Source organism: Motacilla alba, chromosome 4, assembly GCF_015832195.1.
Source record: "Motacilla alba alba isolate MOTALB_02 chromosome 4, Motacilla_alba_V1.0_pri, whole genome shotgun sequence".
Lineage (NCBI taxonomy): Eukaryota > Metazoa > Chordata > Aves > Passeriformes > Motacillidae > Motacilla > Motacilla alba.
Genome location: NC_052019.1, coordinates 26660331 through 26732079, shown reverse-complemented (window position 1 = coordinate 26732079; position 71749 = coordinate 26660331). Strand labels below are relative to the sequence as shown.

The 71749-nt window shown below is 41.4% G+C and overlaps 2 protein-coding genes across 4 annotated transcripts; one reads left to right on the top strand and one right to left on the bottom strand.

Annotated features, from left to right (window-relative positions):
- Nucleotides 1–17139: 17139 nt before the first annotated feature.
- Nucleotides 17140–19070, bottom strand: GSX2 (GS homeobox 2). Its single transcript, XM_038135740.1, has 2 exons — nt 18476–19070; nt 17140–18286 (listed from the first exon to the last, which is right to left on the bottom strand). Exons 1-2 carry the CDS (start codon nt 18930–18932, stop codon nt 17946–17948), a joined length of 798 nt encoding a protein of 265 aa, XP_037991668.1. The 5' UTR covers nt 18933–19070; the 3' UTR covers nt 17140–17945.
- Nucleotides 19071–36027: 16957 nt separating this feature from the next.
- On the top strand, nt 36028–66112 carry CHIC2 (cysteine rich hydrophobic domain 2). Of its 3 annotated transcripts, none has more exons than XM_038135743.1 (7): nt 36028–36370; nt 42050–42104; nt 42244–42399; nt 55689–55745; nt 55912–55971; nt 57228–57279; nt 58924–66112. In XM_038135743.1, exons 1-6 carry the CDS (start codon nt 36252–36254, stop codon nt 57276–57278), a joined length of 498 nt encoding a protein of 165 aa, XP_037991671.1. In that variant the 5' UTR covers nt 36028–36251; the 3' UTR covers nt 57279; nt 58924–66112. The 3 variants fall into 3 exon arrangements, with proteins under 3 accessions (XP_037991671.1, XP_037991672.1, XP_037991670.1); XM_038135744.1 differs by lacking the exon at nt 58924–66112 and adding an exon at nt 57755–57774; XM_038135742.1 differs by lacking the exon at nt 57228–57279 and having other exon boundaries at nt 36030–36370.
- The last annotated feature ends 5637 nt before the right edge of the window (nt 66113–71749 follow it).

Below are 71749 nucleotides of genomic sequence, written 5' to 3'. Positions count from 1 at the left end.
CATTTGAAGCCTTCACACAGTTCATTATAACTATATTTTAAATCAAACTGTAAGGGAGTTAACCCCATAAATCTGAAAATGGTCTTCTGGAAATGACAATATTTTCTTGATAGGCCAGTTTTTGCACCACTGAAATGAAGAAACATTTTTACTTTCCTGAGAAAAGATAACAAACATTCATGTTGTCAAAGCTCTGCCAACTATTTTGAATGACAGCAACGCCAACTGAACATATTGAATGCTTTATTGCAGGCGTTTTCTCTCATCAGTCAAAATATTTTCCTGAGCAGTTCAACAAAATGTTCATCAGCTCAGCATTAAAAGATCCCACTCTTGCCTATGTGGTCCAAACCAGGAGGAATCCCATCAAACTGATACCACTGCTGCACCCCTGATATATGAAAGGAAAAGCAGGTAAGAGAATAAAGCAGGTGTACATTACCTGTCATTTTATATAAACTTTTTATATTCCAGGAAATCACCTGAGAGACTTCCCAAATAAGCACTGTTAAAATTATTATTTATCTGTATTATGTGTAGTTAAAAAATAAATCTTTATACACATGTGTTTGTATTTTAAAATATAGATTCTTTTCCATTAAAAAGGTGTCATTCTTTCTTGCCCATCACAAGAAAGTTTCTTTCAATATGCCAGATCCAATTACTGGCGTACAACATGGGTGTCCCAAATTTGTGGTACTGCAGAAGTGCTTCATGAATTAGCAACATTTAAGAAAAGGAAGCAGAGAATACAAAGAAATCCTCCCAGTTTGGACAATATACATGCAGCATAAATCCAGGGCCCAATACAAAAACTTACAAAGATGACCTGAAGCTGAGGTCAACATCAAAATGAAGAAGCAATGTCATTAATAAAGGTGTATGTAATATTTTATCCTGCATATGCTCTCTCCATCTGTAGCTTATCTATATCCTGTGCAAAGGTGCTTCTAAATAAAACTTCACAGAAGTTAATGTTTTAGATAAATATAGTACTACCCTCTCCTTTTTGTCTTATAAAGTTGTCAAAACAGCACAGTAGATGCCAATCAGGCCTCTCAGGTTTTTGCCCAATCTTTGCCTCTTTGCCAAGACTGTATGAGCAGCTTTGGCTCAATAGCTCTTGACTGCTTGATGTGAGACCAGAAAATCCCAATACATGCTCTTTTCTGACATATATGCCATACAGCAACCAAGTGTGAGCTGCTCTGATGAGTTCACTCTGAAGCACACCCCACACTCTGACAGTCATTGTACAGCTTGTAAGGGGATGGAGGAATTGGGAGGAGCAAAGGGCTTGACCTCACTTATTCCATGTTTTCTGGCCAGTGCGTTTAATTTCTTGCCTACCAAACAACTAATGCCTAATCACTACACCAGACTGACTATGCATCTGCCCATAACTGCTGTTCCTAAGTCAAATTATTCCAGATTTCCACTGTTAGATTGCCTGATCCAGAACAAAACCCCTTTGAGATGCTACTATTCACTCTAAACCCTCCCCAGGAAGATCTATAAAAAGTTCACAGAGGTGAAGACAAATATATGGAATGCAAACAGGGCAGGACTGGAAAATAGGCCTCCTACCCACATAAAAAAACCCCACACCTGAAAAATCCAGCTCTTTCAACATCACTACTCTGTGCCCAAAAAAATGGGAAATGTAGGAAAATCTCATCATAATTTCTGAGCTGGCAAGGAATCAATTCTCAATTACTTTTCTCCCAAGCACTAAGATTAACATTAAGTAGTAAGAAAGGAAGTGGGAGGGTCAGACAAGCTTGTGAGCAGAGGACACCCACTGCTGCAGCCTTCAGAGCTACAGCATAATGAGCAGCAGAATTTGCCCAAGGGAGGGTAAAGCCAATTTGAATAAGGTTTTCATGACACCAGATAGACCTGGAGAGGAAGACACTGCCTGATGGAACTTCTTGTATGTGATCTGGAAGTGAAAAACTGTCTAGCTTCCTTTTACAGTCATATCCACCAGGAAGGAACTTAAGAGTAGCCGGCTCTAGCCTTCTATATGCAGGTACACAAGCTGAGCTGGTTGCCTCTGCACTCATGGAAAGAGAGAGGTGTCTCCAGAGAGCGATTCAGGAAAGCACTTAATCACATACTTAACCTCTGAAGTGTGCTCACACAATATTGAATTCTCTAATTAAAAGGGAATGTTTCCAGGGTATAGCCACAGTGATAAGAAATGCAATGGACATTAGATGCTAAGAGCATCAATCCCCTACTCCCTCTAGTTAGAAAAAGCTCTCAAGATTTCTCTTTAGAGCCCATGCCTTTAGCTGATCTACTGCAGAAATAGAAGCAGGACCAGGTCAGTGAAGAAATCATCAAATAAGAAAGTATTCTGATTCAAAGGCGTGTTGGACTTGGTTCCCAAGGGGAAATCCCTGTACACTTACACTGATGATTGGGATTAACAATGGCACTGTCAACTCATCTTGTAAATCCACTGCAGTACCTCTAAAATGGTTCACTTGAAACACTATAAACAAGACAGCTTTTGTGTTCACAGTGACAGAAATGTTTGCTTACAGTGAAGTGTGTGTCTCTCTCTGACACTCTTTCAGTATTTCAAGCCGAAATCCTCTATGCACTATAATGACTGTTTTCCAAAGAATTTGAATGCACTGCTGAAGCAGTGCATTTAACTGCATTTAAGGCATGTTAAAAGTAAAAATATCCCCTTGACAATGTTGTATACTCTATTTAACAAAAAAAAAAAAAAAAAAAAAAAAAGGCAGTATGTGTGTAAATGCTGAGCCATACTTACCACATTTTATAATCATTACTGAAAGCAGAGGGTGGGTGGTTCTTATTTTTGACAGTTCTCACATTTTTACAGTCTGGGGAAATGTGGAATAACAGGCAGCTTTGACACCCTGTAAAATATATAGCATCACCAATTCTTGCATTTGTTTTTTTCTTCCTGCCAGTGAAGGTTCATTTTGTCTCACTTCAAGCATCCAGTCTAAGAGTTTATTCAAGCAGGATGGAATACAGTCCATGAAGGAAAATAAGTATGCTGAAATGGGCCAAACCTATGCTTTTACATGTTATTTTATTTTTTCTTGGGTTGTTGTGCTTAAAAGAAAATTGGTTTCAGGTGTATGCTTAAATTGGTATCACTCAGTATTAACAGAAAATAACCTGTGTACACATTTCCACTTGAAAGAAAAAAACAAAATCAGAAAAAAATTGTATTTCCACTGAAGGTGTCTTACTGTACATAAAGTTTTTTTGTATTTGTATTTTCTGGGTTTTTTTGGATGAATGGGCACTTGTTATAGTGCCTCACCATCTTCAGAGCAAAGGCTGCAAGTTTTCACACTGAATGCCAGAAATATACATAACTCCCAAAAATTTACGGTAAAGCTGAGTAGGATACCTGGATCTCAAAGTCAACAGTCTGATGCCCACAAAATGATAGTAAAATCTAGTGTGCACAATAATTCAAGGCAAAAATTCTCTCCCTGAGCATTTAGTAAAGCACATCCTTTTTCATTGTTGTTGTTGTTGTTGCTTGAAAATGTAGGAGCTGGAGGAGTAGTGTACGACAGTGCATTGAAGAATATCATAGGAATAGCTGTCCTGTGTGACATTACAATCTGGGGTTTGTGTGCTCAAAGGTCTCAAAGTTCTTACACAGTCAGTATTCTTAGAAACTGATCCTGCAGTCAATGAAATCAAAGAGTACTTTGTCACTGATTTCAGAGGAACATGCTCTAAGAGAGCAGGCATTTCTCGCTTATTCCAAAACTTAGGGTAACCTGTAGGTAGACATAGAATACTGGAATGACAATCTGTTGAATGCAAAAGGACAGGTGGCTCAAGGGTATAAACAAATGCATCAGCATTCACCAGCACTCCTTCGTACTGGGCTGATCTTGAGTAGTGAGCAACACAGACAACAGCATTTGTGAAACGTGGTCTCTGGTCTTGTCTCTCATCATCTGTACTTGGCGATGTTTTATTCTCATCCTCCTCACTCAACATAAGAACAAGAAATGTCAGCAAGTGTTCTTTAAGACACAGAGTGGGGGAAGCTCCAACAAACAATACTTTCTGCAAGAAACTGAGAAACTTAAATAAATGAATAAATAAAATCAACTATGGCAGTGTAAAAGCAGTGACAGATTTCCATACAATTTTAGCAGAGATATGTTTTGAATCAAGGAGAAGTTTGCTCTGCATACCAAATGCAGCAAGGTAGTTTGGTTCCTTGAGGCTTAATATTCAACCAATGAAACCTTAGAAGAATAGAAGAAGAAAGCTGATAGAAATTATCCTGCACTGCTGGGATTTTTTTGGGTTGCCCACAGCATTGCTGGCAATGCCATTGCTGTTTTCCTGTGGATACCTGCAATACAAACATCAGTCTCTTCAGGTTTTCATTTGAATATAAACCTTCAGAGAGAATACATTTCACATAGACAACACATTGGCCACCCTTGCTATTACATATTCTGCATATCTGGAAAATTATTTTGCCCTCGTGTTGCTGAGATGCACAAATGCTTTGTGATCCATTCAAATAAATACTTGCACTTATTTCAATGCATAGCACTTCCAGTCTTCTCTTGTACTTCAAAACCTTGAATCAGAATACTGATAATCAATTTAATCAGAATACTGAATCAGAATATTGATAATCAATTTGACATGAGAGCAGTGGCTATACATACAAAGTGGCAAACTTCCAAATACCACAAAAGCAGAAGGGCAATAGGGTCCTAAAAAAGAGCATTTTTAGATTATTAAGTACCAGAAAGTATTGGTAAATGCAAATTAGGAAAAATAGTTAATTCCCCTGGCATGGATAATTAAAACAGAAGTATACAAATACTTTTTGTGTTAGATGGGAGACCTAACTGAGGCCTAAAAGTGAAGTCATCACCCATCCCATCTCCTTATCTGTAGTACATATCTTTCTTTAAAAAATATAATTTGCATTATAAACTTAACCAAGGTATATTTCCCCCATAAGTAGCCCTTAAAATCATCATTTATTTGCTAAAAGATGTATAATGCTGGGATGTCTGAGTGTTCTGATAATATGCTAAGTGTATATAGAGAGATACAGAGAAAGATACAAGAATACCTGTAGTAGCCACAAAATATTTTAATCAGTTTTTAACAAATTCTATTAACAAAGTCAAATGTTCTACAAAAAAAATATACCGTGAGAGTTAGAGAACCACCTAACTGGAGAGACTTGGCTTTCACCTTGGCCCACACTCAACTCTGTCCTGCTGCAGCCCTGCTCCAAATCTGGCTCTAAGATTTAGCATCTCTGTAACAGCCAACAGCTCTCTAACAGTCCCCAGAAGGCTTTCCAGAAGGATCTGTTTGACCCTCACTGTGATTCACTCCTGAATCCCTGCCCCAGTTTTCTTCTGGCTGTATACAAACCCACCAAGCTGTGCCTACGAACCAGCAAAGCCTTCTCAGCACTTTCCCACGAGGGTGGGAAATGGCCAACACCATGAAGTGACCCAGGCAAATACCACCATCCTGCTTCACTTTCTAAAGTAATTAAAGCAAAACTTTCCTGCTGCTTTCTGCTCCAGCTAGTTAGTGAATGTGAGCAAACTCCCATTTACGTGTACATCCTGCTTTGCTTGTGCAAACTCATGTTTGCATGGACACTTCAAGGTTTGTTTGTAACTCCTGTTGTGTTTGCACATATCTGAGCCAGGCTCAGGGTTTAAAATGTTTGTCTCTTGACCTTTTTTGCTGAGAATACAGTTCATCTTAGCAAAAACATCACATTTTTGGAGTGCTCTAAGTGGATGGAGTAGGCTGATACTGAAAGTCACTGTAACATCACTTTTGTGATGCCGTAGAACAGTTAAAACATATTTCTTGATTAGCATTAATGTAATTACAATGGAAACTTCTGTTTTCCAAAGATGAAAATATATTTGCTAATTCACTGCCCCAGGGCTACAAGCATGCAGTCATTCTAGCAAAGAAACCAGCGAATTACACAAAATAGAGAGCCAAAGGGTGTCAGGACCACACAAGTGTACCTTGTTAGGGCTGGAAAGGGTTACCTTTGTGCCATTCCCTTTCTCATTTACAATCATTGCCCCTAGAATGGATTCATGTTGTGCCATTTTCTCTTCTAGCTACAATAACAATGAAGTTTTCAAATCCCCATCCCCTCTTTGATTTGATGGTCATTCCTGTTCCTTCTTTTATACAGTCTGGCAGCCTGAACAGTAAAATCACCAGTGAATCAAAATACTCCTTTTCTTAGGGAAAACTTTTGTTCTCCATTTTTTTTCAACTTTCACCTTTTGCTTTCACCATACCTTCCAAAGAGAGCCCAGGGGGGAATTACCCAGCTCCCCTGAACCGACCCTAAACTTGTCTTTTCCTCTGCCGCAGTGATTCCCACTCTCCATTAGGTGGCATTAGCTCAAATTCTATCTTGGAGCAAATTGGTCCCATGGCAGCTTCCCATTAAAGTCCATCTCCGAGTTGCTGGACCATGTCTTCTTTCACTCCTTGTTTCAGACCTGGATGTTGCCCATCTGTAGAGCTGTTAATTCTGTATTTTTGCTGGCGTTCCCTGCCAAAAATGTCTTTGCAAATGTATACCATTTGGATTAATAAATAATTTTTTTCAAATAAAAAAATTCCTGTTAGTTTCTATCATTTTTTTCAGTGTGTAGAAAGAACTGTGCATGCATATGAGTAATAGAACATATGTATATAAAACCAACAAAAGAACAACAAACCATTGCCCAACATGATTCCCCTTTTTTCCAAAGAGTAAAGATCTTAAAAGGTGAAAGATAAACATTTCCTGATCTCATTCCCAAATAAACTCAAAAAAAAAAAAAAAAGAAGAAGAAGGGAATAAAAACAAATTCAGCAAAACCAGTTGTTTCTGTGTTGTTAATTCTGTGAAAGACAGCATTATATAATAGACAGGCAGGGGTATAACACACCCTGCTTTCCTATGAATTTTTTTTTAATTATTACTGCAAAATATTACCTAGAAGATTCACAAGTTCCCTCAAGTTGAAACCTGAATAAGATCAAATGGGAAAACCAAGATGAAGATACAGAGAGAGAGACATGCTAGCTGAGGACTGCAGCTTGCTGCAGAGGCTGGGGCAGTTGAAGCTGGCCCTCCTAAATTAGGGTAAGACAGAAATAGGTTTCAAACATCTCCATCTCCTATAAATCTTTTACACAAAAAAAAAAAAAAAAAATAGTCTTTAACTTCAAATGTCAAATTTCTTCAAATGCCCTGGAGTTTGCCTTGGTGGGAAGGGCATCGGCGAGAACACTAACTTGAAGAAAAAAATAGTGAATCTCTTCCATTTCTCTTTAGAGTATGGGAAGAATTAAACACAAGACTAACAAGAGGAAAAAAACAGTTATGAAAACAACAACAGATCAGGGATGTCCTTTGCTCTAAATATGCACTATGTTTACTCTCTCCTCTTCCTGTAATTTTATGCAAGTCTTTTCTTTTTAAGTCAAAACCCCCTAGTTCTTACAGGCAAAGGACCACCAAAGTATGTCATCTTTATGGCTTCAAGCAGACCATGGTTCCTGCTGATATTCCTGTATCTCAAACACAGCAGAGGTCTTCCTCTGGAAAAAAACTCTTTCAAAGCCTGCATTTACACTGAAGGTTTTATTTAAACCATCTCAACTTTGACCTAGCAGCTATGGGAGTGCAGGTTCTGGCAGCTGATAATACTGTAAATCTCATATTCTAAATAGTCTAAATTTGTGACAGTTATCTGTCTGAACCTTCATCTGTCTGTCTCTCAAGACTGTCCCACCCACTCAGCCCCCCTGTAATTTTGGGATCCATGAGTCCATGTCAATTAAAAAAGTGTAGAAGTCATACAGATGTACTGATGCTCTCTCCTCCCATGTAGGTGCAGGGCTGTAAACAGGATGACCTGATCACGTCCTCTGATTTTGTATATTTCTCAAGAAATGGAATGAAGGCAAGGGCAGAAGTTTCCATAGAAAAGAAAAAAGAGCAAAACATGGGACAGCCCAGAGAACTGTGAATGACCAGAGGCAAAGGCCATATTTTTCGGCAACAACACTGTCCTCTGTCATGAGATTCCAGCATAAACAAGGCTGACATACATCATTCTGGCAGCCTGCACTTCTCAGGATTCACTTTCATTTACTTGTACAGAATTTCTCTTAATGCAAAAAGTAGCATCACCCCCTTTGCTTGTCTGATGGGCACGATGCCTGTACCCTCAGGGCTGTGAGCTCCAGCACTGCTGCTCCCATCTCAGCAGCACCAAGTGGCTCAGGTCAGCACTGTGGCAGGGGACACATGTCCTCCCACCCCATGGACACACCTCCAGTAACTGCTGGCCCTATTACCTATGCTGACAGTGCAGACAATAACGAAATCCTCCAAGTATGAAGGTGATGATCTCAGTCTTGTTCCTGAATATTTCCACAAATCAAGGTGTTTGAAGGACTCAGTGCCTGTTTTGGAAAAGATCCTTTAGCTGGGTGTTTCTTTCTTCTCAAGGTCATCTATAATGGCAGCTCACCTGCAAGGTCTGAATTCCATCCTTAAATCAAATTTTTAGTTTAAACTCATTCTAACAATTAGTTCTGAAAAAAAAAAAAGGTCTGCTCATTTTATCACAAACTGGGAAACTGTCTCAAGAAGCAATCCATTGCGAAGGCAGACTGGTGTGGAGTAATATGCATTTGGAATTCAATACATTTCACCTTTGTGTAAGAAAGAAAAAATAAAAAGCTTGAGAGCTACTTTCTGTGCATGCAATCACTTACTCATAATGAATAGCAATTGGAAAAGAGAAAAAAATTTTACAACTTTACTGCAATTCAACAACTTTTGCTAAAAATCCTTTGCATGGAACTGCCACAATCTATTAAATTGTACATTGCCTAAACACACTCTGTCCTGCGTTAATTACGAAAGACAAATCAGATCTTGAAAAATGTTTTAGCAAGAGAAAATAGACAATACCAAAACACCCAAAAACTCTTGTGATCTTTTCTTAATGGCAGCAGCATTTCAATAATGATTTTAAACTGATAATATGAAATTGGCAGGTCATGCTGAAAAACAGCAACACAAACAAACAGAAAACCACCCCTCCTCATGTCTTTTCATTTGACTTTCAAAAAATATAATTTCAAAACAAAACTATTGGAGTGGGTAAAAATGATGGCAGCAAAATTAAAACTTAATGGCATCAAGTAGTGATTTTTTCTGTTACTCTTCTAGCTCCCCTCAGGGTTATTACAGATTTTAAACAAGCAAGATTGACTGACCTACACTGTTCTCCTGTATTTGGTGGAGGCAATCACACGTCTAATTGTGACAAATGTCTAAGACACATTGTGGTGTCTTTATGATTACTAGTTCAAACCAAGTCAGCATAGAATCCCTGTGTATCCACTCCAGAAGATGTATCAAAAGCCAGGACTGGTCTCTCAAGGGAATGGAAACAACAAAAAAAAGTCTCTCTCCTTCACAGTACCTAAACTGGAGATGTCTACTTGCTTTTCTGTAGCAACACTGAGGATATGAGGCCATGGCTACTCTGAAAACTGTTCTAGAAGAATACAATAAGGGTTGTAGGCTAGTTAAAATCTAAACATACTGGAGAAAAAAAGGAATACCAAGTTTTGTTCAAATGCATTTTACATGTCTTATGCTCCTTGGCTTAATGCTATTTACATCTTCTGCATGTGTGGTTGACCACATTCTGGCTTAAGCTTCATGGTATTTTGAGAAGACTGGGAGCATGGAGAGATGGAATTTTCTCTGTCATGAAGAAAATGACACCAGAAGAAAAGGGAGTGATCTGTGCTCACATGTATGCATCGGTGGTCAGGCTGAAGATTCTGTGGTCCCAAACACAGTTCTGTGTGCAGGGGCACATAGGTCTGAGCCGAAATTCCTCTGCTATTATAGGAGCCAGATTTTTACGGTAAGATGACTACAACATGTAAGCTGTTTCTCAGACACTTTGGGAAATTGTGTTTTACATACCAACTACAGCTATGCATCTATTATGCCCTGCTGGCTCAGGAAGGTAGAACTGGAAAGAAAACGAATAAATTAATTGTCTGAGTCAATCTTAGTGTTAGATCTCCAGTATTTTGTCTGGATGGCCTTCAGTCCACCCTGGGGTTTCATGCCCCTCAGCCTGTGAAAGCCCCTTGGCAACTCACAGCTGACCCCCGTTGAGTGACAATTAAGAAATAGAGAGAGAATTCTAACAGAAAACCGACAGCTTTGCTAGTGTATTAATCGACAGTTTCGCAGCGCTGTCCTGCAGCCTGGCAGGCAGCTTTCCTTGCTCCTCTTTGCAAGAGGATGCTCCCGCCGCTGTGAGCGAGACCCGGCCCGCTGGGGGCTCCGTGGGCCGGGACTTGTGCGCCCCGGGCAGCCCCCACCCCGCCCCTCCTCCTCCTACCACCCCTGCCACCAAATTACATATATAGATAACGGGAATGACACACAAAACACCAAACAAACATACCCAACACCCAACCCAGACCCGCGGTTGTTGGTACTTCTCACCGCCCCTTCGCATAATGAATATATTCGCGTTTCCTCCCACTCTCCCAATGGGCTACCAGCTGCAGAAGTCCTGAATAGCGAGTTTAATTGGGCTTTGTCATGCAGAATACCCCCATTTTCTATAGCAGGTTACAAAGGGGCCCTTGGCAGACGTGGCGGGCTCCTCTGGCGACGGCGGGTCCTGCCTGGCTGCGCCAAACACCTCCGCACACCGCGCAGGTAGCGCCTCCGCCACCACCCCCCGGCGCAGGGTCACCTGCAGCCCTTCGCCCCCAGCACAGGCCATCTTCAACCCACCGCCCCCAGCACAGGGTCACCTGCAGCCCCCGTCCTCCCAGCACAGGTCACCTGCAGCCCCCGTCCTCCCAGCACAGGGTCACCTCCAGCCCACCGCCCCCAGCACAGGGTCACCTCCAGCTCACCGCTGTCCGAAGCTGCTCGGTGCAGGATCACAGCTGCTTTTCCGCTGCTCCCCGGGCTGCTCCCAAACGCCCCCGGGACACTCCCGCCGGATCCCTTTTCCTTGGCGAACACAGCAAGAATGTCAGACAGAGTTTATTTCCGACACGACCTTTTATTAAAACTCGGACCTTACGACCAAGTGTTCCGGTTTCATAGCAAATTGGTGCCGTGAGGATTAATGGGCAAACGCCGGACTCAAAAGAGATTTGCCATTGTGGGCTAATCATATATTCTCTATTTGATATAAATGGTGTAGAGTACGGAGTGTCAATATTCACCGTGAATTACAGCTAATTGCCATTTGGAATCCAAGCTACTACTTCTGCCCACTGATTGGCATTGTTTTCTTCAGACTTATCTTTCCCCACCTCTTGTTTCTTGTTTTGACAGTTTAAATCCAGGTCTATATGACATAGAAAGCTAATAAAATTCTCATTTCATTGTTAATCTGATTTCATCGCAGTATAGGTTTTACCCTCACACCTGCGTAGCAGGGTGTAATTCCATTAATAATAATGATAAAAAAACCCTAAATCAACATATTCACTGCATGTCTTTTCCCTGATGATATATTGTGAGCAGTGAGAGTTGAAAAAGAGCCATTTATTCTCACCGTGAATGAGTCTGCCTGGAACTGAAGACTTCACCTGCCTCCTCAGTCAATTAGGAATGTATCGAAAATTCTACCAGAAAACGAGTTAAATTAACCGTTAGCTAATTTCCTTGTGTCCCTCCTACATAATCCCCCCTTTTCAGCTTGCCCCAGAAATTACCACATGTTGCAAGGTTCAAATAGTGCCTAATGAAACAGTGACTAAATGGTTCTCTCAAACCCACAGTGAAGCCCTTTCGCTGTGCCTTCAAAGCCTGGGGGGCTGCAGCGGTCGGGGGTCCTCATCTTAAAAAACATTTTCCATCTATATACGTATAAAATAATTATCGAGTTTGGCAGCAAAGTCTCCCCCGCCAGGGCTGCGACGTCTCCGGCGCCCCGGCTGGCCCCGGGCAGAGAGAAGGTATCGCCCCTCCAGAACACGGCGGGAAGGGCCGGGGACCTGAGGGAACACGGCGGGAAGGGCCGGGGACCTGAGGGGACACGGCGGGAAGGGCCGGGGACCTGAGGGGACACGGCCACGGAGAGACTGGGCGCAGTCGCGGGACTGTGCCCCGGCGTGCGTGGGAACACGCACGGGCTGCCGGGGGGAGTCCATACTTTATTTCCAACACTCTGTGGCGGTGCTTCCTCCGAGGCTGTGGAAAGCGGTTTGGATAGACCGCCCCTGTATTGCTGGGCTCTGCCGAGGGGCAGCGTTTGTCGCCGTCGTGTCGAGGTCTCCCTTTGGCTTTCTTTACGTTCACACGGAGGCGGAGCGTTTTTCCCTATTTCATACAGCGGTTCCACGTAAATCGTAAACCTCGGTTTTACCGAGGTTCCTTAATTTAGGGACGGGAAGAAAAAAACCCTGGTTGGCAATCTGCTATGTAAAACCCTCCCGAAGAGAAGACTTGCCCCGCAGTTACGAGCTCTCATTTCTGTCTAAAGAGGCTTCACTGAAGTGTCATCTACTAAAACTCGGTGAATTCCGCAAAGAGAGTAGAGTCACTTATTTGAAACGGTAAGGCTAATACAAAGTCATCAAAGCACTATGGTTCTTGTCTTTAAGTGACAACCCTCTTTATTGAACTGTTTGAAATACGCCTCCTGCTTTTCAATGTCTCTCTATCCATCTTTGTCTGCTCTTCAGAAAAGCAGACAATATAAAGCAAAGCCTGGCGAGCTCCCCACGCTCTGGCTTGGGCAGTGCCAACGTTAGCCTTGAAATTGTCACTCCTTCATTAATCTGAAACTAGTTATTTTTCCAGAGCACACAGCACACGCTTCCGATCTCTTTGGGTTCGCTTCCAACAGCTCAAATCCCCCCGGACACGCCGGCTGGGGTCGGGGCAGGGGGAGGCGTGGAGGGGCCGAGGCCGGTTCATCGCCTTCAGCGGGGCCGGCTGGGAAGCGCGCAGGGGGGCGGAGAGGGGCGCGGAGCAGATCCTGCGTGAAATCGGCCCTTTCACGGCGAGGCTGAGCGCGCTGCAGCGCGGACACACGCCCCGAGGTTTTCCGAGTGGCACAGTGGGTTCAGGCTGTTTGTTATTCCGCTGTCATGCGGGACTCCCCGGCAGCTGCCCGGCGCACGGCGTTCCGCCACCGGCGAGGACCCGGCGGAACGACGGCTCCTAAACAGGGCAAGGCTCCCACCCCCGGGCCCGGGCTGCCAACCTTGCCCCGGGTTTCTCGCCCAGACCAAGACCCGGCTCAGCCGACGGAGGTGCGCAGGGGCTGCGAGGTGCGCTTTCTGCTATCGTAGTTAACAGGCTTTTCGAGCATCTGCGAAAACTTACAAAAAAAAAAAAAAATTTTTTTTTGGCTGAGTTTCTTTCCCGAAAGACTGCATGAGATCATCTTTAGGCTTCGGATCCAGAATTGGAGTGCTCCCCGCCCTGCCCACGTCCTCCGAACTGGTGTCAGGACGCTCGCCGGGGTCCCGGAGCGACGATAAAAGGACTCGCCCCTTCCTGGCCGTCTTATCCCCGTGGGCACCACAGAAACTCCAGTGTGATCCTTTCTGGCCGTGGCCTCGTCCTGCGGCTGTGCCGTCGGCTGACCCGTGCAAGAGGGAAAGAGCCCCGGGCAGCAGCTGAGCCGCCCGGCAGCGCTGCCGCCGATCCTGTGCCCCTGCCCGCAAGGACAGCACGGGGGAGGCACCGGGGAGCCGCGCTGAGGCCGCGTCCATGGGGCTAGGTCAGCGGGAGGGGCAGGAGTAGGAAATTAGGATAAACTAGAGGTGAATGCGGCAGGATTAGAAAGACTGTCCCCTCTCTGCCCCAGCTCCAACCGGAGGTACTGAGGAAGGAGAGTTTCACCGCATTTCCCTAGCCTGGGTCCCTGCACTGTGAGCCCTCCTCTCTGTGAGTGCTTGGGGCTTGGCTGATGAGGTCCAGTCTGCCCCATATCCCCCAGGGAGGATGTGCAGCCGGCCAGAACACTGAGCCCTTCAGCCTGGGAATCCCTGGAGTGTACCTGTCACTGTGTCCCAGCTACACCACGTGTGGAAGCAAGGAGCTGACCCAAGGGCCTCCACTTCCCCCAAGTGTGGCATAGAAGTGTGGGATGCTGGCCATGGACATTGTGGCAAGAGCTCAGACAGCAGGGAAAGGCTTCAGCAGTGCCTATGGGGACTTCAGGGCAGGGCTGGAAAGAGCAGCCAAGGGAGCATGGTGTCTTCAGCACTGTGAAGTTCCAACAGTCCATGGCCAATGCTGTCTGTGAGCCAACACATCTGATCAGGACATGGGAGCAGGTTCAACGGTTCAACCAGGGAATCCACAACCAGAGAAATCAGTGTTGTGAGTCTGTCCTCAGCCATGCAGACCGAGGTCAGAGAAACTCCTCAAGATGGATGTTTTCTCCTTCTTCTGATTTTTTTTTAATTGAAAAGAGTTAAGTAGAATTACAGTTAGTAAATAAATATCTCAATTGGAAAACTTTTCTAGAGGGATGCTAACGCAACAGGTTACAGAAGGTCACTCACACAAACACAACTCACATCTTGTGTGCAAATGCTCATGCTTTAGTTGTGTGACCTTCCCCTTGCTGGGGAGGCTAGGTGACCCGGAGGGTCATTAGGAGCTGTTCCATACCTAAAATCCACCCAGGACACAGGCAACTCCTCTGCCACAAAGTTACGCCAGGAGTGGCTCCATCAGGAGCTGAATACCGCCTGTTTTAGGCGCTGGATGAGAGAGGGGAAAAAATTGTGCTTCACACTTTGTGGGAGGAAAAAAAAAAAGGATAGAAAGAAGAAGGGGGGGGGGTGGAAGGAAAAACCCAACACATTTTAATTTGCCTAAAATTCAAAATGTTGAATGCTGGGTGTGGAAACCCTTCAAAACATTTCCTGCAAATTACAGTACATTCAGCTTCCAGTGGTGCTTCTGTCACACCAACCTGGACTGCCAGGTTCAGGTCGAGTTGGCTGTATCCACCTTCTGAGATGTGTCGGGGCAAACCATTGCATCATTCCTCTTTTCCCAAGTTTTTTACATGAAACATTTACTTTGAAATAAAATCAAATACTGTCTCAACTGTCCCAATGACAGTTTGTATGTGATGATGATGATGATGATAATAATAATATGACACAATTACCTCCCAACCCTTGAAAGACACATGCAAGTATTGATTACTACAAGATCAACTAACTTCACTTTCCTATACTTTTAAAAAATTGCTAAATACTGTAATGAAGAGAAATCTCACTATTTATCTTCTAGAAATGGAGGGAAACACCAATTTATTCACTGAGGTGCATATTTCCACAGAGTTACACCGAGAACATATGCACTCTATCGAGTGTATCTTTGCAATTTTAAAATATCTTTGAGTTTTGCAGTCTTAGATTTGAGAGACTGTGATGCTTTTTCTCACCCAGCAAAGTTTTGCTTTCCCAGGCTGCTGCAGGCCTGCTGACTCCCTCCTGTTACAGTGCGGGATGACATTGCTGAGAGGGTGAGCAGTACTGTCAGTGGAACTAATGCCTCCTCCTAGAGCTTCAAGGCTGGAAAAGACCCACTGTGATTATAGAAGCAAGTTAGACACAGGTGAACTGAAGCAGAGAATCAACAGTTTCCAGATTCCACCTCAGCAGATTTTAGGGGAAGAGGGCCATACCCTCCATGAAGTCCCCCTGGTAAGGAGTCACAAGGACCTCAAGCCTTTGGCTCTTTGGTCTCCCCAGCCTACAAGTGAGAGGACTGCCACTGGGGTAACCAACATCTGCAGCCACTCAGCTGGCATGCAGGCTGCTGGCCTCTGTAGTCAGCTCAGGCAGTGAAATGGTAGTAGTATGGATCAGTGAGATTTTGTATTTGTTTTCCAAGTCCAGGCCAGAAACTTCCGTCTTGCCCTTCCCTCCCTTTTAGATGTGGTTGTGCTGACTCTGCCCCAAGCCCCGAAGTTGATCCAGGCTGTGGGGCAGTGCCCATACCAGGCTCTCTCCATCCTACCCCAGCCCCGCCCATGCACCTGGCCTCTCCTCCGAGACAGGCAAGCAGTGCAAGTGTCACCGTGCTGGGGCTGCCTCTGTCTTCAGCAGCCAGGGTGATTGCAGGCAAGTCAAACTGGAGACCTACCTCTGAGCTGAAGCTCCGAAGTTAGGGGTGAAACATGATAAATGTAAGGATTACGTCGTAGGTTGGAATCAAAAGTATATATTGGATTAGTGGAAAATCCATCCAAGGAAAAGGTGAGAGAAATAACATAATGGGCAAAAGGCACTTCTCATTTGCTTATATTGCTTGCTGTGTATGGACTTGCTGTCTGCCAGTACTGCAGTAACTAGGAAAATTGTTGTAAAAGGGCTCATTTGGGACTGACTGCCTCCAGGTCCCTTCCACTCTCATCAGCCGCCTGTAACTCTCCTGAAAGGAGCCGAGGATGGCCTGCCCAAGGCAGAGGCAGGACGGGACCCGTGCCTGAGCGCTGCCCGACGCAAACTGCAGAGAACTTCAACCATGTCTCAGCCTAACGGGTTTGCACTCAGATCTTCTCCCTAAGCCTGGTCAAGGCGCCTAATGAAATCAACGCCGAAAAGAGCTAACGCTTTTCCTGCGCCTGGGGGAAAAAAAAAAAAATCCCTGATCTCTGCTTAACATCGACCTGTAAAATAATAAGCGGAGTTTCAGCCTGGTGAAGGGTCGATGCGCGCAGCCAGCCCCCTCGGTGAGGGAAGAGCCGGAGCTCCCAGGCTGGCGGGGCGGGGGCTGTGTGCGGGATCCCGGCGCACCGCCCTGCGCTCCGGCCCCGTGCCGTGATCGGCGGCCCTGGGCCAGCGGCAGCCGCCTGTCCCCAGCGCGCTGCCTTCGGGCCAGCAGCCGGGAGCAAGCTGTCAGTCGCCAGGAGGGCGTGCCCTGGCTCCGGCTGGGGAGGACCACAAGGCTGCTGGACTCAGAGGACCGGCTGTATTTGCATTCCGGCCGGAGCGGAGTCCCCCCCTTCTCCGCCCCCCAGCCGTCCCGAGTCACAGGGGAACAGAAAACATGTTCGTGTTAGTAGCCGATGGCTTTTATTTTCACTCTTTACGCAGATCTGACACATATACAGCGATGCTTTCACCGTACGAAGGACAAGGACTGCGAAGGAAAGCATCTTGCCCAGCCAGTGCACCTTCGCTGCTGCGACTGGACTGGCACTTCATGGGAGGAAGGGGGAGTCGGGGGGGGTAAGAAGAAAAAAGTTAAATTCTCGTCTGATCTCATTTATTTAAATAAATATAAATATAATTTTTATATAAAACTATTCACAGACAAACAGCCGTCCCAAACCCAAACGGGCGATCGTTATGTCTTTTCTTATTTTTGTTAAAAAGTCCGTCCAGTAGGTTCTCTACAGGTTTTAATTTGCTTTTCAGATTTGGTTTTTATTTTGTTTTCTTTCTTTTTTTTTTTCTTTTTTTTTTTAATGTCTCACCTTTCGGTTTCAAATGCGTTTCTTTTTTTCCTTTAAATGGCCTGTGGGGATAGAGAAGAAGACACCCTGGGCTATAGAGCCTTGTCCCATGTTACATTCTAGAAAGAGCAGGTGCCCTTTCCTGGGGTTACATAAGTAACGTTTAGGTTGACCTCCCACGACTAAAACGTTTGCATTCCGAAAAAATATATATAGATATACTTCTATTTCTATTACTGCGAATGGATGACAATTAAACCTCCGCGGCGGCGAGGGCCAGCCCGCTGCAGGTTAGCAGGCTGCCGTCCGTGGGGAGCGGTGCCAGGTAAGTCGCCGTGCCGCCGCCTCGCTCCGGGCTGGGACCCGGCGGCAGGAGCGGAGCAGGAGGGACCCGGCGGCAGGAGGATCTCATAACGGGGAGATCTCTTTATCCTCGGTAGCCGATGAGGGGGATAGAGACTCTTCATCCTCTGACCGGGGGTAATGCCCCTGGCTGGTGCTGCACTTGCAGCCCCCGTGCGAGTTTCGCTGGGTGCCTTTGCCTTCTTTCTTGTGCTTCACCCTCCTGTTTTGGAACCAGATTTTCACTTGCTTCTCAGACAGGTTCAGGTACGTGGCTATCTCGATCCTCCGCAACCGGGACAGGTACATGTTGGAGGAGAATTCCCTCTCCAGCTCCAAGAGCTGGGTGCTAGTAAAAGCAGTCCTCATCCGTTTCCCATTTTGAATTTGACTGGATTCGGACCCTCCTGGACGGGAGAGAAATGCGAACTTCAGCGGGACAGGGAAAAGGTGGGGGGGAGGCTAGAGAGAGAGAGATAGACAGACAGACAGAGAGCAAACATTCCCCAGCAGCTCTCCGACCCGGGACACCCCTTCTCCCTTGGTGACACCCCTTCTCCCGCTGTCCCCCTTCCCCGGCGGCGCAGGGCTCCTACCCATGCCGAGGCAGTGAAACCTCCGGGGGTCGCTGACGCTGTAGGTGGTGGCGGCGCAGGCAGGTGGGTGATGCGCAGGGTGTCCCAGGGCGGCCGCGGCGGCGGGCACCGAGGCGGCGGGCGGCGGGTGCTGCGGCGGGTGGTGAGCGTGGCTGGTCCGCGGGCAGCACTGGGCCTCGCCCGCGGCGCTGGGGAACTGGCTCTTGAGCAGAGGGATGGCCCCGCCGGCGCCGCCGCCGCGGGAGGAGTGCAGGTGCGAGGTGACACAGAGCGGGCAGACGCAGAAGGCGCCGCTCTTTCGGGACGGGCAGCCCGGGCCCGACACCGACATGACGAGGGGGGAAGGCATGCTGAGAGGGATGAAGAAGTCCTGGCCGTGATGATGCTCAGGAAGGGACGGAGCCGGCCTCGAGGAGTCTTTGATGATTAAGGAGTCGACATAGAAGGAGCGTGACATTGCGGAGGGCTGCGAGGCCGGGGGCGGCTCTCCCAAAGTCGGGTTTTCCTGCTCGGCCAAGTTGCCACTGAAGTCCTGGCGAGTCGAGAAGGTGCTTATGTTTGAGAGCTGAACAAAAGGGTGCCTGGAGAGGGCCGGTCTTAAAGTCCCCCCGCCTGGATCCCCTGCGCCGGGGTTTTATATCAAGTATTTAAACACGTGATGGCTGAAAGCCTCGCAGATCTAAATCTCCCCGGCTTCCCAGGCCGGCAGGAGAGGCTGCCGGGGGGGACCAAAGCGGGGTAGGGGAGGGGGGCAAAGTGTGCGTGCTTGCTCGTTGCCCGATGACTTCACTCCTTTGCCTCCGCCTCAAATAAATTATAGGAGCAGAGAAAGCGGGGAGGGGGCGGCTGCTCCGCGGCCCCGTCACACGTCGCGCTCGCAGGCATGTCTCTCTGTCAACACAGCCGGGATGCTGGGGATAAAATTAATCGGAAAGAGCTTCTGCTCGGGGGTTTCCCCGAGGAGAACGCTCCTTTCTCTCGCCAGGAGGGAAAGAGAGGTGAGGGCAGGTAATGCCCTGAAATAAGCGGTTCAACTCCGCCCCCCTCACCCCCAGTAAAAGAACATCCAAAGGGCCGTGGATCCCACAGAGGCCTGGGGCCAACACCCTTCCCCAGTCCGGCCCACTCCCTGCACTCAGGACTCCTTCAGGAGGCCCTTTCTGCATCAGAGGAGCCAGGTACACAGATGCAGCCATGGATATAAGGTTAGGGATGGAGCGCGTTTATGTGTCTGTGCATACATATGCATGTAGGGTGGGTTGGGTGGCTTTTTTTTCTCCTCGCCCTTTTCACCTCAAGTGAGTCTTGCCAAATTGGCAATTACTGCAACGGACAAAGCCTTCAAATATCTGGACACTTCTCAGCCAAACGGTATCAAAACGGAAAACTTCCAAGCGAACTTCCCGGCCTCTCCAGGACCGCAGTGCGCAGCGCTAATGAAAAGCGAACATGTCAGGGAGGGATTCTTTGATCTCCACCAAGTTTGCTGAAGCAATCATTCAAAGTAAAATTGGATAAACAGCTAAATACGGTCGGTGGCTCCGAAGCATTTCAGAGTGCATTACAAAGCCAAGGTATTCGCAGCACATTACGCGATTTTCCAATGACCTGTTTTATGGGAGTTTAAGAAGAGACTTATCGTTAATAGAAGGACTATCGCGTTCTTGTTTAGCAGATGTGAAGCGGCATTTAAAACACACTGCGGATCCCATCCCACTTGACACGGGAAAGGGAAGTGACAATTGTGCTCTAAAGCAGAAAACACAGACTACGCCTGATTACCAGAGGCTGAACAGAAACTCGGGAGTGCAGCAATAGCCGAAACGTGTTCAGAAGCGGTTATCATGCGCAAGGGCCGGGCCGCGGGCATCCTACCATCCCTCCCGCAAACCCAGTGTCCCACTGTTAAACCCAGCAAAATAAAGCCGCCTTCTGACGGCGCCGGCATTTCCTCGCCCCTGGAACCGTCAAGGCTCGGCGGTGCAACTCAAGCCTTGCTAAGAGAGGGGCCCGATGTCGACCGGCTGTGTTGTCCCGTCCTCGTCCCCATCCCCATCCCGCCGCGGGCAGTGCCACTGTGCAGGCTCCCCTGTGCAGGGGCTGGCTCTCCCCTAGCCCTGCTCCCCTTTTTCCCCCCGCACCTCCCAGGGCAGGCACGATGCAACGGCGTTTTTAGGGACACTCCGCGCTCGGTGATCTGAGGATTTATGGATAGCAATTAAAGTTTTATGAATTGCAGCTGAGGTCTGTTATGTGGCTATTTGAATGTGATTAGAATTCAATTAGAAAGTGTTTACCGGCCGGCGGGGGCTCCTGAGTGTAAACAGACAGCTATTCCAGCAATGTGCTAATCCCGCGTCTTGTGACAACAATTAGGGGCTCGCGGGGTTTAGGCGGGTCGGCTCCAGCCTCACCTACTTTTCCCCAAACTGCTGCCCAGGGCTCAGCCGAGGCCCCGCAGCCGCCAGGCCCTGGAGCCCCAGCGACCGCCGCCCGCCGAGGCCCTGGGGTCCGCGGCCGCGGGGATCCCCGGGGGCTCTGCCTCCTCAGCTCCGGTGGGGCCGTGAGATTCTAGTCACGGTCACCGTGCACAAACATGGCATTTCTTGGTTCGGCTCTTCCAGTTTAAAGCAAATACATCTGGAGAAGATTTGAACTAATATCTGCATTTTATGTTAATTTTTAATTTTTTTTTGTTTTCCTTTAGGAAAGGCTATTCTGGAAAATTAAAATATAATAGTACAGCCCCAAACCTCTGTGGAAAAACCTCTGTCTGCAGTGATAGTGGATCTGGGGAGGGGGCTGTCGTAAGGGAAGGCAGACAGAGAAAGAGTCGGATCAACATTGCAATTTGTAATTGTTATAATAAACCAAACGCAGTGATAAAAGAGAAGGGGAGAGAGAGAGAGAAATCACTAAGAAAAACCCAGCCCTGAAAGCCAGAGCAAGAAAAGAAGTCATTTGAAAGCAAAGACATCCCAAACCAGGCGGAATGATGCAAGGCGTGCGCCCACATCACATCGGCCTCGTTACAATTTTATTTTTCAATAATTCTGTCCGATAAAATTTCATTGTCCATTAAGTAATCCCCGAAATGAGAGCTCTTATGAGCCTATAATGAGCTCTAATTGCTACGACTGGGAGAGCCACGTGGAAGGATTTAGAAGGTATTAAGCAGTTGGGTACAGAGCACAGGCTGTTACCTAGCCATTACTTTCATAATTCAAGGAGAAAATTAGTCCTTTTAAGGGAAAATCCTTTGATTCCCTTCATTCTGCTCGGGGTGACAGAGTATAGCTTTGTCTGCCTTTAGTTCAAGACAGTGTAACAAATGAGAATGTAACGAAATTGCCCCCTTTTGAAAGTGGAGCAGTTCAAAAAGAACATCAGAGCCGCTCCCCTGGTCCGCCGAGCGCAGGACTGGGTGCTGGTCCCTCTTTTCTTCCAGATGTCTCTAACACCTTTATGTAGAAGAGATTCACGGCTTAAATGACAAAAGCAACTCTTTCCCTTCCCTCCCCCAACCCCGGCAGCTCCCGGCAGAAGAAAAAGCCGTGCCCGCCCGGAGAAAGCGCTGGCTTTCAGGCGCGCATCTCCGCGGAGTTCACGGGAGGAGCTGCCTCGGCGGAAAGCGCCGCAGCCCGGGGACACGTTTCAAGCAGAAAAACAAAACACCCAGAAAAAAACATAGCCAAAAAAACCCAAATAAGCGCCCTAAACCAAAACAACGAACCCAAAACAACACCTGCAGAGCAGCCGTGGCCGCAAACATCACACCGGGGTGACACGCGGTGGCGTTGGGCAGGCTGCGCCCCGGGCTGGGGCAGTTCCCGTACGGGAAAGTCCCGCTCAAAATAAAGTCTTGCGTGGGTAAGAGAGGGGCCGCGGGCTCCTGCGCTATAATCGCGTTTATTTGCTACTCTAACATTGATTTCCTATTAGTTTCCAAAGTGATCGGCAATCCCGACGCTGGCCTTTCTGAAGTGAACGCAATCTTCAGGACTTGCCCCCAGCTCCCATTAAGGAGGTCATTATAAAAGCGTGAACAAGTCTATTAATGTTTTATTGAAAGCGCATCGTTAACTTGTATCCATCCTTTTCTGAAAGTGGCATTGTGATATTGCTGTCTGTGGCACATCTTACCCAATATAGCCCGAGATTTCTCCATTATCTGTAACCAAGCAACACTTTCTGAATACCAAAAATTGAAAAGAACCGCTTAGTCTTCAAGAAAGTCCTCAATAATAGTGGAAAAGAACAAAGATCCAGGAGACAACAAAATGCCACAGGGGTGACTTTTCATGAGCAATTATCTCTCATTAATCAGAAGAACAGCTGCAATATTAATTTTCTCTCTTTCTTCCTCTCTTTTCACAGTCCCCAACATTTGAATAATCATAAATTTTGATTTCATGGAGCAGCAACATTGCCAGCGACTTCCAGACACAAGCTACCTAGGCAGGGCGCACGCTTTGCACATAGCTCTTATTTTAAGGCTGCCAAAGAATAAACTGAAGAAAAGAAAAGAGAGGAAAAGTCTGGATTGCTTTCCCCCCCTCCCTTTGCCTCAGAGCACGGATTAAACCAGCAGCCCCTTCCCTCCACCCCTGCCGCTTTCACTCATGGAAAGTAACAGGAGAAAGTACCGAGTGTCTGCGCCAGCTTCAAGCGTGGGAGTTTCTACAACCTCGCTGTCCATTTAACTTCCAAACATGAAGCCAAGCGTTGTAGATCTGTCCAAAGAGACAATCTTTGGGCGTAACACGCATTGTGAGACATCAAAAGGCCTTGGCGTTATGCGCACTGAGAAGCGTATTCAGCACGAAGGGTGCAATGCCTCTCTTTTCAGGGGCTCAGCCGCGGATTGTTTAACAAGTGACGTCGCCGCGGCAAGAAAACCGCGCTCCTCCAAAGATAAGGATGTAACATTAAATCTCGCTTTTTTGGATTTCAAAGAATCTCATTAAGGGCAGGGGCAGGAGCCGGAGGCGGCCAAGCCGGGAACGGGAACCTCGCCCCGGGATGTGAGCGCTTAGTGCCGCCTGCGCTCGGTGCCTGGGGGAACAGGGCAGAGTGGAGGCCGAGATCCCACCATTCCTCGAACTCTGCTCATCTTCGGGCACCCGCCTTTCCCTCCTCGGCCCCAGAGGGCAGGGGCACGAAGCCTCTCTCCGGAAACCGGCTCGCAGCCCGGCAGCGGCCGGGGGGTCACCCGAGGGTTTGCGGGCTGAGGAGAGGGAAGGCAGCTTCTCCCCTTTCCCCGTAGATGCAGATCGCCGGTGCCCTTCCCTTCCGTGAGAGATTTCCTTTGCCTCCATCCCCGGTCACAAATACCCCACCTAGAACTTGGCACGGCAACCCTCTTCCCCCTCCAGGAAACGGGGCCGTTTCCGGGGGAATGAAGGGGCGCTACTGCACTCAGGAAGGACAGGCCGCCGGCTGCCCTTGCCCGGGACTGCCAGTCCCTCTCGCACCTCGTGGAGGGGGGATGGTGGCGGATGGCGGGACACGGAGCTCCAGCTGGAGTGGGAGCGGCCACCTCTCTCTAGGAAGAAACCCTTCCAGGTGATGCTACTCCACGTTGTTCGTGCTATTAACAAAGTTAATTCACACGATTAGCAGCAAATTTCTACATGAGTCCTCCAGGGCGACTATGATCCCCTGTGTTCGACTGAGTGTTTCCAAAAAGTTCCAGCAGCAGCCTTCATCTACTCTTAAGCGCCTTTTGCTTTCACCTGCAGGCCCACAGACACAACTGTCTCTCATGATGGTGTATCTTTAAATGGAATAAAGTAAAACCCCTGCAGCAGCCTCCTTGAAGTTTTATTTTGGGAGATGGAGACGAAACCCCAAGGTTATGTTAGTCAGAACAAGGATTCAAAATGCTGCTGTGGACTCTAGAACATACCAATCACGACCTGTTTGGTTGTGCAGTGATGCACCACAAATCAACACTCAACAAGAGTGATACTTTGTAGTGATACAGGCCCTAATCCAACAAAGAACATGAGATTCTGTGTAATACTAAACAGTCCCACTCCATTTCTCTACTTGAAATTCAGACCTCATGAACTTTGATCCTTAGGTTTCATGGTTAGGTTGAAGCATTCTGCCTAATAGTGACCAAGAAGCAGTCTTTTGAATTTTCTAACAGAGGAAGTACACATTTTTAAAAGGCAGGTTGACAGGAATGGACATTCAATGCTACTTGTGAGAAAAATGAAGAGGTCATCAAACATATCATCATATTGTAGAAGCTAACCATTTCACTGTCAGAAAACTGTGTAAATTTTGAGTTTAATTCACACAACCTAAACAAATAAAATTGTTATAATTTCTTTATTTTTCCTGTAATGAAAGTATGGATGTGGTATAGTTCAAGAGCTGTATCCTGATGAAGGAATTACCTAAGGAGAGACGATACCACTCCTCCAAACTCAGAAAGCAGAGAGGAATACAATTATGATGGAGATCTTCAAGGATAAGTTTTAGAAGCAGTTGAATTACCTTGTTTAATTTGTTTCCTTGCCACAGTCAATAGGACTTCACTATTCATAGGAAAGAGGTGAAGTCAGTACCTCTGAGGGCTGGAGTGCCATACTGGGAAAAACGCAGTGACAAACAACAAACTAGGAGCTCCACAGCTGAACATGACAACAATGCCCCAGACACATTTATCCATGTCCACAAAGCATCACTCTGGTGTGGTCAGGTGACAGGTATGACAGAGCAGAACAGGCAAGGCCATTGCACTAAGCAGGCAGAAATACTGTGCATGTGGGCTCTGGAGCACGTCAACCATACAAGGAGAAACCCACGTAGATGGTCAAAGCCCATGACACCGTGCGTGGAGAAACCTCATCAGTGACGGCAGACAGATTTCCTTGTCCATCTCAGAAAAAAACTAAATCAGAGCACATCCAGTGAACAGCTTTGGAAGTATAGTATCAGAGGAACATGGAACCCCATGAGAAGAGAAGACTCAGAGAGAAGAGACATGATTTTTGTTTATACCAGTGAGGTAAATTTCCACAAGAGAGAAGAGCTACTCCAAATGAAGAAGAGTATCACCGTAAAAACAGGTGGATATACTCTGGCCATGTAGAAATTTAGCATGGAAAAAAGCAAAAACTCCCTTTAACTATGAGAGAAATGAGGTTCTGGAACTCCTTGTGGGATTTAGCGATGGGAATATGAAATAGAAGTAATTTTAAGAGAAAACTTGACAAATTTCTGACTGTTATGCAACAGTCCCTGACGTTACGGGATTTTTTCTGAAGACACATACAAACTCTGCTTAACATCCATTTTGAAACAGTACTGACTTAATTTTTAATTGTTCATTATTTCAGGAAATGTGTTGTCTAAAAAATATGCTGGATTTTTATTCCTAAAAACTAAGGTCCACAGAGCACCTGGAGCAAGTGTGGAAGTAGTGCTCTGCTGCATCCTTCCTGTCCTCTACCCTATACTGTCCCTGTTCATTGCCTGTTTAGTGTTCTGCCTCTGCTCCAACAGGAACTGTTGCTTTTGTTTGGGTTTTCCCCGTTTTTACACTTGTTGTTACGACATGTAATAAAAGCCATATGTGCCAAAATGGTCAGGCTTTTTCATATGTCAGAATAAACTTTGGTCTGATTTTGATACAATCTGTAAAGCTCTATAAGAAACAAACCAATCCTCTCCTTTCTTCAGTTCCGTTTTCACAATATAGTCTTAGCTTTGCCTGAGCAGCTGTTATGTGAAAACAAATATCTAATGCCTGAAGCTGGAAACAGCCCTTTATCACTTTCATCTTTTTACATGTATTTTTATCCTCAATTTAAAATACAAGAACAAACCCAAAAGTTTCAGGAAGCAGAGTCTGAGGGAAATACAGGCTACAGATACCCCACTCCTGCTTTCCTATGAAGAAAGTAACATATCGAAGAAGGACATAATATGAACACGTCCAAATGAAACCAAAATGAAGGTTTTTATTAAAAAATACAAATAAAAGTTTTGCATAGTCTGCCACTTCTTATTTCTCATGAATACATTGGCCAAGCTTGTAGTTGAAGCTTTCTGTTTGAAAAATTATGGAAACAAAATAATTGCACATGTTTTATGACCTTGTCTAAGTATATTAGTTCAAAGCTTATTTAATATGCTATAATATTGAGACTATGTCAAAATATAATCAAAAGAAAATTATAGACGTCTTGAAAATAATTTTATAAAGTTAGGAAAAAACCCCCACACATTAAAATGAAAGAAACTCCCCAAAATCAACCAAATAATCTAAAACAGTATGAAGTCTCTGAAGAAGGAAGAAGTATTGGAACCTAACTGGTAGAAGATGTAACCATGAAGATATGAGTTGCAAATTTATTGTGGAAAAAATTACTATGATACGATACATTGACCAGATGAAAAAACATCAGCCAAAAAGGAGTACAAAGTTTTATAAGTACTTCAGACACAACTGTGTCCACATTAGCAGTCTGTGTTCTCTCTTTTACACTTCAGCTGAGCCAAGGAATGAATATTCCTATTAAAAGACGCATGTGTCTAGAATTCAAGTAACACTACAGTGTATAAGAGGTGTGGCTGTCTGCACTCTCAGATGCACTAAAACAGACTAGTTACAAGTCAGAAGATGGAAAGCTATGGGTAAAATACTTCTCTCAGTTCAGACCTGTAAGACAGAATAACTCTGCAGCTATTTTGAATGGTGCAGTGGGAGTAGAATTTGGCCTGGTGTTTTCAAAGGTTAGTTAAACAAAATATGACCTTTTTCAGGCTAGGGGAACAAAAGAGGTCAGCTCATTCTCCAGAGCTACAAAAGGTCTTTCAGGGATACCAAAGAAATAAAAATAAAAGCCATGATCACACTTCCTAGATGCACACACAGAAACACTTGTATGTTAAGATATTACCCAGTAGAAAAACCGCTAGGAGCGTCCCAATTAATAAAGAGCCCCGCCAGTAATTCACCACTGTGGGAAAGGTGTACAAAACCAAACAATTTATTTTTTCCAAGGTGCCAGATCAAGACAGTTGCAGAACTGAGATTTGACCCAAAATCTCCTATTTTTCAGCATCTTGCAGTATTTTACAGTGCTTTATAAGGCACCTTGAAGAATTGCAAAGAGTCTGCTGAATCTGATTGTACTTTAATAACTCATTGGGCAGAGGTAGCCTAATGCAGATTTCCCATTCCTTTGAGGGTAAGAACTTAGGTTATTCTCCTGCTTCCAAGGACATTCTGGTACAAGTTGGCCATTGTGTACAAAGAGATCAGTTACCCAAACTTCACTGATTTAATTCTCTGCTGCAGGCTGGAATTGATACCCTAGTCTCTTTGAGGGGAGCAAAACTCTTCTCCAATGTCTTAAAGGAGCTGCAGTGAATCTGATCACAAAGTGCCTCTGGATCAGGTGTGCAACTTTTTCCTTTGCTGCTGCTTCACATGCACATCAAGAAACTGTAGCACTCACATAGTGATAGGATAAAGCACAGATTTTCACTGAGCTGCATCAGGTGATGCTTAGAGTGAAACTGCTAGCAGTCAAAAATGAACTCAAAGGAACTGGATCCTGAGGAAAGGATATTCTTTTCCAATGTCTCTCTTGCTTTGAAAGGAAAGTAAGTTTCCTTTGAGGTTGCAGATTATTCCCCTCTCTCATGCTTTACCCCAGAGTTTAGAATTGTTATTTGTTCTCTACCTTCCATGAGGAAATCATGCTCTAGGAATGTAATATAGTCCACTATACATTAATTTTTTCACACTTTAAACAACTCCTAATAAGAATATATATTTTTTCATTATTTAAGGATGATGCCCAATATTATCAGAGAGAAAAAATATCTACTTGGAAGCAGAAAGGATGCTATTTTAAAGATATTCAAAAGGAAATAAAAATTGACATTTTTGAAAGAGAGTGGTGCTAGAAATCTCTCTTTGCTTAGATGCAATAGGAATGAACATGTCAGCATTCCCAAATATTACTGAACTTGAAAGCATTCAGAGGAAATCTCAGTTGTTTATGTTTTGATGATTTTAAATGAAAGATATCCTTCCCCGTTCTCTTTAGATCAGCATTTGTCACAGTAACTAATGAGGAAGTAATTATAAAGTAATTTATCAGAATAATCTGACAGGCAAAGAATTATGTTCTCAATCCTAAAGGACTACATAGTTCTAGTTTTCCAACAGATTGGGTACATGTGGGTGGCATAGCAGAGGGTATTTGTCTTTAAGCAGGATAAAAACTTTAGCACTTTCTATTCTCAAGCAAAAATGGACAAAGGCGTTGTCTAATTCTCTAAAATATGTTACATGAAGGCATTTCACCTTAATACAGATTAGTAGATCTTATTTTAACAATTTCATCATATAAAAGCTACTTCTTTTTACAGTGATTTTGAGATTTATAGTTCAGTTGCAGTAAAGTAGTCACCCCCTGTTTCTTTAAGACAATGAGTAAACAATTTAGTCATTCAGTCATATTTACCAAGAGGAAAATAGCTGTCCTCAGAATAAATATAAACTACAAGAAGGCACTGAAGGATGGAAAAACAAAGAAACAAGAAAAAATAAAGACATTAGTTTAAAATCTGTGCTGGCATTCAGGGAGGTGGATTGTTCACTCCAATAGCAGCTGGGGGAGGCCTGCATTTGTCATTGACCATTTTGGTGTGAGGCATGTTTTAGTTCATTTTTTTTACAATAGAAGTTGACCACAGCTTAACCCAAGTTACAGTATTTGTATCTCTAATACATACAGCCGTGGACTCAGCCTGCATTACTCCTTTATACTTGTTTTCAGCACTTCCAGCAGATACTGTTCTTAAAGGCGACCTTCTGAAGAAAGGATTGATATCGTACATCTGCTGTTTTAAGAATGTCTTTACCACCTAGAACTTGCTGTTTCATTTGCATGTTTATATGATTTTGTTTATATTTTGCTTTAGTGGACTTTATGCTTTTGGTCTCCCAGCACTGAACAAAATCCCATCAGTTTCAATGCTAGATTAATCTTATATCAAATAAAAAAAATTTATGTGTTTCTGTTTAAATGATGTGATTATAGGAAAAAAAATGCCAACCTAAAATCCAAGCAGCATGTTGTATTAGATTCTAATATTGATAAGAAGAGAAGAAACAAATTGCCATGTACATTTCACATCAATGAATCCCCCAAGAAGAAAACAAAACCCAGTGTAATGCCTAAAAACAGCCAAGAGTTTATCCTGCCTGTAGGTTATGTGAAGCACAAGTAGGTCTTTAAGTCAAGCATATCACAAATTCCTTATGGATTCAGAGATTCTGCCTTCAGAAATGTGTAGTCATTTGGTCCTTGAAAGATCAGGAGTATCCAACTCCAGCCATTCACAGTTTTAACAGACTTGAAACTATAAAAGGACTCTATTATTCACTTTGTTATATGTTAAGGGAATTCTGAAAAGGAAGCATCTGCTTTTCTCTTTACATGCAATCTATGCTTTCTTTACTGTATTTATGATATAAAGAGTCTCTTTCAGAAATACTATATTCTACAAAGAGGTATCTTTTGAACTCATCTCATTAACCTCATGCAATATAGGAAGCTGGACCAAAAGGAAAATAAAATAAATTGCTTGACAGAAGGAAAAAAAAGACTAATAAAAAAGCACATGTATTGGAGCTATTCAACATACCTTTTTACTCTAAGAGCTACTCAAACCTGCATGATAAATTCAGAAACAGGAATATGACTTACCATAATGGTTTGGTGCCAAGACTTCCCTTTGATTTTTGCACAGAAAATCTTGGTTTGTTTATTTGGGGTTTACAGGGATTTTGCAAAATAATCAGTTAATCAGCAAGAAATGACATAATGAAATTGGTCACACAAACAAATACAATACTGTGACTAACAGTAAGTTCTGTTGTGTGAGTTTTAGCTATGCACCTGTTTCTGACTTTGCCTTTCCATGTTTCTGCAATACTGTAAATAATTTTTGGAAAATTTTATTTGATTTACCATTAGCAGAAACATGTACATTATCAGATACACTTTATCCAGATTTGTCAAGAGCAATGGGACATTTAAGCAGGACAGAGTAGCCAAGCCAGAGGTGAGGGGCTCTGTGGCAAGGGAAGGGACTGATGACCAGGTCTCAGAGCAGACCAGGTCATCAAGAAAAACACAGTCTGATGTGAGTTTGCTACAGTTTTGTAGCCTTTTTGAACTCCCTCTGCAGTGTAGATTATTCCTATCTTCTCTTCTCTGGCTTCTGTACCATCCCTGCTTGCCCCCTTCCCTTGCTATCACTACCCACTCTTGTTTTCCTTTTGGCTACCTCTCTTCTCTTAATTAATCAGGGAAAGAGAAGCTGTTTCTGCCAGCTTTGCTTGCTATTGAGTAGTGGTAGGAGTTCAAAGAACAAGGTTACGCCTGCACCTGCTGCTTGTTCTTTGATGCCCTGTTGCGTGAAACAATTTCCTTCAGAAATTCCAACAATGGACTAATTAACAAAGGAAAAGACAGGGAGAAACAAGACAAAGACTGTGGGAGGAATGAGGTGAGTAACAACTGAAAGATGTCAGAGGAAAGCAGGGGAAAGAAGCAATTACAAAGGGGGAGCTGGGATAGAAACACAGGAGAGGGACAAATGACAAAGGAAAGCAAATTTAAAAAAAACCCAGAAATCAGAAGACGAGGAACTGGAATTTAGAGTTGCATAAAAAGAAATTATTTAAAGTCTCCTTTAGATTACAGTATTCAATTCTTACAGAGCAGCTCTGAGGACAGTGAGTGTTGTGGTGTGTTACTGTTCTATATATTAATTAAGTTCATGTTTGGTGTGTTCTGTACACCTCCTGTCGGGGCTAGCCACCGCAAAACCTCCTGCTCCTCCGGTGAGGAGCGGAAGGACACAGCAGCGAGTACCTCTGTTAGAGAGATCTATATGTGGTATCAGTTCTCCCCTAATGCAGTAAGGAAATTCACTGGAGAGGGAGGGCATTCCTGCCTGGAACAACAGCACAATGCTCCCCAATCTGGACTCTAAGCCTAACATCTTTATTTAGATATAATGAGAGTTAAGTTGCTTAAAAATGCAATCAGTATGAGCTTGGCATTACTCTCACTGTTCACAAAGAAAGGATAATGAACTGTAAGTGAGAGTCCCTCAATGCTGGGTCAGAATAGACACCACAACAGTCACAAGCAAACTCCAAGATGTAAAGGCATGGACTTGGAAGAATGCGGCTGGTGGCAGGGCTGGCACATAGCAGGGACACATCAGCAGTGGAGAAGAAGTGACAGCTCAATGATAATTCTTGAAACAAAGGAGAGGTCTGCTTTCTTCAGTGTATGTGCTAGAACAAGCTGCACAAAATGAGGAGTCTCCTTGCAGCCTCTGAGGGCAGTCCAGTACTGCTGAGTCCAGTGCTGAAGGCTTCGAGCACACCAGGTGCTGTGAATACATGCTGAAGCATCACTGGCACCTCAGCCTGGCACCTTAGAACTCCCACACCATACCTGCCACAGCTCTTCAGCTATTAAATGCTGCTACGTCCTGAACACATGGAAACTGCAGACTGTGGAACTGGCATTTGTAAGGCAAGTAACATACAGCTAAAACGAGATTGAGAGGCTTGGGACTTTCTTTCTTTCTTATCTCAAATCCATCAAGTGAGCTAACCAAGCCTGTCATGCCACACAGCACAGGGATCTGCGACCTCAAGCATTTGCTGGTCCCTGCAGCACTGCTCCAAGGGCTTAAGTGTGATGTAGGTAAGCCCACCCCTTCAATGTTGTTTCCAAAGCTTCCAGCATGGTGTTGCTGTGCTGCACAGCATTAACCCTGATTATCCATCTGTTACTGTGGAACAGGTATCTGAAAGCAAACTGGTTACCAAATTCATCTGTAGAGTGAGGCAGAACAAGGAGGCATAGCTTCACTGAAACCACTGGCAAAATTTTCTTTTGCTTTTGCCAGTATTAAATTTAATCCATTTACTCAATTTCAGGACTGTTAGACAGAACTAATGAGCCATCAGTCCTGCTAAATGCAATTTCTGTGAGAGACATGTAAGAAGAGTAACTAAGTAAAAACCCCACGAGTATACTAGCATGAAAGTGCATTATTACTTAGGCAAATTCTGTGTTACTCTGTAGAATTCTGTTATTTAGGGAATGAAACCTGCTACAAGAAGCTCATGATAGAAATAGTGTCTAGTGTGATAGCGCAAAATGCTGCTTTCTCCTTTGTGGCAAAGCCAGCGTCATGGATGCTCTCACAACCACACTGTTTCTACCCTGGTTTTACACAGAGCAGCAAGCATCATCACATCTTTGTAGACACTCTACACCTGAGAAATACACCTTGAGGACCTTTATGAGTAATGGAGAGTAAGTGGCAACGTAGTCGTTCAGAAAATAAACTGATCAGTATAATGAATCCAGGGGAGGGCCACAAAGATGACTGGACGGATTGAGCACCTCTCCATTGAAAATAGGTTGGGAGAGTTGGAGTTGTTCAGTCTGGAGAAGGCTCTGTGGAGACCTCACAGCAGCCTTCCAGTACCTAAAGGGAGCCTACAGAAGGCTGGATAGGAAGGTTTTACAGGGACCTGTAGTGATAGGAAAAGGGGAAATGGCCTTAAATTGAAACGGGATCGATTTAGATTAGATGTTAGGAAGAAATTCTTTCCTGTGAGGGTGGTGAAAAAGAATGTGTTGCCCTGAGAGGTTGTGGATACTCTCTCTTTGGAAGTTTCAAGGGCAGTTTGGATGGGTCTTTGAGTGATCTGGTCTAGGGGAAGTTTCCCTGCCCATGGCAGGAGAATTGGATGATCTTTAAGGTCCTTTTTGACTCAACCACTCTATGATTCTATAATATACTGAAACAAGCCAGGAAAAAAGAACTGCAGGTTTTAGAGGAAAAATTATAATGTGAAAAGGAGGCTATTGTAAAAAAGATATATGAAGTACAAGGAAAGTAAAGGGGAATGCAGAATTCCCTTCACACTCATGTAAGTGGACAAGGGGAGTGCTACAGATTTCATTTATCTGGACTTCTGTAAAGCCTGTAAAAGCTCACATCCTTTTCTCTCACGTGGAGAGAGATGGAATTAAGGGGTGGGCTGTGAGATAGATAAGAAAGTGGCTGGATGGTTCCATCCAGAGGGTGGAGGTCAACAGCTCCTGATGGACATCAGTGGTAAGTGATATCACTCAGGGGTCCATACTGGGACCAGCACTGTTTAATATCTTCATCAATGATGTAGACAAAGGGATCTAGTGCACCTTCAGTGAATTTGCAGATGGCACTAAACTGGGAAGTGTGATCGACACACCTGGAGGATAGGATTCCATCCAGAGGGACCTGGACAAGCATGAGAAGTGGGCATATGGGAATCTCCTGATGTTTAACAAGACCAAGTACAAGGTGCTGCACCTGAGCTGGGGCAGCCCTAACATCAACACAGGCTGAAGGATGAACAAATCCAGAGAAGCCCTGCTGAGTGAGTCTTGGGGATGCTGGAGGGTGAGAGGCTAGACATGACCCAGCCATGTGCACTCACAGCCCAGAAAGCCAAACATGTCCTGGGCAGCATCCAAAGCTGTGAGGGCAGCAGGGGAGGGAGGGGATTCTGCCCCTCTGCTCTGGTGAGACCCCACCTGGAACACTGCATCCAGCTCTGGGGTCCCCAACACAGGAAGGACATGGACCTGCTGGAGTGAGTCTAGAGAAGGGCCAGAGGGCCTTCACCACCCTAGAGGGGTGGAGAATCTGTGCTACAAGGAAATGTTGAGAGAAATGAGGTTGTTCAGCCTGAAGAAGAGAAGGCTTCCAGGTGACCTGAATGTGGCCTTGCATACCTCAAGGAGGCCTACATGAAAGATGAAGAGGGATTTTCTATAAGGACATGTATTAGACATTAGCAAGAAATTACTTATTGTGAGGAAAGACACAGTTTTTACATTTACACTGAGGGTGAGACGTTGGAACAGGTTGCCTGGAGAAGCTGTGGATGCTTCATCTTTGGAAGTCCAAGGCCAGGCTGGACAAAGCCTTGAGCAACCTGGTCTAGCAGAAGGTGTCTGCCCACAGCAGGGCAGGGTGGAACTTGATGATCTTTAATGTCCTGTCTAACCCAAGGCATTCTATGATTCTATGATAAGCAGATTTGCCTTTTTTTTTTTTTTTTTGACTGTTTCAGGTTGAACCCTCTGACATTAATATATTAGATACTGCTGCAAGTATGTAATCCACCAGTCCACTGTATCAAATAAAAAAAGTCTGCTCCTCCTTTTTAAAATGTCATCCTACTAGTGCTATATCCCATGTCACACTGCCTTCCACTGTTGTCACAACAGCTGATGGCCTACCTATTGCTGAGGACATTATGCTCATACTAGCATTTTCCAGTCTTTAAGTTTTGGTTGTGACAAATACCAAAACTGCCAAGAGTGAAGAAGAATCCCTGCCATTTTTAGGACTTTCTGCTTACCATTCATCAATGTAATCCTAAAGGAGTTGTTCCTCTGCAAATTCATTGTTCATCTGCTCTGCAAACAGTGGCCTTAGCATGATGCTTTCCATGGAGGATTCAAGGCTGCCACAGGAATGGGAGATCCAGGAACTGACACCACCAAAAGACATGCAGACACCTGGTCTCAGCCTTCACGTGAGAAGGTCAGCCTTGGCCAGGGGCCACTTTCCCCACATCTCCTTGCACTAAACCAGAGGGACCAGCGGGCAACCCCTCAGCTCACAGATGTCCAAACACACCATCCACACCATTCCCCCACCCTCAGCCATGAGCTTCATGGATGCTCAAAAAAGGGTTAAAATCTTGTGGTCAAGAAGGCCGATGGTATTCTAGGCTGCATTGGGAAGGGCATGTTGAGGGAGGTGATCCTGCCCCTCTACTCAGCCCTGGTGGGGCCACATCAGGAGTGCTGTGCCCAGCTCTGGGCTCCCCAGGACAAGAGAGACATGGAGCTCCTGGAGCAGGTCCAGTGGAGGGCAACAAAGATGAGTAAGGGATTGGAGCATCTCTCTTGTGAGGAAAGGCTGAGGGAGCTGGGCCTGTTCAGCATTGAGAAGAGATGTCTGAGAGGGGACCTAATCAATATCTATCAGAATCTGCAGGGAGGCTGTCAGAGGATGGAGTCAGGTTCCTCTCAGGTGCGCCAAGCAATAGGAAAAGGGCCAACGGCCAGAAACTGATGCACAGGAAGTTCCACCTCAGTGTGGAAGGAGGAAGAACTTCTTTACTGTGCAGGTGACCACACTCCAGATCAGACTGTCCAGAGAGTCTCCATCACCGGAGACACTCAGGAACCGTCTGGACACAATCCTATGCCCTGTGCTCTACGAAGACCCTGCTCGAGCAGGGGGTTGGACCCGATGACCGCTGCGGTCGCTCCCAGTCGTTCCGTGCCTCAGGGAGCGCCGCGCTCTCGGACTCCCCCGCGCCACGGCCGCCGCCAGCCCGCCCCCGGCCCGCCCCGGCCGGCGCGCTCCGAGCGGGGCGGGGCGGGCCGGGGCCGGATGTTGTTGTTGTTGTTCCTGCCCCGCCCCTCGCCCCCTCCCCCCGCGGAGGGTGACGGGCGCTTCCCCGCCCGGAGCCGCCGCCGCTTCAGCCGCTGCCGCGGTCCCGCTGCCGCTCGGCCCGGCCCGGCCCGGCCCGGCCCCGGGGCGGCCCCCGCCGGCCCCCTCCCGTGTGTCTCCCTGGCCGGCTCCCGTCGCGTCGCCCCGGCTCCTCTGGCTCATCGGACGCCCCGGCCCGGCCATGGCGGACTTCGATGAGATCTATGAAGAGGAGGAGGACGAGGAACGGGCGCTGGAGGAGCAGCTCTTGAAGTACTCCCCCGACCCGGTGGTGGTGCGCGGCTCTGGCCATGTCACCGTGTAAGGGCCGCGCCGGGGCCTGCGCGGCCGGGGCGGGCGGCGGAGGAGGCCCGGGCGGCGGGACGGGGGCGGCTGGGAGCGCCGAGCTCGTGGGTACAACTTGGGGCAAGTCGGGGGGTGGGCGTGGGGAGCACCGGGCCCGGGCTGCTGCCCGTGCCGTAGGTCCGTGAAGCTGCCTGAGGGATTCTTGTCGGCCCCACTGGGCACCTGGGAGCCGCCTGGAAACTCGCAGGCGGGTGCAAACCTCTAAGCCGGAGCTGAGGAAACAAGACTGGCTTGGGCTGTGATTGGCAGAGGAATGTGAAGTATTTGTCCAAAATGATGAGCTGTCAGGAAGTAAGGTGCCTGCGTTCCTATGTATAACAGGTATGTGCCAGCACATGATCGGCTGGACTATTGAACAAGGTTGTTTATGTGCCTGTTACCCACTTCCATTTAACTTGTGGCTGCTAATATACTTCTGAAGACTTTAACAAAGAGCAGGCGTCAGTTAGTCAGATAACTACGTGTAAAATTATGTTGTGATTGGTGTGTGTTGTTTCACTGTGTTTGACAAAGAAGCAACTTTGTTTTGTGTGTGTTTGGTATGTGAGTCTAGCAGCAAGTGACCATGAGCTTGTGTAGTTCTTCTCAATAATGTAAAAGATGAGGGTATCATTCCTTCCATCAGTTCTGTCAGGCTCACTCTGTTAAAGTGTAGTAGTTGTCAGTTACAATGTATAGTGTCAGAAGCTGAAATACAAACCTGGAGACAAGGCACAGTAGTACAAACTTTTGGTTTCTTCTGTATTCAGTGTTCAGCAGAACTAGGTTTGTAGCACAGACATGTCTGCTTCTGTGAGTCTCATAAACTCTTGATTTTCAGATAAACTTGACAAGTTTTTTTGGCACTTGGGTATATTGTTGCTTTATTATTAGGTTAACACAAATGCTGATAGCTGGGCAGTGCAGTTAGCTGTCTAGTTAAAAACAGGAAGTTATGGATAGGCTGAGAGAGATTTGGAAAGTGAGAAGGATGTAGATGGGGCTGGAGGCCATGGAGGCCCTGTGAAAGAGTAGAAGCATGTAGTCAGGGTGTTCAACTTACTACTGTTTATTGTGAACAGAAGTTGTACCAGTGATTCACTGAAAATAAGCCAGTAGCGTAGACTGCTTCTGAAAAACAGCAAAACCACAATTAAATAGTTTTCATATTAGCAAATGAAAAGTACAAGTAACCGAAAACAGAGGCAAACACTGGATTCTTCTCCGATACTTGAAGGTAAGTTGTGCAAGACAAGATGAAGGCCTGCTAGTGGAATGTTGGGGAAGCTTGTGAAGCATTGGCTGTGACCAGTAAGGGCCTTGTGGTTGAAGGGTGGCTAACTTGATAATTGTTCATTAATAGTTACTAGCTCATTAGTACTTTAAGATCTTCTGTAAAGTGCTTGTTCTTTAGGTTTTGAATGAGCAATGGAATACCAATGTGTGCCTCCAAAATTAAGCAAATTTAAGCAAAATTAATCTTCATCTACTTTCTTTACTGTGCCAAGTGTTAACAGTAAACTACACGGCGTCAGCCACTTTAACCTTTGCACAGCGTATGACTTTTTTGGTCATTGATCCAGAAGCTTATTATTAAAAGTTAGATCCCTTCTAGAAAATTCATTTGGTGAATATAAGGAATAGGTCTAGTCCTGTGTACATGATGAATTAGTTTTGCCAGTATAAAAGCAGGTGTGCATTTTGAAGGTCTGACAAAAATGATCAACAGTTAAGCAAATACTGGGTTGATCTCTCCCTGGCTCTGCAGTTTGAAGAGTTGCTGACTGCTTCTGCTGTTGTATTTAAACAGAAGCTCTCTTTTCATAATCTGTTGTCATATCCTTTTTGATCTTACATAGGAGTCATAATGTTGAGTTTGAAATATGTCAATTCCATGACTACATATTAACATCAGAAAGACATTTACCATTACTTGATTTCATCCAACAGAGTGTGAGTCTTTTCTAAGCTGAGTAATTAAAATCAGTTAAAGGAAAGCAGTTAAATATTACCAAATAAAACATATGTGGTCTTTGCCTTTTGAGGACGTGGAGCTTTTGGTTAGCACTAAGTTTTCTCCTTAAACTCACTGTTTGAAGCAGGCAGCTGGCAATGCTAATATTTTTTTATAACATTCTTTTTCAAGTGTTCAGTTAAACTGCTTTCACACCGGGAGAGTTTTGATAGCTTGGTAGACAGGAGTAACATCACCTGGCTGCTGAAAATTTAAGTTCTCTCTTGTAATGGCAAAAAATTTGAAAGCACTGTGAAAATAGAGATCCTTACTTAGAACTGAAAGTCCAAGGTGTTTCATACTTGTTTCTGAAATCTGTATTATGGTAGGAATGGAGGTACATGATGTGTTTGACATCCTGAAGAGAATATTTGTGATAGGCGTCTGATAGTGTTTTCCAGTGATTGTTTTTCTGTTCCTCGACCAGTTGAGACATGTATCATATATATAGCAGACTGTATTAACTGGTAATACTGGATTTATTCTTGTAGTGCTGGAATGATGGCAAGCCATTGGGATGTGCTGATGAATGCCTTTCTGTGCTGTTGTTACAGCACCTTATATCTTAATGCAAGTTAACTTTTTGTGGGGGGAAAAAGAACTTATAAAAGATGTATTTATCCAAGTAAGTTTCTTTATTATTAAACTGAAGTCTGCTAATATATTTTTCAACCTGACTCTGTATCAAGGACATATGAGTGAAAACAGGGCTACGTGAGAGTGAAAACAGGGCTATGTGAGAATCATGAAGCATGTTAAGATTTGTGAAATAAATATTTATTTTTTAAGGGTTGCGAACATGTGGACCTAAAGAGTAAAGGCAGTGAAAAAATGGTTTAGTGTCCCCATAGAGAGGACAAAGAGGAAGAGGGATAGAACATGTCAATTTTTTTTTGTTAGAACAATCTCAGCTGCATGCTGGAAAAGGTTCCAAATTGTCTGTGTCCTATACTGTAAACTTCTGTACTTTAAAGTTTCCACCTCTCACCATTTCTTTCTCCACTGTATACAAGGGCAGGAATTTATCTGTGCCGTTGGAGTCAGGTTCCAGAAACTCTTGTTCAGGTCCAGGAAGGGTAAAGAAAGTACTCGTGTATGAGGTGAGCATGGATCTGTTGAAGACATGATGTAAAATGGAAAGGCATAGAGCCAGCAGAGAAGGGTGCATGTCGCTGGAGATGCAGTATTGTACTAAAGGAAGCTAATAGGACAGCTGTCTGAGGAAATGCATCTCCAAAACATTGATTTCCAATATTTTATTTTAAGGCTGGCTTTTACTGTTTTTTGGTCAGAGCAGTTATGTATTCATGTTGAACATGTAGGAGTGTTCTGTTGAGTTTTTTGCCTGGGCCTGTAGTGACAGAACTATGGGGAATAGTTTTAAACAGAAAGAGCATATGTTTAGTTTGGATGTAAGGATGAAGGTGATCAAACACTGGAACAGGTTGCCCAGAGAAGGTGTGGATGCACCATCATTGGAAGTGTTCGATGGAACATTTGGTTCATTGGAAGTGTTGGTTGGATGCAGCTTTGAGCAGCCTGATCTAGTGACAGGGAGATTAGACTAGATGATTATTGGTTCCTTCCAACACAAATAATTTTATATTTGTATGATTCTACTGCCTGTAATCAGTGATAGGAAAATTACCTGCTTACTTTGCCTTAGGACCCTATGAAAAAGTCACCTATATCCTCAAATTACGTAGCCCAGTGTGCTGCTGCAAACTTTGGCAAGAGGTATTGCTGTTGTATGAATTGCATGTAAATCTGGCTGTTCCTGGTGTCCAGTCTTCTTGTACTTGTACTTGTACTCTGGCATCTGCAGCTGCGTGAGTGATGTATACTTCAGCATTGTCTTTGCTTTAGTGTGTTTGTCAGGGAACTTGTGTAATCTTGCTCCAGATCTTTTGGCACTGTTTGCATCAGTAATGTCAAGTGGAAACAAACCCAGAACTTAGCTACTTGCACTTTATTTTTACCTGCACTTTCTTCTAACTGTTTTAAACCAATTTCTGACTAATTTCAGTCAGTACTTTCTGTTGTGTGATTTGTGGATGAACACTCCCCTTACTCATTGCCTTCCTGAAACTTTGCACTTCAATCCTGTGTTCCCCACAGCCTTCTCTTTTCCAGCTTAATGTCAGCCTTAGTCTATTAAGGCAGCTGCTTTATTCCCTTTATTACACTAGCCTTCCTTCTCTCTGCCTTTTTCTAACTCCAAATCCTTCATGAAATGTGGATACCAGAGCTGCACCCAGTACCGAATTTGTGGGTTTCATGGAGAGTGATGTTAATCACTTTCCTTTTGGTGCTCAGTATTCTTTGCTATTTCTGGTGACTGGTGCTTGCATTGAGGTGATGTTTAAGGGAATCATGAGTGGTGATAAAAGATCTGTCCTGTGAGCTGTACCTGTCAAACTTTAGTGGAGTGTCACATAAGCATAGCTTAGGAGTCTCAAAATTCACCATATTTTATATATCTACAGAAAAACTCATCTGCCACTTTTTGTCCACTGGGTTTTATGAGGTTTCCACAGTAGCTTACCACATAACTGCCTATTTGATTACTTGGACAAAGTTCTCCATTGGCATGCAGATCATTCTGTAAGAAAAACAACACTAAAACTCTGGGAAGTACCTAGCTGCTCGATAGGATATTGTGAAAGCAAATTATGTGTTTAAAATCTCCAGCTGTCAAGGCTCAGGTAAGCTTTTCTGCATGCCATACAGCAATGGTGATAGGTGTTGCTGCCAGTATTTCAAGTCTGGAGCAGTTTAGTTTCTGATTTTTGTTTGTAGTATCTGATAGACTGCTCTGGTTTATAGTCATAATTTTTTAAATTGCAACTTAAATTTTACACTGACTGCTGTATACCAAATTAGTAGCCAGTCACGTTAATGATTTTATAGTCTGTAGTCTCTACTTGAAGTTATTGTCCAGCCCAGATGCCAGAAAATATTCAGATTTTCTTTGAGGTTCATCTGTTTGCGAACCCAATCAAACAACTGTAAGGTAGAAAATATTTTTAATAGATAAGCTGACACTCTTCTGACCTTTAGATCTTGTGAAACCCAGTAGATTCAATAACTCCAGCTCATTACAAACTGCTTCACAACTTCACATTTATAGTTAGTTATTGTTTAAGCCTTGTTTTGTTGCTTAGTATTTTGTGTTTTGAAACTTATGTGTTTCTTTTCTGAAAATCAAACTGGTGTTTATTCCATTTTTATGCTTAAAACAGTTATTTAGCACTGGATGAGCTTTTCTTCAAGATGTGTACTGGTGCAGGAGAGAGGTAGTTCCAACTGTGGCCTTAGGTTGCTTCCCTTTCCCCTTAAGTACTTCGCTTACCTTGCTTGCCACTATTGCTTAAAGGTTTTGCTGACTTTGGGGAAGAGTCAATAGTATCAAGAGATCTATAAGAGGACACTATGGGCAAGATGATATTTGGTCTGTGTACAATGGTGTATTTTTGTTTGTTAGTATAATTTTAATAGTTACTCTTAATAACAAGTAGTGTTTTCCTGAAATTAATGCTGTTACTGATACAGACCCTGAGAGTATTATGAGGTGCTTATAATTTGTGGCATGGATTAAGGTTATTTATAATTTTGCTACAATCTAAATTTTGTTTTTGCAGATTTGGACTAAGCAACAAATTTGAAGCAGAATTTCCTTCATCTTTAACTGGAAAGGTGAGTGTCTTTGAATAGAAGTTTGGAGTTGGAGTTGAGGTTTTATTACAAAAACAAGTATTCCAAGTATAGAGTACTGTAAAAGTAATAAAGTACAGTGCTGTAGTACTAGTTTGTTTCTTTTTCATTTCCCTTGTAGGTTGCACCTGAAGAATTCAAAGCCAGCATCAGTAGAGTTAACAGTTGTCTTAAGAAGAATCTTCCAGTTAATGTGCGATGGCTACTATGTGGATGCCTTTGCTGCTGCTGCACTTTAGGTTGTAGTATGTGGCCAGTTATCTGCCTCAGTAAAAGAGTAAGTTGAATTATTAATATAATTTTGATAGTTAGAATTGTACTGGTTTTGTTCTCATTTTGGTTTTCTTTTTTTTTTTTTTCCTCCTTCACCGTAAAAAACTTAAATCACTTACTTAAATCACTGTTATTTTGTACATTTTGGTATCAGTTGTCAGCTGTACTTGTTGAAGTTACAGGAGATACCAGTCAGGACTTTGAGCTTGTAACTCAATGAGAGGTAGTATAGCTGAATGCCTCCTAGAGCCATTTATAAAGCTACTATTGTTATTGAACCAACTTTCAATATACTCTTCAATAGCTGCATGTTCTCTGTGATTCTGATCTTCTCTGAGATGATCAGAATTTGCCAGTGAACAAGTGGCAGTTTGTTTTTGAGGAGCTTCTGATTACACTGTGGCCCCAAAGAACCACGTGGTTTTTTTGTTATAAGAGCAGTTTTTAAAAAGAATAGTGGATTTTTCTTTTTGAATTTTTCTTCCAAGCTTAGATGAGTAAGATGCTTTTTTTTAACATGAAGAACTTGAAAATAGTCTTTTGTCTATGTACACTTGTCACTTAGAGCATTGTTCACAACAGAAGCTCATTACACAATTACACATGTCTGGTTTTCACTTCCTTTTCTCAGTGCGGTTAATTAGATTATCCTCCTACCTCTTCTATGTGTGTAAAAATTGTCTTTGGCTAGTACTATTTCACTGCTTCGCAAGAAGTCTCTGTGCCTCTCCATCGTCTCCTCACTATTTAGTTCATTTTTCCATTTCGTGTCATGCCTTGTATATGTTCTCTCTTCTGTTTTACCTCTTAATGCTGCAACTGGTGTACAATTCAGTATATGAACATTGTCATGATTTTCTTTATCAAAATCATCATTTTTAGAGTTAATAAGTAAAGGCATTCTAAAAAAAAGATTTATGGGATATATATTGATTATAGCAAAACCGATATGCATTTTTGTATCATCTGACTATCTGTGTTAAGATCTTAATGCTTAGTCTCTTTAAGAGATTACTTAAGGCTAATTTTATTTGTATACAAAATAAAGTAGAAAAGCCCCTGGTAATGTTGGAGTCTGTGGAGAATCTAACCAAAACAAAAATATTTGTGTCAGTGTGAATTATATTAAACCCTAAGTTTTTTATCTTCAAGCTGTTGCAAACTGGTAAGTATGCTGTAGCATGATTGTATATCCATAGCCCAAAATTCTGCTAGAAGAAATTAGAATCTGGTGATTGCTTCAACAGATAAGCAGGTGACTTCACTACCTTGCAGAGAAGACCTTTACCGTTCAAGGCCTAGCACTGTAGGTAACAAAGACAAGAGAAGCATCCATTGCTGCTGTCCATGTTTAACTTCTAACTGTGAATGCTTCTGCTGTTACGAAGTTTGACCCAGTTTTCTCACATACCGTGTTGTAGCAGGAAATGATAACAGGATGTAACTTGGTAGGGGCTGGTGGCACAAGCTCTCATCTTCTATATGGGTTCTATCATCAACTTTTTATATTGTGTCAGAAAAAATACAAGGGCTTCTAGCATCTGGAGTCAGAAAACAGTTTGAAGCTGAGGAGAGAGGTTCTGTGTAGGAAGCTGGTCAACCAACAGTTAGAGAAGATGTGTGGGATAAGGTGAAAAGGTAAACTCCTTCCAAAAGGATAAATCAGGGAAAAAAAAGCCCCAACCACAGATACTTTGTTCAGAGGAGGCTGGAAAGAGGGTAACGGTGTCATTGTTGCTGTAATATGGAATGCATAACGGGAGAATAATTCTGGAAAGAGTATGAGCAGCAGGAGCATGGACACAGGTTTGCAACTGAACTTGTCTAAGTCATCCTAGAGTGGGGCCTATCAGTATATGTTGCATTTTTCCTGTTAAAGTTGGTACCAGAAGACATTTATGGACCTTTGCATCTTTTTCTGCACTTGGATGTCCAGCATTAGTGCAACTTGGGACTCAGCTGCCTAAACAAAGTATCTCATGCCACTGTAGATGGCACAATGGCTCTAGACACTGATGACAATTTGATTATTCTTCCAGAGTAAAAGTAATTTAAATCAGTATGGAGATGTCAGATCAGCATCATTTGTCCATGTCAGCAGCTTGCCAAATGAATGTGTCCTTACAGGGTTGTTTCTCAGATAGAAAACTCAGAACTTGGTGTCTGTTAGGCATCTGAAGAATGTATATAGAGAATTAATTGTGTTCTAAAAGACAAAGGGAAAGGGAAGAGTCTGCTTTCCCAAGCTCCTAACTCTTAATCCTGAAAATTGCTGAGAAGGAACATTTTTCTGTGGTGGAAGAGTTAAGGGGGAAAATGGTAGAATATTTTTGAAGGACGTGTTTGGAAATTCTAATACAGGAAACAAGCAGAAGAATTTTTAAATATTCTAGTCAGGGCTACTACTTTTACTTACAGAAAAATGGTGAAAAGTTACTGCCTCTTGGGTTGCTTGTATAGATATGGGTGGATTTAACTTTGTCTTGGTAGACCTAGAGCAGGAAAATATGAAGTGATATAAATCCCTCTTACCTGGCATGACAGGGTTTGATCCCTGTAATAATCATTCAATCAGTATTGAATTGTATCCACAAGCTTCTGCATAAAGGAAAAATCTTAGGACTTCCCATCAGTTTATGTCAAAGTGCTGTCACGAATGCAGGAAACTAACAATACATACTTTCCTAGAAGTGTGGAAAGTAAGAGACAGTGCATTGTGAGCTATTGGAGCTACTCAGCAAAAACAGCAGTTGAAAAAAATACCTGGTTCATCTAGGTTCCAGTCTGTTATTTGCTCAGTAGATTCCAGTAGAACTGTGACAAGAAGCAACTTCATATTCTCCCACTACTACCTTGGTTTGCTGCTAGTGCTGCAGTTTTGCTGATACATAAGACTAATGTACTTGGTGTGAAATGCTCACATTTGAACTCTCAATCTGCTTGTGTCAGACTTTACCTGTGTCTTGGAAGAGGTTTGTGTTGATCAAATTACCTTCCATGCTTTGACTTCTTTAGCTATCCTTTCCCTGGCTGGACTCAGCCACAAGTCACAACAGCCAGGATTCTTGAGGAAACAGAGGTTCATGATGATGTATGCTTATTTCTTCTCTTTAATTTCTAGATACAATTAATTATTTCTCACTTGCACTCATACTGTAAAACACGTATAACAAAGGATCAATCAATAAAAGATTGCTTCTTTTGCATTACTTGCACTTGTCTGAGAAGTGCTACCCTGAGAGCTTTGCTAGCTTAGCCCTGTTCTACGTGATTCCCAGAGAAAGGACAGTTACTTGTATTATATCCTTTGCTGCAGTGATCACAATAGACTCCCAAGACTTAACAATTAGAGAGTTTGATTTCTGAAAGCATGATGGGAGTGTTCCTGTCCTGAAATTTGTGCAAATCATGTTTTAATTCACAACAAAAATATACAAGTCTTCATATTTGCCCTTTTCTACTGAAATAGAAGGCTAATAAATTTGTTTTGTTGAATTACAAATATAGTGAGCGAACAAGTGGGAGGGTTTCTCATGGATTTTATTAAATGAAACAACAGTTTTGATATAGAAGTGGAATTTTTCTCAGAATGACCAATTAAGAAATGTCTGTTTTAATGAGTCTGAATCAATCTACTCTGGTCTTGAATTGCTGGTATAGTTTGCAGCTCTTTTTCCCAGAAAGAATTTTTTTTTTATGGTTCATGTAGACAAAATGTCAATTGCAGCTTCAGAGTTAGAATAATTTTCTTGGTGGTTCTCTTCATTCTGTGTTTTTACTGTCTTTCATTGACTTCTTAAGTGCCAACATGGGAAAGTTATCACAAATCTAAGTACAAATTGTGAAATTATTGAAAGTTTGTGTATAATGGGAATACATGCTTCTTTTCATGTAGTGAAAAATAAGGTAATGGTTTGTCTCCTTAAATCAGCAGCTGCTTCAAACTAGGAATTAATTAAGCCACAAATGTTTATAAGTTTAATTGTTGATTATATAATTTTAATGTGTTTCCATGCAGTGAAAGCTTTCCCTTCACTGAATTTTTCTTTTCAGTGCTGGTTTTGGAGTCTTTGCATAGTGTTGTTTCCTTTCTCTGTTTGCACTGAGATATTTGGAAAAAGCCTTCTACTCTTCATCAGTAAAATAAGTGTTTTATTTGATTCAGCATCTTATGCTTCTCTCCTTTTATGTGGTCTTGATTCGATTTTAATGAATAAAAGCTGCAAGAAAGTTGCAGGAAGCACAGTCCCTCATTTGCAGATCTAGATCATAAATGATCTTAAGCAGTTTTACTCATAGAATTCACCATCTTTTCTGGGACAAATTCCAGGTTGTACAAATGAACATTAGGTCTTTGAGTTGTTGTTCTTTAAATAAAAAGAATGGCATAGTGAATTATAATTCTAAAAGCACTGCAGGCTGAGGTGCCCATTTGAAGCCACTTTTTCAAATGAATTGGTGCTCATTTTCAGTATTAACTGAATGCTGTAGTTCCTGATGGGTAAATAGGATATATAATTTCAACAGAAACAGTAACAATGAAAGCTATGATGGCATTGCAGTACTGCTAGATTTCTTAAAAGCTGGTATTGTACAAGTAAATTGCATGTTTCAGATGCTTCATGGGCAATCTTTTAAAATGAATAGAATTAGATATTTAATAGTGTGATCTGTACTAATACTTTCAAGAGCAATTTGTTTGTTTGTGAATTTACACAAAGCTGGCGAATGCTGCTTAAGTCTCATCATTAGTTGTCACTTTCATAGCAGTTCACATCTTCAGAGTGCTGTATAAACATAGCTAATTACAACTTCCAAAGTATAAATTAAATATGGGGTGGAGGAGCTAGAATGAATTTTTTAAAATTTTATAGTCTTGTTTATCAGTGGATGACACTAATGTTAAAATACATTAGATCAGTTTATTGAATTTATGAATGCATTACATTTATTTTCAAAACTGAAAAAATGTATGTTTTTCTCCTATGCCCATCTGCCAGGGACTTTGCACTGGAGGTACTCTTAATGGCATAATGCTTTTCTGAGGAGTTCCACAAGGCAATTACTTGAGACAAAAGGTGCCTTGTTTTTGAAGTATCTGTTTAGACAGTTTACATTATAGTTCAGTTTGGAAGAATCTTTAAAATTGTAATGTATTTATTGTGGTTATCCTAACCAGAGCACATAAAATTTCTGTGTTGGCTCTTGTCAACTTAGTATTACTTTTTTTTAAAGTGGAACTTGTATATATCAAATATGCATTCTTGACCATTGTTTTCAAATGTATTCAGAGGGTTTGTTTTTTTTTAAGTATTAGCTATGAAAGGAAACTCCAAAAAATCAGAAAATTCAGGCCTGGTATACTTTGCTTTAGATGTTATTCACTGTAATTTTGGTCAGAGGAGTCACTAAGTCATCCATATATTCAAGTGGCTCAGCTTATAGAACAAATAAATGTGAAATCATCGTGTGTATACCTGTTTGTTTATATTTTTCTGTATCTGAAATCAGATTTCATTTCCTTCTCAGCAACCTACAAAAGCTTACCAGGTTTTCATGTGCTTTCCTAAAGGTTATAGTAGAGAGTTGGTGCACAATGGGGTGTGGGAGCAGCTAGTTTTACCATGTCTTTTAATTTGCAGACTTGATTGGTGGAGGACAGGGCAATAAGATTGGCATGAAGCATAGTTACAGATAAAAGGAGATCACAGAATACTGCTTTGGTTCTTTGTAGATCAAATGCAAACCTTTTAGTAGTTCAAAAAATGTATTCTGAAGTTAAATTTGTGATTTTGTTTTTTCTTGATTTTATATAAATCCTAAATATAGTGTATCTCTGGGATGTATAATGAATATTCTAAATGGTATTTAAAATTTATTTGCATTTTTAATTAGAATTATGTTTCTGAACATTTTAATATTAATCAAAACAATCTGGGTAAAATTAACATTTCCATGTTATAGTCTCTTTTATGTTATGGCTAATATTTATAAAGGTATCATGCAGTAACTTGGGTTTAGTGTTGCTTTTGGTATTGCTCTTCTTGTCCAGGTTGACATGTTCCTGAAACTACAAGCATGAGTTGGGTGAAATTTGCATAGAGCTATTTTGAAAGAGCATGCTAAAATGGTCTAATAAGTTGTAAGATTTGGAAGTCACTTTAGAAAGGAACATTTTTAGGGTTCGGTCTTCAGCAACTGAAAGATAATCCCAAATAAGAAACATATGCAAACACTGTTGAGCAAAGAAGTACAACACAAAATTACCTGAAATTTGTATGATAAAATTAAACTAAGTAGAAAGCACTTGACAGAACAATATCTTGTTAGACTGTTACTGTAAAACAGAAAACCAGAATGGAGTTCTGGCAAGTGTGAAGTAGTGACACACTTCTGTGCCTCTTCTCTTGATTTTTCTCAAAGTACCCTAGATCTGGAAAGTATTCACTTTTCCACTTTATTTATTTTTAAAACAAATCACAGTAAAATGTTATTTCTGCTGAAGTGTAGCATTCTCAGTAACTCAAGCACTATATATAAAGAAAGTTATTTAATGAAGAAAACAGTAGTTCAAGAACCATTATTGCTGGAAGAACAGCTGGGAGGATGAGGGAGGCAGTTCTACAAAAGAGAAGAGTGAAGGAGTTAATAAATCTTGTACCATACCAAACACATGTAGAGTGTGAAGTGACGAGGTACTTCTAATTTTGTAGCTCATAAAAATATTTTTTGCTGAATTTTGGAATAAATGATTGAATCTAGAACAATAATCATGATGGGAAATACTAAGTTGCCACATTTATTTTTTCTAAATTGGTAAACTAGCTACCGAATCAACCAGTATTTTTCTGATCAGCCCTCAGATGTACAAGGGACTGTAGGAGCTGTCCCTTTAAAAGGGATCGTTCTCTTCAGCATGCAGACTAGTGAAGTGATGGATTTTACAGTCTTCTATGGAGTTTTGTCAAGTCGTGCTGCCTTTCAGTCTTTCCGGCCATGAGGCTTCCCTCCCATTCTTGGCCACTGTCCTTAGACACTACTAACAGCAGGAATCAAATGATTCCTATGTACTAATAAAGTGAACCTGGGAGTGTTCTTAGGAGTTGGTGCTTTATAATTTGTACTTTTAGGAGGGTGCCTGGCAGGCTCTGGGTCTGTATTGTGTAACAATTCATAGGCATTATCAGAATGCTTCAGGCACTATGAGTGGTTCGGAGGTTATGAAAACTTACTGATAGAGATGTAAGCTGTTCCCTGCCAGCTGGCTTGAAATGAATGGGAATGTTTCTGGGCACAGTTTCATTTCTTAATAGAGATGTAACCAGAGATCCTTTAGCTTCTCAACCTACACTGGCCTTGAACTATTTTCCATGGCACACTCCTGGATATTTTGGAAATAAATGACAGGGACAAAAATTAACATCTCTCTAACCTTAAAAGAGGAGATGGAGATGGAATTATCATTCATGTTCAGTGTAAAATTTCCTACAGAGAATGACACCTGATGAGTTACTTGGTGGAGATTTGATCCTAGTTTCATCCCTGTTATGGACAATTCCATTTTACATGTTCATTTTCTGTGGCCTTTTCAGTGAGAATGTCCTTTAGCAGGAGGTGGATGCTTTAGATTGTCATGACTAGATTTGAATAATTTCCTTGGAGGGATCAGAGCTTCATGGGTTTTGTTTCCATATGATGACAAAATCAGAGCTAGAATTTAATCCTAGAATGAATGGGTTACAAGTCTTTATTTAAAAGTTCAAGTAACAGCATGAAGTGTAGTCATGATACTTCATGGATCAGTTCAACACCTGTCTGCCTGTGAAATGTGTTTTTCACCACATTTCAAGGCCTTCTTAAAGGAAGTGTGTTATTTGTGCCAAGGTCAAGACTATTTCTGCTACAAGGCTTCTCCATATTATGAAATTTTCACAAATGGTTGCCTCTAGTCAATGTTAACTCTGTATAGAAAGTAGCTAGCAACACTTAGTTGGTGACTTAGCTCTTGTAGGACAGCTAAAATATCCAGTGGCTAAAATATCAGTTAGCATATTGAATCTTTTGGATTTTGTGTATTTGAGAGGAAACTTACAGAAGACTTTAATTAACTCCTAGGAACTTTCTTTGATAGTTTCTCTCTGCTGAGTGTTTCTACTGCAGATTAAAATGCCTTTGGAAAATACTTATTCATTATCTGTCAATTAGTACATTGGCGATAATTTAATATCCTCTCCATTTTACTCATAGGTAATATACATGGGCTGTATGTTTCTGCATACCTTCTCTATCCTGCACATGGTTAATGACTTTACTGCTTTCTTAAACACTCCAGGAATTTGACAATCAAGGCAACCAGGGTAACTGAGGAATCATCTCGAGTTTAGATATTAGAAAGTGTTACCTGTAGTAATGTCAAATAACACTGAGCTTCTCTTTATATCAGTAAATAGTTTGGTAGAAGAGACCTTTCCAGAAAGTAATTGGTGTGATTTGGTTCACTAAACTTTAAATTCATGTCTTCGTGATGTACCAACCCACACTTGAGGCCTGTACAAATGAGTTAGTTTATGGATCATGTGAGACCATATCCTCAGGGCTATCTTCCAGAATGTGAAGTTTCATGAAGTCAACTTGATGTCATCAGTTCTCCTGCTCCAGAATTCTGTTGGTTGTGTTTCTCTCTGTGTGATCTGGAGCTTTGATCTGTGCTGGACTCACTTTCTGCACAAAGTAGTTGATCTAGTAAGGCAAAATGCAGCAATAGCAATCTTGTTGGACAAGGTAGTTATTTCAAGATCCTGTGAAAAGCACCAGACTGCTGCATTTATTTCCAGATATTCTTCATTCTGTTTAATATAGATTTCACTTGCTTTCTTGCATGAATGCTGAAGTGGCTTCTGGGATGAGCACCTTTACAATGGTCTAAAATAAGAAATATCCTAGCTTCTAATAGGAGAAATTATGCAAGATCTCCAAGTTCATCTATGTAGTAGAACAGACGCCTTTACAAACTACTGTGCACTAATGCAGCTAGTCCAGGATGTCAGGATCTGAAATCAACTCAGGTTTCAACTTTGTGATCTTCTCCCTTCACAAATGGAGAATTCTTTAGCAACATGGCAGTCTTACCAATTTGCAGTTTTTATTGGTTTACTTGAGGTATAGTGTTCAAGATTAGGACATTCTCAGCACAGATGTACATCATTCAGTTATGTGTGTTTTGTGTACAGCTTTGGCATTTTTGTGGTACCAGTATGTGCCTCAAAATGGGCTTGGGGCATGTTCTGGCATGTTGAAAGTGAGCATATATGACTCAGTTAGAAGATAACTCTCTATTTCACCATTTGTGGTGATAGCTAAATTACTTGGGTATAAATTTTGTAGTCAGAATTAAAGAAATTTCTGCTTCTGTCATTTCTCTCAGTGAGTGGAATATAGTGATACTATAGTTCCAACCTCTGTCAGGATCAGTTGACTTTTTTCTGTGGCATATAATACAAATTCTGGCCATGTGAGAGGCTAACAGAAGTCTGCCTAGTGTTGTCTCTTTGTATTTTGAAATTTAGGCAAAAAAGTGTATTTGTTCAGGGTGATATTCAAAACCAATAATAGTTGATCGTGGTAAAATTTTGTATGAAAGAGTTTGAAAATCTCATGCTATTTATTGGACTAATAGTGCACAACGTATATGTATGTATGTTTTCAGATGAGGAGTCAAAGATCAAATGCACCTAGGGAAGAGTCTTTGGTTTTTCCCAAACAACTACAAATACAATTGTTAGTGGATCATGTTGTTTCTATCCATGTTGTTTCCCCACATAATCAAGACAAAGGGAGGTACTCAAATTAGCACCATTTTGGGAGTCATGTAAGATCCTTTTGTTTAATATTGTACCAGTCATTCACTGATTTACAGCTGGACTTGAGGGGGCCTTGGCCCATTTGCTAGTGCAGTTTAGTGCTGTTCCTGGCCACGCACTGCCAGAGGGGTCCTGTTGCTGCCTGCACAGCCTTCCTGTCCAGATCATAATTCCATCTGGAGCTAACTGGATAGACGCTGCAGAGGTGTAACAGAAATGTCTTGCAGTTGGTAATATATTCAGTGCTATCCTTGTTTCTGCATGGAAAGTTCATATTTAGGCTTAGATTTTTTTTTCTTCCATATTTGAGGGAAAGACTTTATTTTACTGAATCAGGAGCGATAAGCCTTAGTGAAAGTGTACTCTGTGCTAGAGTTTTTTGGGAGTCTGGTTCTTCAAAAGACACTGTTAGACATTAATATCTTTAAAGAATCAGTTATTTAGCAAAAATATTTCTTTAAACATTGCATCTAGACAGCTGAAGAGGTCTATTTCACAAAATTCTGTGGATAACATTGAAGACTCTGCTTTTTTCATAAAATATATTACAAAGCATATTTTCTTATCCTTGGTGTGCTGGAAAGTGTACTTGAATTGCAGGTTTTTTCTTTGCTCAAATATTGGACTGGGTTTTTAAGAAAAAAAAAATGAAAAGCTGGATAGTATTAAATCTTCCTAATAAGCAAGTCTCTCTTCCACTTAATTTGTGCTTTTGTTGTGGCTAACAAATAATTTGCTGTATGGGTTTTTCTGTACACCATTGATAGAATATACAAGCTTGTCATCCTAGTGTGCTGGAAATGCTACACTCAAATCAAGTGTTCCTTTCTGGTTTTGTATATCCTCACCTGCTCCTCACTGTAAATCATTGAGATGTCAAGAGCAGTGATTAATTAAGCTGCACGTGCAAGTGCTTTTTTTCACCTGTCAAGTAGGAAGAAAACTTACTATAGTGAATTGTGTGATGCTGTTTAATGAATTTCTTTTTTATTCCAAGATCTGAGGTTTGCAGAAATATTTAACAGTCTAATTTTCATTAACATGTCTGTATTAGTAATATGGTGTGTTTGGGAGCTATGACTATTCCAGATTATACTATAAGAAGAGTAGGTAGTATTTAAGACCCTAGGAAGATAAAGAATCATGGTCTCGAGTCTGTATTTTTATCTCATGCTAGTCCCATGATTTTAAGCTGTCCTCTTGTTTGAATAAACCAATTAACAGTACCTATCAATTTCTTATTTATATTTATGTATTGTAATATAGATGTAATTTTATTGGAATTTGAAAAGCTTGGATGTTTTTCACAGTCTTTAGGGCAAACAATGAAATTAAATTGTATAGTGATCTTAATCTATTATTAAAAGGTCCTGGAAAGGAAGATTACAAGGTAGATTCAGGTTTTGAATCAGTTTTGCCATTGGTTAGCAGCGGGTGGGCAGGCAGATGCCTGCTCAGAGTAGAACCTATTGCCATTTTTCACCATTGATAGAGTAGCCTTTCAGAGTCAATGAGCTCTGTCAATGTGAGCTTGTCAAGGCTACAACTTCATAGACCTGAGAGGCGGTTTGAGAGGTCAGCCCTTTTCAGGTTTGCTGTGATGCAAATGAACTTTAATGCTTAAACAACTATTGGAATTTTTATGTCTGCTCCTTGTTCTTTTTTCTTCACAAAGTCATTGACGAGACATTCAGTGCTTTTTAAATTGGAAGTTGCATTGTGCTAAAGACCTAGTACAGATTTACGGAGGGCTGAAAGCAGTTAGATCATGTTCTTTTCATGGTGCGATTAGAATCAAATCGATTTCCCTACAGCCTTCAGCATTCAGATGGCAATTTTAACAAAGCTTGGGGGCTAGACAAGGGACAAAACGACTGAACTGAATGTTAATTACACTCTGCAGCCTTATTTTCTTTTGATTTGGAGCTGACTGGCAACTAAATTAACAAAAGTGTGACCATAACTGCTGCCCTATTTTCATTTAAAAGGAGAGCAGACTCTAAAAGGCTATCTTTACAAAGAAACAAGTGAGGTCTACTGATTATTGTTAAAGGGCACTGTCTTTAAAAACATAATAATAAGAATAACCCCAAAAATCCTCAATTTCCAATTGATGTGATAAATTAGTCACTGGTATGTCCACCTTTTGATAATTCCTTGGCTTGTGATTTTATAATAAAACATAATAAAAATTGCTGTAATGAATGCTGATAGATAGCAATGATCTAATTTTTAATCATGTGACCACAGTACATGCTTAGCTGTGTTTCCCCACAACTGTTTCAGTATTAAACTGGAGGATGTTTGAAAACCAAGATGTTAATATTTGTGGGGAAACGAACAATTTGTTGTCTAATTTTTATTTTACTCAGACATTTTTGTTTCTCATGACAGCATTTAGTTTGGTTTGTTAAGGTTCATTCACTGTTTTAGTATTTTGTAGTTATAACAGCAAGATGCTTTCTCATCCTTTCCCCGACCCCTCTCCGCCTTGTGAGGAAGCTGCAGCTGCACTAAGTTGTATTTGATCCTTGTCATTGCTCCGTCCTTTTGCACCTGCAGCTCTGTTGGTCTCATCTTAACACCTGGCACCATGAATTATCCTCTTTTTATTCGCTGTCTGTAGCAAATCCTATTTAGAGCTAAGCAATATATATTCTGGCAGTCAAATGACCATAAATGTCAGTATGTATTTCTCAAATGTAAATATAACTGAATAATTATATTCAAAATGCTGTGAAACTTTGCAGCACAGAATGTCCTTTAATTCTAGCATGTGTAATCTTAAAAAGCTGTGCAGAGCAGCTTTCAGGGTTTTCTATCTGAAATGTCAAGTGTGGATGATACAGGCAGTAAACCTTTCCTTTAGAATCCTAAATATTGGGTTTGCTTTCTATACAGATCACAAACTTAGTAATGCTTATTTGTGGAATTTACTGTAACTTTCTGCATTTGCTTTTTCACTCTAAAATCTGGATGTAAATGTAAAAAAAATTCCACATTTGTTTAGAGTACTGTGTATTTGCACTTGACCTTACGCACTGCAAAATAGTTTGCAACATTTCTGATTTTATATGCTGACTTTAGAGCCAGTACCTTTAGATCACTAATCCTGGGGGAGCAGTGTTTTTCTTTTTATGCTTAGATCACTTTGAAATTTCCGTGATTTTAAAGTTAAACTCCCATATGAACCAAAGAGCATACATATCAACAGTTTTTGTTCCAAAGTGATTGAAGGTACTTACTCGGCTATCATAAAAAGTTGTTTCTGTTTTAGATACTATTTAATACCAGACAAGTTTTGATCGTACTACAGACCACCTTGTACTCAGTCACTGTCCTGTACCTCTCCCCTTTTCACACAAAAGCAGCTGCAAAACAAAGTTTTTCTAAAACCAGTCAAGAGTAAAATTCTTTCTCATTTGTCTTCCAGACACGAAGATCGATTGAGAAGTTATTAGAATGGGAAAACAATAGGTTATACCACAAGGTGAGTGCCGCAGGGAGCAGCTTCGTACTGTTGGAGTTTGAATTGCACAGTATGGAAACAGATGCTTTTGTTGAACGAAAAATATGAAAGGTGAACAAATGGGCTAGTCTGTGTGCTGCAATAAAATACAGCTCATTTTTCTTCTTTTTCTTTCCTCCTTGTCTAGCTGTGCTTGCATTGGAGACTAAGCAAAAGGAAATGTGAAACGAATAACATGATGGAATATGTAAGTTAAAGGGCTGTTTTGTGAGTTTCTCTATTAAATGATCATTTATTTTGCTTCTGATCTTATTCTTTTCATGATTATTAATCAGTAAAGGTGTCAGGAGCTTAATCGCCTGAGTGCAAGGATTTTCTACGGTTCACAGATGCATGGTTTCATGTGCAGGACTGATTTATAAAGTTATGAATGACTTGAAAACAACGCTTCACTGTGTTCTGAAAAATAATAAATTAATTGCCAAGATAAAATAGCTTGAACATGTGCTGATGGAGTGTGAAATTTTAGATGCTGTATAAAGAATAACCACAACTTTGGTTACGCAGCAAGTCAGATATGGCTATTTTATATAATGCTAATCAAGTCCAAAAGTATGGAAGAAGACCTTTCAACTAAGCTGTTGGAGCTTAAGAAACCTTTAGCTCCTTTTTTAGATTTTAACCTTTAAACCTTTTTTAGATTTTATAACTGCCATTTACCTCAACTGTCTTGAAAGTATCTTTATCTCCAATTGGTGTCACTAAAATATTTTCAAGTCAGTCTCTGGAGTTTTAATCTACTTTAGTCTTTGGCTGAGACTCCATAAACCCGTCTTGGAAATATACAGTGAGAGGTTGTGTGGTTTAAAATGAACGATGTCCTGTGTAGGATTTCAGTTTGTTTAGCTTGCAACTTTTTCTTTTTGGTGCTGTTCTTATTTCCATTTTCAATATATCTTGGAAGTATATAGGATAGGATGAAATAAAGCTGCTAAAATGTAAACAATGTTAGAATTTCCATAATTTTTTTAATGCTTTAGTAGTTACTAAAGGCTGTAGGAAGGTTAGGTTTTTAAAAATGAAGATTAGCTTTGGAGAAATATCTACTGCCTTAGGTCTAACTTATCTGTGATCTTCCATTACACAACACTTTGTCTGTTCTATAAAATAGCAAATCTGTAATGCCCATAAAAATTTTAAATGTGATTCAAAATTCAGATTATATTAAAATAATCTTTATCTTTTAGTCTTCGCCTTTTCCTTGTCCCTCCATTAGATCTTATCTCTTGCCTGAAATACAAGGTCTTCAAAAAGCATTTTTTACAGAATAGCTCTATTCAGTTCACTGAATAAGTACTTTTAGTAAAATTTATTCTACTGAATTTTTTTAGGTTAGATATAGGGATGTGACTGAAAATGGAATAAATCAAATTTCAGAAAATAGACTTAAGCTTTGCCTAAATGAAGCATTTGTGTTTTGCTGAAAACTTTATTTTTCTACAGGAAACATTGTCAAACCCAATGTTCTGCAGATTCAATTGGAAAAAAACATAATGTGAGTTTGTAAATACTATGGCCCAGCAGCATTTACAGACAAATATTCATTCTATCAAATATAATTGCCAATCACTTGACCTGCTTACTATAATAATATATGCATGGGCATATAGTTTCACAGGATAAAGGTCAAAGATTTTATTTTCAATTTGGGAAATGTCGGGTATTATCTTTGGGTATACTTAATGAGAAAATTTTTACAAAACCTCAGTGTGACATTTCCTTGATTTCAGTGAACTGATTTGCTAGTGTCTTTAAAAACTGCCCCTAATATGATTGTGATTTGATTTTAAATAATAGACGCTATCCTCTACTTTTCACTAAACAGATGATTAAAATTAGACTCTTGTACCCAGAACTTGGTGCTTCACCAAACTCAGGTTTGAAATCCACTGTAGTAGATGTTAAATTAAATAAATAAATAATTAAATTCAGAAAGATAGGATAATCGTATACCTTTGGCATAAATACAGGGCTTCAGCTTTACTTCTTGCTCCCTTTTTGAAAACTTGCTTGAAAATCAGAAGCCCTGGTATCTCTACAGAATCCAGTGGTTGACTCAGGTCAGTGATCAGTGGATTTTGAGCAGTTTGCATTACTTCTGAAGATAAGCCACTACTGAATATCTCAAAAAATAAACTTGTATATCTAATTTCAAGATTTGTAATTCCAAAAGTACTTGCCTTAGAAATAATATTGGAGACTTAGTTTTATTTTCTGAGGCTTCGTATGTTTGCAGAGATAGAAGTCTTTATTCTCTAAGCAGCTAAGTTGTATTCTCCTTCACAATTGCAAACATTGAAAAATAATTTTTTACTTCTTAAAAAGATGAGTTTCCCTTACAAGTAAATAAAATCCTTAAATATGTTACCAGATGCATTTATTTGTTTATAAATCAGATCATGCTGCCGTGTCATGACTGTCTCCGAAGAAAGAACATGCACAAGTCAACATTTTCTTCAAGCTTCCTATTTAAAGAGGATAAATACTTGGATTGTGTTCTGGAGTGGACCCGATAGTGTACTTAGCTGTGGAAAATGCAGTTTAAATTTGAATTGAGACCATAAGAATAATCACACAAAACCATTAGTCAAGTTCTTGTTAACTACTTGAACATTTGTAGATATGGGAGCTTTGCAAAAGTTGATACACTTTTTTATACAGGTATTGAACTATAAACATGATGTAGAATCCTGTATTAAGTGGCAACAATTCTGAAGTAACTGAAATTGCAATAGAAAATTAACTTTTCATGCATTGTGCATTCAGGAGGTTTGTTAGTTTATTTCTTAAATGAATGCATTTATCTCTTTTGTAATTTTTTCCCAATAAATAAATTACTGCATAATAATTCTTTAACATAAATAGCTTACTTCAGTTTGTGTGTTTCATATCAGTAGGCAAACTTTTCCAGTTGAATTTTATTCCATGAGTATTGGTTTTCAACTGCAAGTCAATTATCATACATGACTTTTCTAATGGTTTCCTACCTGAGACAAATGCCATGATTTTTGTTTTTCATCACAACTTGATATACTTAAAAAAACCCAAAAAACCAAAAACAAAACCATGTGAATTGTAATTGTGGTAGATAATAGGATTGCTGTCATCTGTAATACATATTTGTTTCCTTTTTATACAGGTCATCCTTATAGAATTTTTACCAAAGACACCGATTTTTCGACCGGATTAGCATTTGATTTATTTATAGAGACTTATTCAAGTATGTTGTCTTTCCAATGGTGCCTTGCTTGGTGCTCTCCTGGTAGTGACATAACTTTGGTTCTACAGAATCTTGTGGTGGTTTCATTTGGTTTTTGTTTGTTTGGGGTTTTCATATATGTTTGTTTGTTTTTGTTTATTTTTGGTTGGTTAGTTGTTTTTTGTGTTTTTTTTTTTTAATAAGAGTATGTTCTAAGTGTATTTGGTCAAACTCTGCAGAGCAATTTCATAAAAATGTTAATTACTACTTAAGTTATTTTTACTTTTGCTACTTTTGTTTATTAATGTATCTTGATTTTCAAAGGAGTCTTTTATATGTGTGCGCGCGCGTGTGTACATATATATATTACTATAAATACACAGCTGAAAATGATATACAAGTGAACAGGTATTTTTTTATCCCTGTATGATACAACTGGTTGACTGTACCTTGTGTAAATTCCTCTAGTCATTCTGAAGTTGCTGAAGTTCCTTCTTAGACATTTGGAAGCTTCTGTCAGTGACTAGTCAATTGTAAATATTTGTATTTCTTTTTGGGATATTGACTAATCTCTTCCAGCAAAAGAAGGAGACAAAGTTCTTTTTAAAACTGTGATTTTTTGAATCCAGATATTGTTAGTAGAAATCTCTGTGCTTTTCATGAAGAAGTCCTGTCAACTGGTTCTAAAAAAGTTTGGCTTTAAAACATTTAAAAAAACAAGGCAGCCAAGAGGAATTATTTTACTCAGACTAGAAGAATCACTGAGAGCATTGCATGCATCTGGTTAGTAGAACTCAAGATCACAAAAGTATATTATTACTGCATTTTATAATGTAGCTGTTTTAATTCAGTCAATTGCCATGTGCCAGCTTTATTCATACTGTTTACCAGATCTTGTACACAGGGGTGCAGAAGGACTTGTTTTAGTAAAACTTAATTGCCCAAGAAAACCTTTCATGGTTGTTTTTGTTTATTTTAAAGCCACATACGCAGGAAAAAAGTTACTGAATTCTTGAACAGTGCAGTTCCAGATGCAAATGCCATGTATTAAAGCAATCAAAGCAGGGTGCACTGGGCAACAGTGTATATTTAAATGTGTTAGGCAGTTATTTATTGCACTCTTTCTTTTGCTCTGTTCGGTTTACAAAGTTTATTTTCTGCACAAGTATAAGACTTTTTTTAACTGGATATATGATGTATGCTTGGGTCAGGCCAGTTGTATTTAATTTCTTCTGATTATACTTTAGTTTTACATATCTTCACGCATAGCTTTTGGGTTTTTTTACTTGCAACTCTCATACTGTAAAATTTACTTAGGTATCTAAAATTACTGTACACAAAATTGATGTAAGTTAAGAACATATTCCTTGTACAGTTGTGTTAGCAAGCAATAATGTGAATATATTAAAAAATCAGATATACTCTGCTTAATATTTGTATGAATGAAAAGTTGATACCACTACAAAAATAGTCTTCTCTTTTTAATCTTTTAAATACAAGTTTTATTTCAAGGTAATGTATTACAGGTACCTTGATGCTGAACTATTTTTCTATGTCTCCAAAATATTTATTCTCTGTAAAATATTCCCTAGTGAGTATTATATTCCTAAATTGTTCATACTGGGAGTGGTCTAGAAAGTTTTAAGTTTTCCTAAATCTAAGCCTTCTGTATTTGTTCCCAAAATTCATCCTTTGCACAGCTTTCATCTGTGGATTCCTACTGTTCACTTTGAGAATAGCTCAGCTATGCTTTTCATATGAGCCTTCAAGGTTGTTTCTTTAACTTGACAGAATATGATTTTAAATTAACAAATCCCAGTTTTGTGCTGGCCTCAGTCTTCTGAGTGCCACCCATGCTTTCTCCACAAAGTAACTGCTTATAATTTTCTAAAAATCAATTTCAACAATCAATTTCTTCAGTACAAATCTGGGTCTGCTGCACTCCTCTCACCCAGAAGTATTAATTGTAACCTCGGACTGGTTTCAGCATGCGGGAGGACAGAAACCTAACATTGATGGCAGCAGAGACGGGGGAGGTTGGAGGTGTAGAGGAGAGGTTGGAATTGAACAGAAGTGATGACTGGTGATAAATACTTATGACCAGAAATATAATTGATTTCTTTTTTGTCAGTTTTCAATAAAATAAATACTGAATCATATGAGGCCTAGATTTTATAAAAAAAATCATTTGACTATAGAGATAATTTGTGTCATGGAGGCAGTTTTCCACTGATGTGGAAACCTGTCCCTCCACTCTAGTGGAGGATATGGCTTGTGGTGTGTTCACAGCAGCTATTTGCCTTAGTTTACTTCTCAAACTTCCCATAGTATATTCTGTCCACATCCACAGCTACCTTGCCAGCAGCACCCAAACCCAGTGACAGTGAAGCTGCTTTGGGTGTGATGTGTGCTGAAACCTGAGCAGTGAACAGAGTGTGGCTTACAGGTTTACAGAGTATCCCATTAGTAAAGCTTCCACATCAACAGTAGTGATGCTTAAGATCTTGTCTACTTCTAGATGCATCAGCAGTTATAGGCTTGGTTAGCAGACATTTCTATGTTACAGCTGTGACTTTCTCTTTAAGAAATTATACAGAGATCCAAAGTAGAGCTCTGAGCAACTAAAAAGTTGAATCCTTTTGTAAGGAGGCCAGACTTACTCCCTCAAAAAGTATTTTGGACATTTTATTAATACAATGTCTCTGACTTAAAATATTATCAGGAAATTTGAGAAAAGGCATATATTGAGAGACTAATTTTATCTCAGAAGTGGTACTCTCCTGAAAAAGTAGTGCACTCACCTAGTAAGAATGTTACAAAACATTTTCATACAATCCCTTTCAATTCATTAATTATAGTGATGGAAATTGAAGATAGCAGGAGCTTTAATCAACTGTTTAATGCCTGCAGCAGTTGTCAGGATTTTCTTTTGATGTTGCTTCTGAAATACTAAATCTATTTATTTTGATTGCTAGTGAGAAGACATATATTGCCTTTTTTGTCACTTGGCAAAGAATGAAATTGCTCAGTTTGAGCAGACCAGAAGCTATAGTAGGACTTCCAGGACACAGCCTACTCTTTGCTAAAATAACTATTACATTGTACTAACTTGTTTAGCTTCTTGCAACTCAGCAGTTCCTACAAATAATCTTATCTATTTCAAATTTCCTTGAACAGTTAAGTTAGGTATCAAGTCGATAATAATAATTAAGCAAATTATGCCTGTTTCATCTTTAGCCTGCTAAACTAATGGTGAAGGCATCAATGAATCCCTGTGAGAGCTAATTATTAGTTTTAGATATAGTTACCTTTAACTGGTGAATAAAGATTTCTTACTGTAATATAACAGAAACAAATTCTTTTAAATTTTTTAGTCGTAGGTGGAAATAAGTTTTGAGGGAGAAGGACTTTCTCTCTGACCCTACGTGAAGAATTCTGAAGAGCTCATCTGTTGTTAAATAGTTGTGACTCGAAGTTTGTATTGGGATTGACAAACTTCACCAGAAATGCAAATGTTTATGAGAGATACAAGAAGTCAGTAAATTTTTTGTAATAGGTCAGTAAGAGTAATTTTAATAAACCATTTATGCAAATCCAAAATTTCCCATGATATTTAAACTCAAGAAAAAATAGTCCGTAAAAACTTTTTACAGTACTGAGATGTAAATTATAATCTCTGAATCAATTTGTTAAATTATATATTTTCGTAGTTCTCAAGACCATGATGTTTAAATGTAATACACTGTCTCTCAGACACAGGCTTACTTAAAAGTCAGTTTTAATTTTTTTTTCTGACAGTCATTATTTAGCCCCAAAGATTGTGGGAAGAACTTTAAAATGCAATCTGTACCTGCTTAGAAGCCAGGAGCCAAGGAAAAAGAACTTGTCTTTTTTCCCTTCCCTGCACCCCCCACCCCAAAGTCTTAATTTTAAATTGGTCCTCTTGTTTTGGAGCCCTAGTTTATGGGTTTTGAGCAGCTGGCAATAATGCAAATTGTCCACCAAAACCCCCATTTGAATTCTGAACAGTTTAAAGAGATCACTTTAATTGAAGAGGTGAAAGACTTGTAAAGCAAAGAAAATCTGTGGTTCTTTTAAGTTCTCCCAGCAGTGCTGTTGAGTAATTAAAATAAGGATCATGATGACCCTACATTAGGTCAAAATCCGGATGATTTTGTGTAAAGGAAACACAATTAGAGAGGTCTCAGAGCCTCAAATGTCTTGGATTCATAGTAGTGACTTATTAAGGATAAGTGGCACTGGCTAGTTTTGTACCTGTGACTAAAATAATTTATGTGGATCTTCAGCAACCTTGCTTATGAAAAGAAAGCATTTCAGAAATCTGTATTCATCACTGCTAATTTGCTGTAATTTCTGTGCTTCTTCCTATAGCCATGTTGCATTTCCATGACAAACAGCTAAGTGTATGATCATTATAATGCCTTTAATAGCCATATTGTAGGTAGAAATATTAACTTCTCAGGGACTAATAGGAAATGCGAACTTGGAATTAATGAGCTGAATGCCTATCTGCATGAAGGCTTACTTTGCAAATGTCACCCTAGAAACTTGATTGTAATATGCATGACCATTATGAATGTTATCAATATAAAGTTACGAGAGCTTCTTTTACCCTGTATTGCTAGGCTGTTGAATGTCAAAGTATATTGGATAAGGATAAATTGAGAGGTTTTTTCTGATTTGGATGGACTGATTATTTCTAATGGTGCTACCTTTTCAACGCCTGTGTTTATTCTCTGTAAAGTTTTTACTGTAGGCTGGGTGAATCAGGGGATGCTGGTGTACTGAGAAAACAGTATCATTCTTCTTAAGAAAGCAGAATAATTTCAAGGGGCAAAGTACTCTAGAAGTGAAAAAAAGTCACTGCTAAAACCTTGCATTTATTCTTAATTAGATATCCATTTGGATTGTTTTGTTGGTAACAGTACTTTGCAGTTCATTACTTTTTGATCTTTCATCTTTCTGATATATCACTCAGTGTAGGCTGAATTAGAAACCATGTTTGAAAAATTAAAACCCTGATTCCTTGCATGAAAGGTCATATGTTGACACTTGTGCTGATGTATGTATGTATCCCTACCACATAACACCTGGGTAATATACGTTTCATAAAACTACATTTTACTGGTTTCATGGAAGTTGCCCTTTAAAAAAAACTTCTGGTTTGTTTAGCTCATTAATATTTCGTTAAGATTTATTTTCTTGAAAAAGGATTCATAAATGCTTGGCTCTTCAAACTACAACAGACCAGTAGGAACAATTTAGTGAGGCAAAAGATGAAACATAGGAATTAGGAGAAGCAACACTCAAAAGATTGGATTTGGGGATTAGGTTTAAGAGTTCTATGAGTAAGGCAAAAAATAGTTTTGAACTGAATGAAATGGTATTGAATGATGCAAGTTAAGCAAAAGCTAGCAGTCCATTTCAGTAATTATGTAGACTGTGTAATAACTTCTGTTCACTTTTTTATTTTGGTGTTTGATTGATTTTGGTTATGCTCTAATTGATAAACAATTCTGCTATCATGCAGAATAATAATGTAGAAGGTAAGCTTCCTTCTAAACTCAGCATCTCTTCATTTAAAATAGCCAGACCAAAATGGAATTGCTGATGAGAACTGCACTGAGTGCAGAGCAGTCTTTTCCTAAGCTGAAGCCTGTAATGCATGACTAATTGTTTCCAAAGAAAATTCTTGACCTGTCCAGACAGCTCCTGTCATGTGACAGTATATCTAAGGTCCACAAGTAGGATCCAGTTAGTACAATTTATGTTCAGGTAAGTAAGACTTTTGTAGTTAATTGTAGTCTTTATGGAGAAGGGAACCATTGACAGATGCTCACTTAGAGAGAACAAATAGATTTTTATAATGTTTATTGAAACATCCTTTTTTCTTGTTGTTTGCTCCTCATTTATAGCTTAATAAATGAAAGTTACATTGCCTCCTATTGAAAACTAGACTTAGTAGTCAGCTGAAGAATTTTTTTTTTGTTACAGTATTTTAGGTTTATGAATACATTTTTTAAGTCATGTTTAGAAATGTTTCAAAAAGTCATATCCTGATGCAATGTAACTGATATTTTTAGTGGCTGTATGTTTAAACTGGTTTCATTGTGCTGATATAAATATCTAACTCATCCGCTCCAAGTGTGTATCTCTGATCCTTTTATGCTAGCAGTAGGCTTTCTAACTTGTTAGGATATGCAGTGTACCTACAGGTCAATATTGTCAATGAACAGTTTGGTTCAGTGAGATAACAGGGAATGTGAAGTAGTTCCTGATTTGAAAAGCGTAACCCAGATTCTTGTTTTCATAAAAGGATGAAAACAAGAACTTTCATAAAGGATGGAGTCTGGCAATCAGAATATGAACTAATTCCAAACATAAATTTGAAAGAGAATAGTAAACTGCAAAACAGTGCCTAAATGTTGTGTGCTAAATTAGACCTGTGTAACTCATGTTGCATTAAAAGAATTTGCAGAGAATTGCATTGGACTGCATGTGCTGAGGAAAGACCTCTTAAATGTATGAAGCAGTAATGGTCAATAAGTCACTGAAAAGATGTTGCCATCAAGAGGGAAAAGTTAAAACCCAATATTTTGTAGTATGTTAAAAATGCATTTCAAGCAGAAAATGTTTAAGCAATAATTTAACCTAAAACTGGAAATTAAAGAAGCTGCTACTTATAGAGACTTGATGTTAATTTTGCCTGTTGGGCATCTCTCCTCTCACAAAGAGTTTAGAAAGATAGGTTTGCTGTGATTTCCACTATTGTAACATTCCTCTTCAAGTATCCTAAGTCCAGGTGAGAGACTCAAAGCTTAGAAGCCAGCACTGTGTTTACAGGGTGCACAGCTTTGGGAGGAGAAGATAGGAATAAAAGGACTTTTTTAAGGCTGCACAAATGTATATATGCATATTTAAGAATATTTAACCTTGTCTGCTAAATTACTGAGGCTAATCTATTGTTGAATTATAGAATATTATTTAATACATCGACATTGGTTTTTCCTGACCTGACCCAGAATTGGAAAGGACTCCAATATAACTTTTTTAAAAGCATTTCTTAAGTTGTGTGTATTATAAACTAATAAAATAATTGTTTAACCTATCTTCTGAGCCTTACAGTTTTTCATCTGTGGTGGGGGGAGGGTGTGGTAGGGAGAGGAAGAAAAGGAAAAACTTGAGAAACTGCTGTATTGTGCAATGGTCTCATCTTACTTCCAGTAAGAACTTTTAGTCTAAGGGGGGGGGGGGGGGGGGGGGGTGAGAGGGGAGAGAAAAAGATTTGCGGTAATTTAGGTGACTCTAGGACTGGAGTTACCAAATTACAGGCATTGCTTGCTGTAAGTGTTTCAAACTGGTTTTTCATTAAGTCCACATTTGGAGTTCTTTAGGCTTTTCAAGCCCTAATGATAGCCGGATTTATTAAATGTACTATCATTATGGTTGAATAGTGATTTTGAAGCTGTGTCTTTTTTTGAAGCTTTTATGTTTTATTCACGTGTGCTCTCAAACAAGATAATGTTTCCGTCTAGTTGAGGCAGACGCCACCTATTCAGAAAGGAATCATTGCCATCCATGCAATTCGCATGTTTTTCAGACCATTCAATATGAAATGCTGGTTAACCTGAAGCTTACGAGCAAAAACTAAGTCTGTGCTTTCCGCCATGCCGAGGATAGCCTTGGTTCTCATCAGCCGGCAGCTTTTCCTTGCGTGAAACGTTTTAAGCTCGTTGGTTACTCTAGTATGGAAGTCTTGACAGTCTCTGTATAATGTGCGTGTGTATAATGTCTCTAGCGTGTATGAGAGGTGTGTCAGACATGCTCCTGTCCCAACGCGCGGGTGGGGAGGGGTGCTCCTGCCCGGCGCTGTGAAGCATTCCGGGTGTTGTAATGTGGGCTTGCAAAGCGTTAGATACAATGTTGCCGAGCAGAAAAGCGCCCGATAGATTTAATGTAGCCAATTGTGTACTTTTGAAAAAAAGAGTAACTGTTCAGTGTGAGTTAATTTTGGATTTTTTCAGCATCTCTCTTTTAGGCTTTGTGCTGCAGTCTTCTAGACAAATGCGTATTCCATGTGGGCCACTGTTCTGCTAAATGCTCTCAGTTCTCCTTTTGCAATCAAGATTATGTTGCTAAGGAGATTTTGCTTTTATTGGTGCCATTGATTTGTGTTAATACGTTTTGAATACCTCTCGGTATTCTTCCGTAGACAAGGCCAAAAGAAAAACTTCCCTGAGTTTCCCGATTTACATCACAAATGGAGCGGTGGTGTAATGAAGCCGATATAAAGTGGGCAGTTGAAAGGGAACTAAAGAAGGGCACTCAAGTGAGAAATGAAGAAATGTGCCGAGAGCGGTCTGCGGGCCGCCTCCGGCCCAGCTGCGGGAGCGGGAGCGGGCCGGGCCCGGCGCCGGGGCAGGGGGACAGCCCGCGCCTCCGGCCGCCCGGACCACCCACTCGCCGCGCCCCGGCCCCGCGGATTACCCGGGGCTGCCGCTGCTGCTTCCGACCGCCCGCCGCCGCGGGCACGGCGGGCCCCTCCGGCTCCCCGGGGCGCGGGCACCGGCGGGACAGCGAGCTCTGGGGAGCTGCAGGAGCGCGGCCTCGGCCTCCGCACCGCCCGTCTTCCCCGGGCCGGACCCTGTGCGCGGTACCGCGGCTCTCGGATGGGGCACAGAGAAGCAGCGGGCCCCGCTTTATCGATGCACCGCCACGGGCAGGCTGAGCTGGGAGTCTGCACTCGGGCACTCGGGCTTTGTGGCGCCCTCGGCGAGGGCTAGGGCTTGGTGGCGCTCTCTGGGCACTGCCTCAGCCCTGCGAGCCTGCCTGTCCTTTAAAAGGAAACGAACAGAAAAACACCGCCACCCTGAAAAAGCAACTCCACCAGAAAAAAAAACAACCCCAAAACCAAAACAAATTTTAAAATCCCCCAAACTAGACCCAAGAGTTTAAAATAAAAAGATTAATTTTAAACGAGCCAAAGCCCATTAACCTCGTGTCCATAGATGGCTCCACTGAAGCCTCAGGAGGATGTTAGGTCTGCTGCCCTCATGTACAAGGACAAGGACCTCCATTGCCTCCTCTGGCTCTTCTGCATTACATAGATAAGCTCCTGAATGACTCAAAGTTCAGATAGTTTATATATATGGGAAGATTATTCAGAGAACATTTACACCAAAAATCCAAAGAGCCTTCCCATAGTCCAGGGTTTGCCATCAGAGAAATCTGCCTGTGATGGTCTAAAACCCCTTTCCCCCTTTTATGCCAGGACAGCAGAGAAGGTCTGTGTCTGTCCACAACCAAGGTAAAGGAGCAGTGTTTATATGTGCAAAGCACAATGGTGGTTGCACATATTCAAAGATGAGGATTTCTCTTACGCAGCCCCCTGGTGTGATGGCAGGCAGTGTGAGCACAGTGCTGTGTGCTGGTGGATGAGCTGGGATGGTGACCGGTTTCATGCACCTCATTTAGATTTTGGTCTTCGCCAAGATAGAGTTGACCCAAAGTTGCAGACTCACATGGCTTCTGATCCAGAGGAGCAAAAGTGGTTTATATATTGAAAGGGTTGCTCTATCTTTTGCCTCAGGACCAGCAGTCTCCTTTACGATATATATTGCTCACTGTGAAAATGTCCCATTGCATTTATGAAGGCTCAGCTTGCTTCTTCACATTGGTCAAGCCAGAAGTCTTTATTCTTAGTGTATTGATCACGTTATATGTAGAATAAACTTTGTCTTGCATTTTTGCTCTCTGCAGTATTAAGTCCCTGCCAGGAGGATGAAAATAGAGGCTTGCTGAATGGATGGGAGTAGAAGAACTCAGCCACTTTACTCATTTTTGAGGGGACCTTTTGCAGACTCCAGGTGTTAAGTGACTTCTTCCTGTTTGTGTGCCTTTGAAGATCTGGATATTGAGTAATTGTTCAATAAAATGAGAGAAATAAATAAGGATAACTACTCTATCTGAATGATGCAAAAATCATTTTTCAGTGAGTCTTACTCAGGATTTTATGCCATTCTGGTTTTATTTTACAGTTCTAAGTGAAGGACTTCATCATGTTTCCAGTGTGTGTGTGAAAATACATCTCTAGTTTGGGTTTTTTTCATAGTTTTTGCAACATATTCTATGGAAAGGGCCTGTTTTTATATGAGATAATGAGTTTTGAGGTTAATGAGGATATGGCCCAGAATTCGTACTGTATTGTGTGCCATTGAATATACAGTAGAAACAAATTGAGAAGCAGACACTGTTTTAAAATCCTCTTTCATTTAGGCATTTTGTTTAGCATTCAGAACACAGCCACATTACATGATTAGCTGATTTTAATGACTGTCCTCTAATCAGTTAAATGGAACAATGTGAAAAACTTGAAAAGATTATATTTATAGAGACAGCCTGTTTACATTGTTACACCTCAGCTAAAAGGATATTTGGCATGTATGATAGAGCTAAGAGAAAAATGTGGAAGGCTGAGGAAAACTTGAAGACAATTGGATCCAGCCCATTCTTTCTCTCCCCACAATGCGAGCTCTGATGACTTAGTATTTTAATTAATGTCAACCCTTACCGTCAGTACTCATGGGAACAATCATTAAACCAACACAAAAACATTTTAAATGGCTGGCAACCTACCAGATACTGAGCTAAGCATTCCCATGGTAGAGTGGATGGTTTCTTAGCCAATTCTGCACTGGATGAAATAAGTACTCTAACAGTACTGGCTTGAAAGGCTATTATTTTCATATTAAACAGTGCAGTATGGTTTCTAAATTCTGTTATGAAATGTTTTATATTTACTTCCCAACACTACTGTCGATGTTACTTTTATGGATGCGGTTGAACTTTACTCTTTGTTTTTACTAAAACTGGTTTTTTCTTTTTCCTTCTGTTCCCCCCCTTTTTGGTTTCCATGCTGCTAAACCAAAACCATATATGTTTTATTTTTTTTCTCTCTTATAATGCACTTGATCAGATACAGCCCAAACCAATAACTGGTTTCCAATGTAGCTTAAAAAACTGCTGGCCAAGTGAATTTTAAAATTGGACAAATTGTATATTTTTGGTTTTGTATTATGTTACTTTTGCATGGTAGGAACTGGGTGGTGTCTCTGACTACCTGATAGATACTCCGTTGTCCTCACCGCTGCAATATTTGCTTGTCGAGTGTACTAAGTAGCCTGATCTTGCTTATTCCTCGAAGGTCTTTTTCCCTCCTCCCATCCTCTGTTTGCTGTTTGCTCAAATTGTTTAAACGTGGAGCTCAATGACAGGCTATTAGCGCTGACTGGAGCCACACATAATGTGGCCACATGTTGTGTAAGCTTCACAACTTGTCTGCTAATTCGCCTCAGGCCTGACCTGAAATACCCTTGCTATTCTAGCTCTTAGCCCTTCCCCAGCACAGACAGACACTCATGCTAACTCGTAGGACACGTTGGTGAGGTCTTTGATGTGGGGCCAAATCCTGCCTCGCTTTGTGCCAAAGGTTGTACTTCGGCAGTCGGTGAATCTCCCCGAGGAAGAGAAGAGGACAGAGCCAGCTGTGCTGTAAGGATGGGGGTGAGGATAACTCTTCCTCTTCTGGTGCAGCCCATCAGGAGTGAAAGCCCACTGTGAAAGCACATTGGGTGGGCAGTGCAAGAGGCACTGGCTTCCTCTGCCCATGGCTCTGTGAATCCCACTGCTGGATCGCTAGGGAAAATACAATTTCCATAGGAAGTCCACAAGCTATGAAGAAGTAACATGGCAGGAGAAGCCCAAGCTGGCAAGCAGAGGGTGCTCTCTCTTTTATACTTGTCATTAGGCTCTCTGATGCCACTGTAATGGGTACTAAAAGGAGGGAATATTTTAGTTAAAATGGGAGGGAAAAAAAAAGAGCAGTCCATGTAGGAAAAATAGAAGGATAATTAAATACACACTGAGGAGCTCAGAGAATGTACTCATTAGAAGAGGAGCTTATTGGGCAGTAAATAGATGAACCTAGAAGGATCCAAGCCACAGAAAGTGAAAAGGTTAATGCAGATGTATAGCACTGGTATCCAAAAGGGAAATTAGTTGGAGAAATGGATTTCAGGTTATGATACTGACTAGGAAGAAGAGTGCTTGGTAAATTAAGCAATAGGACTGATGGGTTGATATGGCTGATTGGAAACTGCAAATATATAGAGGAAGCCTTAAAAAGGCAATTAAACCCCCAGCAACAGTATATAAATAGTGTTTAAATAGACTGCAAAGCAATAGCAGACTAGAAAAGGGGAATATGAAAGTTTTGGGAATGTGGAATTTAGGAGAACATGGAAAAGTAAAGTTTAGTGAAAATTAGAAAATTATGAGCAAGGAGCACTGAAAGAAAAAGAAAAATAATAAATTTGAGAAATAAGAAAAGAAAGATTTTTAGACGTGAAAAGGGGAGAGTTATGTCAATTAAAATCATGCGGGAAAAAAAGTGATGCACTCACAGAGAAAAGTGGGGGAAAAGAGCAGGAGGCATGTACACACTATACTCAGTCTGTGTTCATCTCTTTAGAAATACCTTTAAACCTTCCAAAATATGGACACCTTTGAAAACCCCAGGATCACCAGCTCTGTTTTGGTGTATCCATCTTCATCCTATAGGATGAAAAATTGGGAAGATCTTTACCATTCCCATTTTGTGAATGCACTTTCCCACTCCTGATTTTTGAGATATAGGAAGAACTCTCACCCCATTTATTCTTTCTGCAACCTGTCACTCTGAAACACT

Coding starts and splice junctions, on each gene's coding strand:
- GSX2 (XM_038135740.1), bottom strand. CDS start 18,932: ATGTCACGCTCCTTCTATGTCGACTCCTTAATCATCAAAGACTCCTCG. Junction 18,287..18,475: donor GTTTCACTGCCTCGGCATGG/GTAGGAGCCCTG, acceptor TCTCCCGTCCAG/GAGGGTCCGAATCCAGTCAA.
- CHIC2 (XM_038135743.1), top strand. CDS start 36,252: ATGGCGGACTTCGATGAGATCTATGAAGAGGAGGAGGACGAGGAACGG. Junction 42,105..42,243: donor CTTCATCTTTAACTGGAAAG/GTGAGTGTCTTT, acceptor TTTCCCTTGTAG/GTTGCACCTGAAGAATTCAA. Junction 55,746..55,911: donor ACAATAGGTTATACCACAAG/GTGAGTGCCGCA, acceptor CTCCTTGTCTAG/CTGTGCTTGCATTGGAGACT.